Source organism: Phocoena phocoena, chromosome 10 (assembly GCF_963924675.1).
Source record: "Phocoena phocoena chromosome 10, mPhoPho1.1, whole genome shotgun sequence".
In the NCBI taxonomy this organism is placed as follows: domain Eukaryota; kingdom Metazoa; phylum Chordata; class Mammalia; order Artiodactyla; family Phocoenidae; genus Phocoena; species Phocoena phocoena.
Window position 1 is genome coordinate 19,257,857 of NC_089228.1, and position 72,089 is coordinate 19,329,945.

Consider the following 72,089-nt stretch of genomic DNA (forward strand, 5'->3'; position numbering starts at 1 on the left):
CTAGAGCCCGTTTTTTTTTTCCCTTCCTTGGGAACATATGTTCTTTGGGACTTGTGATACTCGAGCGCTTAGGAAAATAACAATTGTTGGTGGGCGGCGGAGAAAACAGGTCTCAGAATAGCTTTTTTTATCTGCGTATTGTATTTGGGAGAAGGTGAATCTAAAAAATGAACTTTCACGAGGTAGAATTGGGGTGCCTAGCATTCGTGTTTTAGGAAGTGGAAGAATTCAGGCATACTGTAGTGTACTGACTCACGCGAAAGGCAGTCAGAAGCCCAGATTGCTTTCCCAAAAAGAAAATATTTTTTGTTGCTATTAAATATAGTTTATATTGCTACTTCAGAACTTTTTTTTTCTCCAGGGAGCCCGCTTACTTAAATTCTTAGTTAATATTTCTGTATAGCTACGTCTTTGTCTCCGGAGCTCGCCTTTGCAAATTCCCATTTCGTATGTGGTTGTGGATCAGTATTTATTCGTACCACGTGGTACCTCTCACCTGATCAAGTGACAGCATGGTGTCACGTCAGCCAGCAGAATGTTGGAGTGACTTTTGAGTAGTGGTGGCAAAGAAGGTACAGAGGGTTGAAGGAAACGACAATAACGAGATTTTTTTTTTCCTTTCCTATGTATTTCAACATGTATAATGCCTTGACTCTGCTGTGGAAATCTGGAACGTTGGATAGAGAAATATTCCTTTTCCTAAAGAGCTGTAAAGGCAGAGTAGAAAGTCTGAGCTACTAGAGCTTTCCACGGTAAATATAATTTGATGACATGTGTTCGTAATGTCCCTCAGAGCTCAGGATTTCACTTTGAGAGCTGTTTCACAATGATAGATTTCTTTCCAGGTTTTGGAGACAACTTTAGCCCTAAGGATTTGCCCTGAGATTCCACTGATTTGCCTTCTGACTCCAGGCCCACATCTAAGTGCCCCAAGTGGGGAAAGTAACTTGGGGAGGAAGGTGGGTTCCTCACGGGCCTTTTGTTCGGCTTGTCCCAGGCCTCCTGTCTCTCACTGGGCTCCAGGTAGTGGCTTCCTCCATCCATAAGCTAGCTCGTCCTTGTGGTCCTTACATCATAGCCTTGGAAAAGGGCGTCTCAAAGCATCGGGGTTGTTGGTCAGTATGGCTAAGAGGTATAGCAGAGATGTTGGCCGTGCAGGAAGGACACCCAGCATAGCATTGGGGCAGGGTGCTAGGACATCCTTTTCTGTGCTTCTGATCCTAGGAAGTTCAAGGTAGTGGCCAAGGGTGTACTTGGGTAACCTGGGGGCAAAGGCTGTTTCCCAGCCTGTATACAAGTATTTCAGTATTTTTTTTTTTTTTTTTTTGCGGTACACGGGCCTCTCACTGTTGTGGCCTCTCCCATTGCGGAGCGCAGGCTCAGCGGCCATGGCTTACGGGCCCAGCCGCTCCACGGCATGTGGGATCTTCCCGGACCGGGGCACGAACCCGTGTCCCCTCCATTGGCAGGCGGACTCTCAACCACTGCGCCACCAGGGAAGCACAGTATTTCAGTATTTTAACAACTTCTTCAGGCGAACACTGTGTACCAGTTGAATATCATCCCCGGGTACCACTCTTTTTCCCAACAAGGTGACTGAGGTGTGGAGAAGGGAAGAGGATTACCAGATTCTAGCAGAGTCACTGGTGGATCCAGGAGTAGAAACATATTTCTCTTCCCTTCTAGTGAAATGTTCTTTCCACTTCACTCTGGCCCCTCTTCTCCAGGGTGTGGAAAAATCTCTTTTCCTACTAACTTCAAGCCAGAGTTGATTAAAAGGCATTTTCTTAGGAACAAAACTGAGAGGAAAAAGCAAGATACCTGAAGCACTGAAGTGAATGACTTTCTAGAAGGAAGTTAGCTTGTTTAGACTGTAGTTCATATGCAACAGGCTGGCACAGTCCAGGGCACATTTGTGATTCCTGTGTCCCTTGTCTTGCCTTCTTGCTGTTCACAGAACCCTGCTCCAAAATCTCCTTTTGACGTGATTGATGTTTCCAACAGCCATCTTCTCCAGCCGTCGCTTTTCCACGTTTGTTGGGAGTCAGAGGCTCTTGTCTCTGCTTTCTTCCACATCACCTGTGTGGTCTCAGTCACACAATGAATCTCCTCCCCAGGAGGGAGTGCCTTGGCTAGATCCCCTCACAGGTACCTTTCAGCTCTAAAATGTGTCTGTTCTCCTCTCTCATCCGAGAATTTTCCCATATAAGCCTTATTCCCTCCACTGAAAAGTCTGGATCACACAATGGGTGGTGTAGAACAAATCTGAATTTTGGTCATGAAGACACAAGACATCTCATTTGACCCCCGGTCTGTTTTCTGGGGGGACAGGCTGGTCTTTTGTCCTTGGTAAAACTTGGTCAAGGAATTTCTGGTGAAATAAATCTATCGCTTCGTATTCTCAATGGGGTTTGTGCTGTATTATTATTATTGTTATTATTATTTCTGTCCCTGATAAAACTCCATGGAATGACGGGGTGGGGGTCCTATGGCCTTTTCCCCACCCCACTGAAGAAGCTCATGCAAGATTGTGCGGTGTAGAAAGTGCCTTCGCAATTAAATAAAAGAAAGCCTGGTTCATATAAAGAGACATGTTTCTATATGGAAAATATGAGCCTTTTTTTTTTTTTTTTTTACATGGACCAGGTGTGGATTAGTTCACTGAACCTTTCACCCAGCCGTATTCCCGCTTGTAATTCTTCTGAGGCATAGTTCAGCCAAGTCAAAGAAACATGTTATTAAAGGTGAGCTGAAAGGCATTTAAAAAATAAACAAACTGTTTAAGACCCTAAATCAGTAACAGAATCTATATGCACAGACTTGAAAAGTACAAGAAAATCTGTTGCAGTACCTTTGGGTTTCAGGCCAGATTCTTCTCTTACCTTCTTTGAACATGGCCCCAAAGTCCTTTTCGGTCATTGGCGGGATGAGTAGTTGCCGCTCGCTTGGACTGTAGCTGTCTTACAGCTGCTGATTACCCTCCACTGAGACTGGTGAGACCCCAGTCTTAAACTTACGATTCTCCAGCTAATATTGAGGGAGAAAAATAAATACTTTGATTTTATTTTAGCACTGTGTTGTTAAGTTTAAAATCTGCTGTACGTTCTTTCCTTTTTTCTAGCCTGTAGCATGGCACAGAACCAGATATTATTAACAACTTGTAGAGATGATAGAAATCAAGCGTGGGAAGTTTTAGATTTACTTCAGTTACATTATCCCTGGTTAAAATAACAGTGGCTATCTTTTCCTTAGCACTCACTATGTGCCAGGCACTTTTCCTTCCCTTTCTTTCTTTCTTCCTTTTTTTAAAATATTTATTTATTTTATTATTTTGGGGCTGCGTCGGGTCTTAGTTGCGGCACGTGTGATCTTCGTTGTGGCACGTGAGATCTTTCATTGTGGCACACAGGCTTAGTTGCCCCGCAGCATGTGGGATCTTATTTCCCCGACCAGGGATCAAACCAGCGTCCCCTGCGTTGCAAGGTGGATTCTTAACCACTGGACATCAAGGGAGTCCCCAGGCACTTTTCTAAGCACTTTTTTATGTTAATGCTCTTAATTCCTCGAAACCGCACGTACTATCATTCAGCCCGTTTTTGCGGAAGAGCACACTGAGGGGTGGAGAAGTGAAGTAACTTGCCTGAGGTCACAAGGCCAGTAAGCAGCAGAGATGCGTTTTGAAGTCTTGAACTTGAATCTGTGCTTGTAAGGTCTGGACTATTCTAGACTGAACTCTACTGTGCGGTACTATTTTATAGACTACTGAGTTTTAACTGAAGCAGCCCCAGGCAGCATTAAGAAATAAAGATAGGACTTCCCTGGTGGCGCAGTGGTTGAGAGTCCGCCTGCCGATGCAGGGGACGCGGGTTCGTGCCCCGGTCCGGGAGGATCCCACATGCCGCGGAGCGGCTGGGCCCGTGAGCCATGGCCGCTGAGCCTGCGCGTCCGGAGCCTGTTCTCCGCAACGGGAGAGCCCACGGCAGTGAGAGGCCCGCGTACCGCAAAAAAACAAACAAACAAAAAAGAAATAAAGCTATTCATCCTGGGCCTTGCCACCTTCACCCCGACCCCCCAAAACTGCCATCAGGGTTTTTCCCTAATTAGAAAAATTTTCTTTCTGTTCTCTTTTGGTTGTTTTTATAGTCTCTTCGCAGCTAAGGACTGGGTGGTATCATTTGTGTCCTGTTGTGCCGCTTCTCCCTTGATTATCTTCAACTCCCCTTGTGACTGTGGGATTGCGGAAGGGCCTTCTCCCATTTTTAAAGTAATTCCAAAAATCTGGAACAAAGGAGGAAGAGGCATTCTGGGGGTATTCTAGGAGTCTCCCTGGCCCACTTTTTCCAAGGTGAGCAGTTCCTTCCCCAGTTCCTCAGGGTGGATGCAGAGCTCCTTTCAGAAACTCAGAGTGAGCAGAAAAGAATCACCCCATCCCCACCTGTGCTGCTTTACCTGCCAGAAAGGGGAGCAGGTTCAGGCAACAGCTTCATCTGGTGCACTTCTGAGTAGCTTTGCTTCATTGAAGACCATATGCTGAGTTTGTCAAAGGCATCTGCCGCTTTTCAGCCATTCTTGTTTTAGGAACGTTCACTTGCTGGGTTGGGGAAGCAGCGTCACGTGTGCAGGCAGCCACGTCAGGCTCCTCCCAAATGTCCCTCCTCGTTTGTCAAGTTCTGGGGGCATTCGGCAGAGCTTTATTGTCGTCAGGATTACGGGTTCCCTAGTATCAGTGTTAATATAGCATCCTGTACATATCAGAAACCTTTTCAGCTAAGGAGCCGAGAGGGTGAGCCCCACAGGGTTCTAAATTATCCTGGCATTTCTTAGTGTATTTCTAGTGGGAGCCAGAGAGATGGTGAGCTTTGGAAGATGGAAACGTTCTACGTCGTGAACATTGCGGTGGCAGTTATAAGACTGTATACTTTTGGCCAAGCTCATCAAGTTGTACACATAAAATTGATGAATTCTGTTGTATGTAAATTAAGCCTAATACTGATTTTAAAATATCTTAAAAAAAAAAAGATGGGTCACAGTGGAGTGTAGAAGGGAGCCGGGATCTGCAAATGTCAGAGAATTCAGGAAGAGAGGCCTGGGAAAGGAAATGGGATGAAAAGGAGCCAGGAAAATTTGCCTCATCATTTGGCATTTCTCTGGTGGCCAAAAGGTAAGCTGCTACTTTTGGGTCACTCGCAAGCACTGGGGGCACGTAGCTGCCAAGTTTTGCAGTTTAAGGGCTAATAAAGTCGGGATGTGGGTAATACTGGGAGAGGGCTCTTTTCAGGGGAAGATTGCTGGGAGGTCTTCCCACCTATAGGGACTGTGTGAGTGGGTTCATTCTTGAGTGTCTCTCCCTGGGTGCACATGTCCACAGTAAAGTGCAACTCTGGAGCCACTTTAAGGGTCTTTTCTACGTGCACCTGGAATGTTAGCCATTGTATATATAACGGAGGGATTGAGGAGCTGGGGTGAGATATAGGATTCTTTTTATTCAACTTACATGCCGACTCGTGGTGTTCATTCCATGTATATTTATTGAACAATGACCATGTGTAGCTACTGTTCTGTATTAAGAGACAGCATGCAAGGCAGATGAAGTCCTTGCCTTCATGGAGTTTATATTCTGTTAATTTGTCCCAAACTGAAATGCACACCGTCAAGATTAATCTGCCTGGTTTTATCTGTTGCCTAAACTTTCCCAGAAAAACCAAACAGAATGTTTCGCCGAAGATTGAAGCCGCCAGGAGCCAGATGTGGCCACGGGAAGAATGTCTTCAAGAGCTTGTCATCTGGCTCCAGCTGTGCTAACCTAGGCCTGCTAGGCAGCCACGAGTTGTGTCTGCCAACTGGTGGCCAGACGCGACTGCAGGTTTAAACAATTAGTGGATTCATTCACCCGGTGGCCGGGTTCGCTGTGTGTGTCCTAAGATTACCACTGCTGTCCTGACCAGGAGCCTCTGTGGTCCCGGGCAGAAACACCCACAAGGGAACCGAAAATCAGCCCCTTGAGAAAATAGCCAAGGCCTTCTTATCCTGGAACGTGGAGAGGGATTCAGGGGGAAACCATTGTCAGCAAGAAAGCAGAAATAAACCAGACGTGGCCCCTGCCATGCAAGTCTTGATTCCAACCAAGAGCTCCTGCCTGACCCAGAACGCCTGCCTGTAGCCTGCCCCTGCAGAAAAGCAGAGAGGAGAGTTGGCCTGTGAGGCCTTCTCTTTCCCAGTTATTGTGGTTTTTAATTGTTGCCTCTTTGTTAGAACCATTTATGACGACCTATATTGATTTTACCCGCAAGAGATTTCCATTAAAAGTCTTAATTCCTACCTTTGAAAAGCAACTGGATACCTACAGATGTGCCATGACTTTTCAAATATCTACGTACATAAATATGTACGTGCATACGATGCTTCAGCCTACCTGGTGTGGAAGATTTTTTTAATAAAATGTGGTGTTGCTGGTTTCCTGGAGTAGGCAGTTTCTGTTGTCATATGGGATACGATGATTTTGATCACCCATTGTTCGGCCAGTTCCTGATACCACAGTAGTTGCTCAGTAAATGTAGAATGAGCCGCATAAGGAAACATTCCAGCGGGCATGCTGACGTTCGAGGACAGTGATTCAAAGTGAGTGTGGTTATTTCACATAATAAATGAGGGAAACAACCTACAGTTTAGAGCAGAAAGACAAAAATAGTAAAGGTGCAATTGGAACACTTTTAGCGTTGTTTTTTCAGACGTCGACATCTCGTGTCCGATTATCACAGAAGGCACAAGATACTGGAGATGAAGATTTCGAAGGGGGATTCTTCTGAACCTGAACTGATCGATCCTTGTGGGGACATCTTTATTACAGTGAAGTTCCAAGTGGTTTTTCAAAGAAGCCCCACTCTAAATAAGTAACAAAGACAACAAGATGGTTCAAGTGAGGAAGAATTTTAAGACACGAGTGTATGTGTAAAAATCAACTTTTGCATTCTGAGTGCATTGTGTAAGTTTGCTGTGCACGAAACAGAAGTGAAGCCATTTGGTTTTGTGGCATTGGTGTGGGCTGGCTGAGGGGGGTGGGGGAGAAAGTTGAGGCATTGATAAAGTATGCGGCGAGCCAGATGGTTGCATTACACGTCTTTTGTGTTCTTGTTTGCTTCTTAAAGCAGTTGCAGAATTTGGCCCTTGGCGATATTTCTTCGTGCTTGTATGTTCTGCTACGAATTTACTTTTGTCAGAGTCCTTTGAAAGAAAAGCCTTGCTCTTAAAAAAAAAATTTTTTTTTTACTTACATTGTAAACTTGTGAAGTCAACAGTGTGTTCATAAAAATATTTTTTAAATGTTAAGTATGTTAGTAAATAGCAGGAAGATCAGCTTTTCTTTTTCCTTAGCACAGTAACTTCAACCATGTTTTACTTCCGTTCAGAGATTTTTGCAAAATAATGAAGGTAATAGAATTGATGGCGGATGGATGGATGGATGGAGACACACAGACAGAACAGCTACATTGTTCTTCCAGTAATAATGGGGCTTATCTGATGAGAGATTTTAACGTTTCCTCTTAGAGCAAGTTGTCAGGTTGTGGTTTACCTGTTGTGTTTTACCTGTGAGTCTGACTTGCTGATATATAAGTTAAGTGGGAATGCTTTGGGATTGGTTGGTGGGTCTTGCCTGTGTGTTCGCTTGGCATTTATTCGAACTGTTTATCACACCATCCCTGAAATTTATATTTATTTCCTACTACAAGCACATTTTATTTTGCAGTCACCAGTGGAAAGTATATTTAAGATATTCTAACTGTATATAAAGGATGATATTTTATCACTGAATGCTTTTAATAAGGAATTGCTTTGGAGCTAATTTTCTCCCATCATGATGGAATGCTTAGGATAATTTAATGTCCTTTTCACAGTCCCAGTTTATCTCTCCCCCTTTTTTTTTTTTTTTTTTTCCTTCTGCTCAAACGAGAGAAGAGCACAAATTGTAGGATCCTTGGGCCATGGTTTATTCTCCTGTTGTGCACAGATTCCAGTTTTAGTTGGAACCTGTGGTCCCTGATGAGAAAACAGGAAACTTAGAGTCCTAACCTTATTGAAATCTCTGCCTGGTCTAGTCACAAGTCTGAGGCAACTCCTTCCAATAATGAAGCCATTGTACGCATCATATCTGATCAGTTCTTGAAATGTTTTAGTAAGTCTATCTTACAACATTATAAGAAGATAATCAGCAGCCTTAGAAGGTCCCCATCTGGACTGTAGAGTTCTTTTACTGAAAGATGTTTTGCCTTTTTGAGATAGCTCTCGCGTTTTATCATCTGTTCCGCCGAGATGAAGTGCATATGAAAAGTCAGTGACTCTGAATCCATCTGTTGTTATTATTTTCCACTGATAATTGGCTTGAACAATGAAATGTCTGTGTCTTCACCCTTTGAAACTGTACACCCTGTTTATTTTCTGGAGGTCTCACTGCAACTCCCCCCCCCCCCATTTTCCCCCTTCATTCTCTCTCAAGCTTGCAGCGAGTGGCGCTTGTGTGCCGATGACATCTTTGACTCTGTGCATCAGTATGTGTCACTCAGCATGTAAAGCTTGCATACGGATTTTTGTCACAGTCCCTATGTCTGCGCTGTTTGCTCAGGGATCCAGTGCTCTGGCGGCAAGGAGCTTAGCTGGGGCCACAATGCATGGATCCCTTACCTGGATCGTCGTCTTTATTTCACTATCCTCATTAAAATATTAATTTCGAGGACAGTATCTAATACCTATGGAATTAGATACTACCTATAATTGTGTAATATATTCAGTTGCATCCAGGTTTGCACGATACAGAGCATTAATATTGGATTCCACTAACAGCATTTCCATTAGCTTGCTCGACCAGTATGAGATATAGATGAGCTGGGAAGCATAACTACCTGCTAGAACTGCCAAAACAGTCATTAGAAGCTCCATTGGGATGGACAAAGGCCTTTTTCACAGTGATATACTGATTAAATTTTGTTCTATGGTTTATTTGCATCAAGGTTAGATCACTATAGTCTATGCAAGAGGGTTATCTAACACCTGACTTGGAAGGTCATTTCAAGACAAAACAGCGAAGAGAATAGGCATCTTGAGTTTCTTGGGGACCCCCTCTTAAAGAACCTGTATTTTATTTCAGGGGACTTTGGGAATTTTCAGATTTTCTCTCTGTATTATACCATAATATATGTTTAAGACTGGGGTTTTTTTGTTTGTTTATGTCACAGTTTTTAAAAACTTTTCAGTAATATTCTTTTGCTTTGGGGGCAGAGTGATATAGCCAGGAAACAGTGTGGTGTTAATAAAATAAAACCCACTTTGGAAATAGAAAGCCACCTTATTTCCCTTGTCTAGCGTAATCGTGGTACATCCTCTGAGGCTGTGAAAGACCTGTGACCTACCCTTTTTCAGTCCAAGTAATAATGTAGGCACATTCTATGGAACAGCAGTGCTGGATTTGCCCCCAAAGTCCTATGTGGCATTAAAAGGACGTAGACGAACATAATCTTATTTATGTTTCAAATGAAATCATTTAATACTGCAAAGGTTATTAAAAAATAATTAAGTTACTAAGACCAACATGTAACTGGACCATACGGTAAGAGGTTAGGGGTGAGGATGAGTTGACTCCGTGAGCTGAGAAAATGCAGTAGTGAATTCCTAGTGCCCGCATGTTTCTCCTCTTGCTTAAATTCCTTGGTTCTAAGGACAAATTATGTTGAGGTATGGCATATTTTCTGCCAAAATGGAGAAAATTGTTGACTGTAATTATGTTATTTAATTGAAATTATAAGTGGTTGAGGCCACTCATTTAAAAGCATTCTTTCTGATATATGGGTAATGTTTTTAAATGAGTGGTCATGGATTGATGACATTTGAAAGGCAGGCATTTGGGATGTATTTTTGGAAGACTCAAATTGTTTTTCTTAAATCATTAGTGAACTAAAGAGTGTAAAGGGACACTTTTTGTTTGGTTTATTCTCTTTAATTAGATATGTGTGAACATTCTGTGTGAGAGCATATATACGCACGTATATGCATGTACATATATGTGCATGTGTGTGTATATATTTTATATGTGTAAATATTTACACATAGATGCAACGGATCTTTCTGGAGGTACAGACTCACAAGGATCGGTTTATAATGGGGCAAAGCAGAGAAACAAGAGGTGTATTTCTGACCTTAAATTGTGACCGAAAACATGTGATTGTTTAAACCTCTCATTGAATATTAGAGATCTAAGTTCAAGTTACAGTAAAACTCTGCTGACGTGTCTTAGGCCAGGTTCTTTTTGGAGTGCTAGAGATACAATAGCCCTGTATTCCGCACGTGCCCCTGCCCTGCCCGCCCTCTGCCATACATTCCCCCCCCCCCCACCCAGGAGTGAGTTCTTAATTACTAATGAATGCAATTCATTTTAATTGTTATTATAGCAACAGAACATTTAACTGTCTCCTGTTTAGTCCTTGTCCTTTGGAACAGGCAGTGTCTCCCGTCAGAGAGAGGACAGGTAGAAGGCACAGCGGGCGTCTGATTGAGCCAGTTATTCATTTGCTGAGTGTTTGTGTTTATGCAAAGGGGCCTCTTCCTGCATATTTAATCTAGAGTAAGGCAGTGGCTTTTGTTGTGTTTAGCCCACATACCTTCAGTCCTTCCTCACACTGCCGCCAGCCTGGGAGCCCTGAGAGCTCGCAGGCTTCCCAGCGCCTGTACTTTCTCCCTTACAAACTCTCAACTTTCTTCCGTTGTGTGAAAATTGCCTCTCCGGCCCCAAAGCTTCCCTTCCTCACCATGCACGGGTAAGTGTGTGCGAAGCCAAGGCTGATACTTTTGTTTCATTTTCCAAATGTTGAGAGGCTACTTTGCCTGCTCTTCTGGTCCTGGTTCCTGGGCCGTTTGTCAGTTGCTTGGCGGCGTTGAAATAGACAAGTACAGGTGCCTCTCAGGAAATGTGGCTGAATTTTCAACTGGCAGAGAGAGGCTCTTGGGAACTGTGGGGGGGGGGGCACAGGGAGGAGAGAAACAGAGAGAGGAAGATGGGGAGAGAGAAAGAGAACAGCTTTATTATTCTTTGTCCTAACAAATCCTGTTTTGTAACTGTCCTGCAGAATAATGCTGCCATTGTTTGCTAAAAGCCTTCAAACAGTGTGTGAGACCGAACTGTAAGAAAGCAGTGAAACTCTGCCGCTGTATTGTCTATCCCCAGGCCAGGGTCCTCCCCGAAAGTCTGTGCCGGAATAGGAAGGGTTTTCTTCAGTGGAAATCGAATCGTCTCTTCATTGATATTAATAGCACACTGGAGATGTTGGCCGTGCTGTGCAGAGCGGCGGTTGGGAGGGAAGGAAATCTGATCTTGCTGGGGGGAAGATGACAGCCTCTTGGCCCCATGGTGGAGGAGACATGCATCCAGGCTCAGCCTGCATAATGGCATCCTGGCTTAACTGTTTACTCTAGGAATTTTAATCTTGCGCTGTTGGTTTTTACTATCCGGGGTCTTGATATTTTTTGTTCCTGTCCTGTCTTTAGAAAGTACGATGTTCAGGGTCTTAATCCAGTCTTTTTTTAAAAGTGAAATTAAAAAAAAAAAGAGAGAGACCTAGAGAAATTGACACGCTGTGCACTTTGATCATTCTGGGGGTATGATGGTAGAAATCGTGTGAGAAATTCAAAACTAAATGGCCACCATGAAGAAGGATGAGCCATCCAAGGGAAGATATATCCCATGGAAAGGTATTTCCGAGGCTAGGAATTGTGTCCAGGGTCTGAAAGGAGTTTTCATTGCCAGTTAAGTGTCGCCTCTGTTTGACTCTTTTCAACAGAAGAGTGTGCTGTTCCCCCGCAGGTCGGAGACCGTGAGGATGTGAATCCAATTTCATCAACCTCATTAAAACATGTAGGGACTTGGGTCTTCTTAGGTACAAATCAGTCTAGAGACTTAGAAGCATTTGTTAGCAGTGAGGCCGCTGAAGGTTTTTAATAATAAAATCACAAATACCCTGTCTAATTGTAAGTATATGACTTTTATGCTCGGTTTTTAAGGGGAAGAATACTTTTTTTTTTTTCATGAGGAAAAGTAACTCCGCCAGAGCACCTTCTGTGATTAGCGCTATTGTATTCTTAAATTTTGATTGATAGAGATAATAGTTTTCACTTAAAAATACAGACAGGTACTTTAACTTTCCATGACAATAGCTATTTGCATTTCTTTTATCTTTTTGTTTAACATCTATGGGGGCTGGGATGGATTTGATTATTAACTCTTGTTGCACACACTCCGCGTAAATCTAAAACAAAGGCTTTGTTAGAGCTTCAAAGAGAAAACAGCAAATATTGTTTTTAAGTTTCAACATTTAAAGCCTGCTAAGGGATACCTATAAAATATTTTCACAGGACCATGACCAAGGTTTTGCTTTCCTTTAAGGTAAGAGAGAGTGGTATTTTCCAAATGAGATGGGCCAACATGGAGTTGCGGGGGGGCCTGAAGTAATTCCACAGGCCAGCCTCGGCCAGGTTTTGCCTGTACCATGGGGCTTGCTTCATGTAGAGTAGTTCAGATTCTTCTTACTAGAACGGACCCCAAGTTAGGTCCTCTGATTTAGCTGAGGGTCCCAGAGGGTAGGGAGAAAGGAAGTAAAATGTTCCTCGCAGCAATAGGAGGGGGACGTAGGGGCAGTGACGGATCCCCTGTGGTAGATTTTTCTTTGATAAAGAGAAGTAAAGGAGATGTGGCCCCTTGTAAACCAGCAAACCTGGGTGATGGCCAGGGTCGCCTCTGGTCCCAGAGACCTGCTCGACACAATAGTTTTCCTTTTCTTTTTCTTTCTAATTTACTTCCTTTTCCTCCCCCCCCCCACCCCTGTACTCGCCCTGTTTCTTTCCTTCTTTTCTTCCTTCTTTTCTCACTTCCTTCCCTCCCTCCTTCCTCTTTCTTATTGTAAGCCTGACTCAGTATTTGAAGTTATTAGAGCAGAGGAAAAAAAAAAAAAAAAGAAAACACTTTCAGGTTGATTTCTAAGTGGATTTTCTTGTCTTGAGTGCAAGAAAATGAAGTGACCCTTGTATTATCATTTCTCAGCTAGTCGAGTTTGTGTTGAAGATAGTTTTGTTTTTCTAGGACATCTTTGAAAAACAAAAGAGAAAAGCCACATGAGTTAAGATTCACAGGTTTAAAGAGACAGCCATCTCTTGGAAATTGGCCCTTTGAGATTTTCTGTTTTCTCACATGAAGTATATGTCATTTGATGGGGACATTTGGGAGGATGGGAAGTTTGAACCCCGTTTCTGGACTTCGAGAGAAGGGTTGCTCTAGCCAGAGATGAAACTCCTAACTGCCACCTTCATCATGGCACAGGAGCTGGCGTGCATCATCCTCGCATCCCAGGGACACTGACACATAGTAGGTTGTCAGCCAGCATTCGTTGGACTGAAGGTTGCAATGAAATAAGGTGGCTGTCCTTCACAGTCTCTTGTATACTTGTACAAAATGAAATATAATGCTGAAATCCTGACGCAGATCATTTCCTTGAGCTGCCATGAAAGAAGAGGGAGAAATATTTTTAATGGCGAAAAAAGGAGCGTATATTGTTCATTTTTCTTCTTGTGAAATAAAATCACACCTCCATGTTTTACCTGCACCTCATTTCCAGCTAGGCCATACCAATTGGCAGGATCACACTGGTTAAATTAAGGGCAAATATACTGATAGAAAGTATGAAATTGAAGCATTGTAGTAACCTAAGGGGTCTAGAGAGTGAAATTCCTAATGGGGAATAGGGGGAGCTGGGGAGACAGAGGAAGAGGAAGGTACATTAGTCTCCTAACCCAGGGATCTCAGCTGAAGAGTAACTTCAGTGGTCAAGGTCTTTATGGTCAACAAATAGCTTTAGGTAAATAACATTATCGCAAACAATAGTTAAGAGGCCACACTCAGAACAGTTTCTGGTGTTCACAGGATCTTAATTGTACAGAGAATGACATCAAGGAAAATAAGTAATTTGTTTACCGTATCCCTGGCTCACCTTTAAAAACCTAAAACCAATAGGAAACTTAAGACAGAGAGAAAAAGAAAAAAAAAATGAAATTCATTTGGTGCCAGCATTTTTTCTAAGAGGAGACAAGGGGGCTGCAGGATAATATGTTTCTTTTTCTTTTTAACTTAAAGGCGTTACATAATTGTTTAATTTTTAGTTTTGGTGCTTGTGCCCCCAGTAAGCATGGAGGTGTGTAGTTGATATATTTGATAAGGTGAAGTGTTTTGTTTTGTTTTGTTTTTAATAGCAGTTTTGGAAATGGAGGTTTTATGCTCTGGAAAAAATGAAATGCAGATTTTTCTCCTAGTTGTTGACTTCTGATTCTTGTAGGCTAGTAATGAGGCAGACTCAGGCCCCAGAACTACTCCCTAATTTTCTTGTCTATTATATTGACACATTTCATTTAATTTAAGTATGATGGCAAACAGCTGTTGAACTATTAATCTTTTCTCAACAAAGCTGGAAAAATATCTTTTAGATTACTTTGCTAATGTATACTAAAAACTAAAATCAACAGAAATAAATTAATGAGTGGTCAAACGTACATTTGCATTAAAATTTATGGAACTTCAAAATGGAAAAAAATAGGGTTTGTATCCCACTGCCAATTTTTTATGTCTAAGCAAAAGTTAAATGTAGCCAAATTTGTATTGCTTTAGTGATTATAAGTTGGAGGGTCAACTGTATAATATTGTTATTATTAATTTTTTTCCTCCAGGGAAAAATTACGCTTATAAAATCTGTGAGGGGGAACCAGCTTATACTTTTGCTCTATGTTCACTTACCTACTGTTCTAGGTAGCTATAGGTGAGTAGAGAAACAGACGCAGTACTTACCTGGAAGTGTTCTGCAGGTTTGAATACAACTCTAGAGATAACTTTATTCAAAGTAAGCATTTTCAGCAGCTTTTTTTGTTTGTTTGCTTGTTTTTTTACAAACATTAAATTTTAATAAGGTGCAGTTGTTTGCCAGGCCTATATGATCTTTGCCGTGCAATCTTATCTGCATTGCAAAGTCTGATAGTACAGACCTGACTGCCAAAAATGCAAAAATAGATGCAACTCAATAGATAAAAATGAAAATTAGCTTAGAGTGCACACGTTGGAAAACATCTCAAGTGAAAAGGAGGGAGAAAGGGCGTTCTTGCCCTGAATTGAGTAGGGTCTGCCAGAGTTCACTTACTTTCCATTCAAGATTGGATGAGTGGTGGAGATGGAAATTTCTGTTGTGTGAGACGGTTGCCGTGCCTCGTGTCTCATGAGCTCTTCTTATTGGCGTGGGGCGGGGCTGCTTTGTAGATCTCAGCATTACCTTGAGGACCCGACCATCACAGCTCTGTTTTCTTATCACCATTTGCACTCTAACCAAGTTCTCACCACTGGAGAAACCAATCCCTGGCGACACACCTCAGCAGTAAAGCACACGATTTTCATTTTCGATTTGAATTGTTTTGTGTCAAAACAAAAAGGTTTGGGGCAGGTTGCAAAACAGTAATTTCAAGTCCCAGAGCTAGGGTTTTCCCCCACCCAAATGGTGAACATTTATGGTGAAAACCTCCAATTTCCTCTTACAGTAAACATGAAAATTATGATTTCACTCAGAGCCTGCATTTTTTCCCAATCTTAATGGCAAGAATCTGCATACACTTGCTTGTGGAAATGTCATAAATTGGCCTCCGATCAATTCCTCAAAGATAGTACACACCAAAGTACCACTTTCAAATTTTTAGCCCTAGTGAAATAAGATTTAACTCTTGTCAGTGATGTATGCCTTTCCACATTCAGGGCCAACAGCCGAGGGATGAGCAGAGGTATATTCTGTATCAAATTTAAACCACTTCATTGCATATTGTTCTGAAGAGTAAGCAAAAGGATATTAACGTTTTAGTAATAAGATGGTATGACTTCACCATCTTAAGAAAGTATATGTATATATGAGCATTTGGTCAATTGATGTGGAATGAATCCTGTACCCTGTTGGTTACTTGATCTAAATTGATAAACAAATGTTTTTCTTTTCACTTGTGCCATATGTTGATCCCAGTTACATGGGCAGAGAGAGGCAGCTTGTAATGTTTCTTAAAGGATTATACACTGTTTTGCATAAGGGAGTATGCAGATGCAGGAGTTAGATGTGCACCGTGCTTCCTTTGTGTTTTAGGAAGCTTGATTTCGGTTGTTGATTTCATCTGACCCGAGCCATTTTTATTGAACTTAGTAGGTCTGGTAGAAAGTATGCTAAGTGGAAAACATTGTGTGAACAGCTTTCACCCACCGATGAACCCCCACCCCCCGCAAGCTGAAAATTGTGGTGCTTTTATTCATTTTGAAAGGTCCAGAGTGGCATAAAGCATCTTGTCTATAAGAACTAAGGCTCTTGCAAGGGGGAAAAAAATAAGCCTCTGCTTTAATGAAATTAGAGATGTCGTGGATGTTAACCAAACAAAGACACGTTCAAGTAGCAGGCTGGTTTCCAAAAACAAAGGCCTATGACTCACATGTTATTCCAAATGAAATAAATTGACAGACAACAAGATGAGAAAAAGTTCAAAGGCAAAATGTGAAACGCTTCATCTTGACTTTTTCCGTCCAAGTTGTTGTTATAGTCTTGAAGAGCTCAAAGGCGCATGGTCCAGTAAGTGGAGGTCTTGACACTGGTTTTTATTAACTCTGAGAGTCTTTTGCCATTAAATAGAATTGAGTTCTTTGGTTGGTTTTCTTGCATCTCTCCCAGGCAAATAGGTGGTTGCTACTTTGTCTTGACATTCAGATTTTGATATTCTCTTTTGTTTTCAGGGTAAGAAGTGACCTTTTGAGGTGACTATAACAGAAGATTGCTTTACAGAAGCCAAAAAAGGTAAATGCACATATGATTAGTGGAATTACATCTAGGACTCTATCTACCAGCTTCTAGGCATCTTAATTCAGTTCTTTTCGGATCTACATAATTATCAAATATACATGTATTTATTTGTGTGTAAGTATGCATGTAGCATATTTTCAGAGGCCTTTAATGAAAAGATTGCTCTTAACAAATGGTTCAGATAGTCACATTTTCCGCCCCCCTCCCCCAATATTATCACTTTCCCCCTGTTTGTGGAAGTCGAATTTTTTTTTTTTTTTTTTGGTTGTTGACTTGGTAAGTTTAAAGTTAGAAAGGAATATTCACATCACAAAAGTGGTGATTCATAAAATTAACTCGCTGCAAACAGGAGTGATGCACGTCCGTCTTCTGTGCTGAAGCGGTGTCATCCGATGGATGTTCATCTGGCTGGTTTGTAATCCCTTCTTTCAGAAATGAATCGCCAGGCACCACAGCAACACGCCGCGTTGATGTAACTGCCGTGTGGCGTGGGGCATGTCCCTGTGATGTCAGCGCTCATCTGCCTTGTTCTCTTGACCTTGCTTGAAAATCAAATGAGTACTTGATTTTAAAATTAGAAGTTTTCATAGAGACTAGTGTAGCTTGATGGATTAAAGCTAAGTTAAATTTTCTCAAACTCGCTTCTGGGAGCAGGGGCAAAGAAAGCACTCTGGTTAAAATGGTTCTGGAGGCTACATTTTTTTTTTTTTTTTTTTTTTTTTTTTATTCCCAAAGTATCTCTCCGGTGAGGGCAGAGGTTGCCTCCCTCAAGTTCGTCTTGCAGGTCACTTTCAAGTGTGATGTTTCTCAAGGAGCAAGCGTCTTCATTTTACTTTTGAATCTTGGCCAACGGTGTTTCCATTTGATTGAGTAGATAGATCTGTGTCTGCTTTAAAACACTTACTTGCCAGCCTGGTTACGACACAAAGCCTTTGCTCAAATCTTACCAAATTAGAGTTTATGAATTTGTAAGATACAGACTTCTCATTCTTCAGTTGAGCAAGGTTTTTTTGGTGAAACTTTGATAATATGAAGATTCTTAGATCGGTTTTGTTTTTAATCTCACCCAGGGTTTGGGGGTTCTAGAAGGCATTATCAAGGCAGGGGTCTGTTTTTCCAGTTGCATTCTGGCACATTTGATTTGGGCCCAAAAAGTCCAACCAACTTTCCTCATTTCACTGTCTTTGTTGTTTAAATTAAGCCATGTGGGAGGCACCTAGTTGTCCTCCAAAGAGGTTATGTTACCTTTCAGATGTTCTGGCATGGAACGGGTTGATTGCAACCAGTCATTGGGGCTCTCAGGTCCTACCTAGCATGACTTCTGGCAAAGCACTTCCCAGTTTCCCAGTTTTAGTCTACTTCAGGGCTCTGCAGCCGCCTTCTTAAAAGGCTGTCCAGTCAGTATTTCCTGTTTTGTGGGCATTTTGTCTCTGCCACGGTTAGTCAGCTGCATGTTGTGTGTTCTGGTCTCTGTGATCCCTGCAAGATCTCAGTCCAAGGTGTTCCTCATTGAAAGCCATGCCAGATGCTGAACTCATTTTGTGCCGTTAGCAAAGGTTTCTGGTGCAGCTATAAACTGTGATGAAACAAAGCTGGAAAAGTGGTTGAAAAGATGAACTATCGCTCCAGCTCCAAAAGTGGGCTTAATGAGTAGGTTTTCACTGTTTTATTTGGAATCACCTGTAAGCATAAATTATTTCGCTCCTGACTGATGTCACTATGATGACCTTGCTTACACCCATGACGTGAAAATGTTTACATTTGTGCAGTATGATTTTTCCCAATTCCATGATACCGTTCAAGGTTAAAGATATCAATAGTCAAGGGCAAGTTTGGGGGAAAAAAAGTTTTCAGGAATTTGTCATTAGTTGACTAGGAAAGGTAGTCCACGCGGAGGAAAAAACAAGCTTTTTTATAATTACTGTCAAGAACATGGTGTATTATACAGTATCCTGCAGATCAGGAAACCTTTGTCAAATTTAAGGAGAATAGAAAAAATTTGTCCTCCTGATGCCTCCTTTCATAAAACAAAGGAAGCTGAACAACGAACTCATCTAATTTTTCTTTTTGTCTTGACTGCTAGGAATCTCAGTAAGAGTTTTTGCTTAAGCTTAGTAGTATTTTTTAACTGCAACTTTTTGTTGATATTCTGCTTTTAAGTCAACTTCATTTTTCCTACTCCCAATTAACATTTTATTAACTGTTTTTCTTCTACAATATCAGTTCCACTTGTGTTTTGACTCCGTTTTCAGTTTTTTTTTTAGAAATAAGATACATAGAGAAATAAATAATAACCTACATGTACTCTTTTACCTTTTAACAAGCTCAAGGATCCTTCGAAAACTAATCCTTACATATCTTGACCTCTTATACATGAAGGAAAAAAAGATTTGTTAAAAATATAAAATCTAAAAAAATTTATAAAATGGATAGAATGCTTAGTGTTTCTTCCCAGTGAACAAACCTTAAACAAAGATACTGTGCTGTCCAGTGATGGTCAAGAGACCAGCACCATCTTACACACTACTCAGAGGATAGAGATTTCAGATACCAGGAGCTCCTCAGTCAGTGGCATGCCCAAATTCGAAATCTGGGACTCATTAACAGTCAGCATAAGTGCAAATAAATGTGCCTACAGTGGCACTCTGGGAACAACTGGTTATGTGCATAAAAGTGGCCAGGAAAATTCAGAAAACCAGATGAAGACATTTTTCCAAGTTAGATTCAGAGGTCTGAAAGATCATAAATAACACTCATCATACTTGGTAGTGATAGAACAGTTTCTTCCAAGTAGATATGAGCACTTTACAAAATGGGTCTGGTTGCTGGCATCCCTGAGAGGTAGCCAGTAATTATTATAATCCCCACTTTACAAACTGGGAAACTGGTCACATTAGTAACTTATCCAAGGTCATGTAAAATATCAAGACTGGAGCTAAAAGGACAGCTTGGTCTGGTCACAATTTTATTGATGCCATTCTATCATGGCTGCCTTGGTTTGGTGGTTTAATATATAGGTTTCTGTGTCATTTTTTCCCCCTGCTTCCCCCAAACATTTGCAATTCACCCACACAGGTTTTTGCTAAAACTTCAAATCCAATTTGTGAAATGCATTGTCTTGGATTCAGTTCTGAATGACAGTGGGAGTTAATTGATGATAACCATGAAGCTTATATAGATTACAGTTAAATGGTTATTCTTTAAATATTGGTCATCTTCAAACTTCATTTTTTGTGTTGCTTCAGTTTCATAGTCAGCTTGTTAATGAGAAAGTTAAAAACAATCGAAAAGAAAGGGCGATCACTGCACTTTTTCTTCCACCCCCAATTTGAGCTATTTTTTTGTTAGATTAAGGAGCGATACGGCATCTTTATAGACTTCACTCATTGTGTCTTACATACTACAAGTGATTTCTTGGTTACGAACACACTTAAAAATAGCCATCCAGCCATTTTAAATGTATTCATTGGTTCTTTTGAAAGTGTATATTTACGCGATTCAAATGTTTACTTAGTGACAACGATATTCCGAGTGAAATCCATTCAAAATGACCTCTTTGTAGCAGTAAGCATTTGAATTATTTGCCTATTCATGAAGTTGTTATAAAGACACTGGGAAAGAGTGATACCAGCTGAGCACGTTGGCTGAGAGGACTAGTCAGTTTAGTTAAGCGTTGAATTCCATCCTGCCTCCCCTTCATACTCATATACCCATGCCTGGGTTGTAACACTCAGAGTTAAGACTAGGCTGATATAACATAAAGACTCCAACATACAATGGCTTTAAATCAAATAGAAGTTTACTTCCCTGTCTCATCTAATAATCTGGCCCGTCTGGCTTGACTGGATGGGTTCTTTTCTCTTTTGTGCTTCTCTGCTTTGGGCCTTTGTCCTTATCTACATGGTTGAAATACAGTGAAGTCCAAGGCAAGCAATTTTCTTTGAAGCAAATGATTTAAAAATTGCACACATCACATCCATTGACGTTTAATTGGTAAGATTATGATCACTTCACAAGAAGCTGCAAGGACTGCTGGGAAATGTCTCTAGCTGGGTAGCCAGGAGCATGGGAGAATTGGAGAACAGATTTCAGGCGACAGTTAGGACACTGGCAACTTGATTGGTTGAAATGCCTCAGTCCAGTAATTTCATTCACTCATACATACATACAAATGTACATACTACATGTGTATATACGTTAATTCTTACTGCAGGTGTTTATTGATGATTGTGTGCTAGGTGCTAGGATTATAGCACTACATAAGCAGGATACCGTCTCTGTCCTCCTGGAGTTTATGTTGTAAAGGGGAAGACAGACATTATGGATGATGGTGACAGGTATTCGCAAGGGCAAATATTGGTTGCTATGAGAAAGTGTTCTCTAACAGGGAGACCAGGGTGTCAGGAATTTATGTATTTTACTATTATCAGAAAGCTAGGTTAGACTAACTTGATTTCCTTGTATCTTTCATGCCAGTGTTGTTGTGAATGTTATTAGGCGTGTTAATTTTTTGTTAATAGCTTTACGGAGATATAATTCACACACATTACAGTTCACTCATTTGAAGTGTACTGTTCAGTGGTTTCTAGTATATTCACAGAGTTTGTAACCATCATCACAATCTAGTTTTAGAACATTTTCATCACCTCAGAGAGAGACCCCATACCAACTAGCAGTTAATCCCTTCAACCCAGCCCCAGGCAACAACAAATCTACTTTCTGTCTGTAGAGTTTTACCTTTTCTGGATATTTCACATAAATGGAATCATACAATATGTGGTCTTTTGTGACTGACTGCTTTCCCTTAGCATAATGTCTTCAAGGTTCCTCCAAAGCATTTAAATTTTTAACTGTCCTACAACCTCAGCGTTGTGTGAGTTCTTACTCCTAAATCCAGCCAAATGGTGGCCTGAAATATTCTCACAAGGGATGGCATTGGGGGGAAAAATTACTGTTTTCATGCTGTTTATATTTCCATAGAAATAGACTTGGCCTCCCAACAGTTAAACTTCAGAATTTAAATGTTTGCATTTTAAGTTAGCTGTTTTTAAACATTGTTAGCCATAATGCTAAACTCAGTAACTCTGTAAACAAGAGCTGTCTCTCTTGAATGTTCGTTTCAAAGAAAATAAATTTTAAATATTGATTTCCAGAGAAATATGCTCAATAGAGTTCTTTTTCAAGCAGAAGTCACTTGTTGAAATGTACATGAAGGCGAGTTTTATAGTGAAGACAACATTTGCAACAGTTATCAAGTAGCCATATTTTTCACAGCGAACGGTAAAAATACAAATAACACATGGTTTTAGTCATGTTTTTTAAATGACGCTTTTGCTCTTTCGTCTGCCAAGGGCACAAATATCGAAACTGCCTACCTTGAGCATCTTCGGAAGAAGTTCTCAGCTTAGGTGAAAACCTAACAGCTTACCAGAGATGTAGGAAGTATTGCCTTGCTTTGGCAATTCAGAAATCTCAGAGAAAATCTGAAGCTCAAAAATGTATAAAAACAAAACCCTGTTTAGGGTAGCACACCTGTGGTAACCCTGAGTGCATGCTTTCTAATGTATCTAGTAACATCCAGGACCTTAAAGGAGGAAACGGTATATCAATGGTAGAATCCTTATTTTGAGTCTGTTTTAGAAGTTGACACCTTCTGCCCAGGGCTGAGTTTGGATTTGAAGTTGATGGTGTCTTTTTAAAAGTCTGCTGGTGAGTAGGACTTTCATAAACGGAAAATGAAATTAATCATTTAAGTTTGTACTTCTCTGTCCTTGATCTGAACTATTGTACTTCCACGGCCTTTGCATGGGTTGAGAGCGAGGGGGAGAAAAATGAAAAACTTGACGTATTTGTGCTCTGTTCAGAGGCACTCTTTTTGAAGTGTGAAGGTTATGCAGACTTTCCCTTGTATGTTGTATAGTAGCATGTATATAATTACAGGTAGTTAGATGTTTTGTTAATCATCTGACAGTGGAGTGAGTTATTTAAAATTACCTTTTAATTGGGCTTCCGTGGTGGCGCAGTGGTTGAGAGTCCGCCTGCCAATGCAGGGGACACGGGTTCGTGCCCCGGTCCGGGGAGATCCCACATGCCGCAGGGCGGCTGGGCCCGTGAGCCATGGCCGCTGAGCCTGCGCGTCCGGAGCCTGTGCTCCGCAACGGGAGAGGCCACAGCAGTGAGAGGCCCGTGTACTGCAAAATAAAATAAAATAAAATAAAAAATAAAATTACCTTTTAATTAAAAAAAATCTTGCATCATTGGATATGGACTTTGATGATTTCGGTTCATGGACTGGCATGGATATTCACTTCCTCACCCTTTCCTCCAGCCCGCTCTTTTCTGGAAGTCAATCTCTCTTTTAAAGTGTCATGAGCAGTCGCTGGAGGCCAAAGGAAGTGTCCAAAAATCCAGTCATTACAGATGACGTTCTTTAAAGTTTATTTAGAGCAGTGATTTTCACAGGGCACATTGGGACCCATTTGTGGGTTGGGAAATCAATTCAGTGGGCTGTGCCCAAGAATTAAAAAGAAAAATAGAATAAGTATACAACAGAGCAGAAAAAAAATAGAGTCGAATAGAGCTACACTGTCTAATGTTGAAACCGCTGGCCACGTGTAGCTGTTGAGCCCTTGCAATGTGGTTAGCCCAAACTTACATACTGTAAAGCTTAAAATCCACAAAGCCTTTCAAGGAGTTTGTATGGAAAAAAGAATGTGAAATATTTGAATAACTCTTCTTTATTGATTACACATTAAAATGAGCATAGTTTAGATACATTGGATTAAGTAAAATATTAAAATTAATTTCACGGTTTCTTTTGACTTTCTCCAGTATGGTTACAATTACCTGTGTGGCAGGCATTGTATTTCTGTTGGGCAGTTTTGCTCAAGCTGATGGGGAAGAGAGCAGTGAATGACACAGCGACAAGGCCTCTGCGTATGGCTCTAGGGGGTGTGGCCAGGTAGGGGAATATAATAAATAAATACGAGGTGACAGGTGTGGTGGAGAAAATATAGGCGGGTAAGGGAGGTCCCGTTGCCAGAGGGAAGGGGATTGCAACTGTAAATAGTCAGGGTAAGTCTAACTGAAGCACAGGCATTTGAGCAAAGACAAGGCATGTTCTCAAAAGAGTACGTTGGCCACTGTGGCCAAACCAAAGTCATCCAAGGAGGAGAGTAGTGGGGGACAAGGACAAGAAGCAACAGGGCCAGACCTAGTAGGGCGTTAAGGCTCACTGGACTCTTAATCTCTTAGTGAAGTAGGGAGCCGTGGATAGGCTTTGAGACGGCACAAGATGTGAGTCACGCTTCAAATGGATCACTCTGGAAATGGGTTTTTTTAAAAAATAAATTTATTTTATTTATTTTTATTTTTGGCTGTGTTGGGTCTTCGTTGCTGTGCACGGGCTTTCTCTAGTTGTGGCGAGCGGGGGCTACTCTTCTTTGCGGTGCGCGGGCTTCTCATTGCAGTAGCTTCTCTTGTTGCGGAGCACGGGCTCTAGGCGTGCAGGCTTCAGTAGTTGCAGCACGCGGGCTCCAGGGCACACAGGCTTCAGTGGCTGTGGCTTGTGGGCTCTAGAGCGCAGGCTCAGTAGTTGTGGCCTAGTTGCTCCACGGCACGTGGAAGCTTCCCGGACCAGGGCTCGAACCCGTGTCCCCTGCATTGGCAGGCGGATTCCTAACCACAGCACCACCAGGGAATCCCTGGAAGCTGTTCTGAAAGTAGACGGTGGGTGGGTGAGATGATAGGCAAGAAGACGTGTTAGGAGTCCGCCGTGATAATTCTCAGTGAGACAGGGTGACGGCCAGGATCAGTATGGCAGTAGAGGTGGCAGGGGATTTATGAAATTCTAACAGGTTTAGTTTGGTAGTTATATTTTGAATTTATCTGTAGGTAGAATCCAAGGATTTCCTGGTGGAATGGATGTGAAGTTTGAAAACAGTTGCATCAAGGAGTACTCCGAAGATTTTTGTCTTGTGTGATGGGGTAGTATCAACTGATGGATTGATTGTGGTTAGAAAGAAAGAAGTCAGATAGAAGACTGAGGATTTTCAGTTTAAGCAGCTGCGGGAAGGATGGGGCTGCCACTAACCAAAATATGGAAGCCTGTGGGGGAACAGGTTTTGGGGTGTTAAAGGAAAAAATTACTTAATTTCCCTCGTTAAAGATGGTAGTGCCTTCTTTATCCGGGACCTTCCCAATAGGTGTAGGGAACGCTGCAGTGAGGTTTTATAGGAGGAAGAAGAGACTGACCTCACCTCCAGATACAGCACGGGCAAGTGAGAATTTATAGCCAAGAAGCAGGGCGGGGGGGTCAGTAGATGGACAGTTTCCGGAAGGAAACATTGGGAGTAAGGGGGGATTCTGGCTAAACTGATCTAACAAGATTCTTGCTGCAGATAAGCTAGGGTGACTCGACATCACCTGGAGGATGGTGGAGAGTGAGGAACCCAATCAGATATCAAGGGTGATCATATATCAAAGGTGAGAGAGTTCTGGTTAAACTGACTGAGCAGGGTTCTTGCTAAAACTGGGCTTTACAAGGAAGCACACAGATGGGTTCAGAAGCCCGATTCCAGTTTGGTCCAGCCAAGCATCTTTGTCGAGAGTGGACAGGGGAAGCAGGGGATACCAGGAGTATAGCTGTAGACATGTGAGGTTGGAGTCGCTTATTTCTCACCCAGTCTGAGATATCAAGTGGGCATTTGGATATGATATGTGGGTCTATAAATGTCTTAGCTAGGGCTATACGTTGAGGCTTTATAAGAATGTCTAAGTGTCAGTAAAGGCATGAACCTAGGTGAGCTCACCAAGGTGGGAGACAGTGGTGTCGATAAAGAAGAGAAGGGCTCCAGGATGTGGGTTCTGAAGCCAACAGCATTAAGAGGTTTGAGCATAAGACACAGAGGAGAGGTCAGAGATGGGAGGAAAACTCCGGGACTCCAGAGAACCAGAACCCCATTGAGGACATTGTTTAAAGGAGGAGAGCACTGGCACTTGTATACAGCGCTGCACAGAGGTGAAAAGCAATGATGACAAAGAACTGACCATTGGGTTTCTGAACATGAAAGTCATTGATAACCTTAACAGGAGTCAAAAATGGTTGAATCTCACTCCTGGTTTCATACAGCTACCTGTCTGCTTTTGGAAATTAGGCATCTAGAATGATTTTTCCAGGAATAGTGCCTGCTCGGCACTCTTATTTGTTAAGATCATCACATGTGCCTCCATCTCTTGCAGCCCCACTCGGACAGGGTCTAGCTCTGACCTTTAGGTCATAGGACAGCCTGTGGGAAGTGATCAGAGAGAAACTCACTGTTTCCTGATGGAATCCTGTGCATTTTGCGCCATGCGACTCGTTCTCTAATCCGATGGTTCAGATAGTAAATACAAATAAAAGGCAGGGGTGAAAGGAGATGTATATTTACATCTCGAACTTAAAATGCGTTGTGTTTAATCATCTAACGTACATCGTAGCTTGGTGTGGTTAACCTGATCTCTAGATAAGTAAAGTACTAGTTGGTGCCTGAGCCACACATGAGTCTATCATCTTTACCTTATACTAATATAGGTAGTCTTTGATGGGTTCATCCATCTTTCAAATTAACTAAGAGCATCAAAGGCTCTGGCTCATTCAAAACTTCTGAAACAGTTGAACATTTTCGAGATTTCTAGGCTGATCCCAAATCTTTGAGCATCTAGGAAATTGTAGGTAAAATAATGAAAAACATGCATTGTCACTATTTAGATACTAAATACCATTAAGGTGGTATTGGGTGAGGAAAGAGTATCCTCTCTTTGTGGAAGATGATAAATGTACTTCTTAATTTTTTTTCATGATAAAATGGCATTAAAAGAAATTAGAAGGGGATGAAAATGTAGGAAGAAAATTTTCACTGGTGACCTCACCTAAATAGTTCAACATTTTATCTGTATCCTGCCAGTGTTTTGTATATATAGATTTGTTTATATGTACTACTTGTACTGTATATACTATTTTGTTTCCTGCTTTTACCCTTAAAATATCATGAGTGTTTTCCCAAGTTATCACCGTTGTATCTCGGTCTTATTTTTAGGGTATCTTGCTGATTTCCATTCTTGTGTTGTCTATTCCTGCAAGGATGGGTCTTCTGATTCCCTCCAGTTACTAATGATGGCCAGTATGCCTGTGTAGGATGTCTCAAGATAGCTCAGTCTCTTGAATTAGTTTTAGAAATACGATGTTGGCATTTTAGGTTATCACTCAGTTTCTCCCTCTACTTTCAAGTAATATTAACATGAATTTGAGACACATAAAATCATCCCCTGGTGTCGACTGCATGTGTTTTCCATAATAAGGTGAGGTACGCTTTGCATTAACTTTGATTTCACAATTTCTGGACCTTAAGTTGCTCGGCTTTTTTCTCTTCTCATATTTCCCACTTCCCCAACTTGATATCCACCGTGTGAGCGGGGAACTTTGCTTCCTTTCAAGGGACAGCCATTCATCCTCTCTTTGTTGCGTTATCCCAAACATCACTCCTTCTCTTTTCCCAGAGCAAGCCATTAATTTACTTTGCCTGCATTTCCATCTCCAGAATTTGCTTTGGTTGAGTTTTGGTCAGTTTATTCTGGAAAACTCAAATGTCTTTACTGCTTTTAAAGTATAAAATTGAAGTTTACTTGCATGCCACACCTTAGGGGTACTGTCATTAATTGTTTAGGCAATGCGTATTTATTGAGTTCCTGGGAGGTTCATGGTGTGTTTAAAATTGAGCTGTGTACCTCTGTCCTTTGTGGCCATTCCCCTATCTAGTACTGAGATCCCCAGATGGCCACTCAATGAAGTATTCTTAGATTTATAACTTCAGAGAGAACCAAGGAATGTTAGCCTTCTCTGGTCAATTCCTTGTAAGTTACTGAAGCTGAAACTGAGACCCAGAAAAGGAAAAAGGTGTTCCCCTGGCCACCTGGTAATTGTAGCTGTCTGTTTTGGGATTCTCTCTGTCTTCTAATATACCTCTTCCTTCCTTTTATGATACAATATCAAAAACAAGTGGAAATGTTAAAATTTCACTATTAAAAAGTTCACTGTTTAAAAAAAATAGACCTGATGAAAACCAAAATGTATTTTTTTATGTAGATGGCCCTTTCTTAAGTTTCATTTCCAACGCACTCTCCTTTTTCCAGCTGTGTTAAGGGAAATTACACCATTTACAAGTGTTTAAAAATATTAAATATGAAAAACAGCATCTAAGTATGTTAATTCAGAAAATGCCCACTTTTCACTTTCCCTCCCTCCCCTCCCTCCCCCTCCCTCCCCTCCCTCCCCTCCCTCCCCTCCCTCCCCTCCTTCCCCCTCCCTCCCCCTCCCTCCCCTCCCTCCCCCTCCCTCCCCTCCCTCCCCTTCCTCCCCTTCCCCTTCCCCCTCCTCCTCCTTTCTCTCCCTCTTCCTCCTCTTCTGCCTCCTGTTCTTTCTTCTCTTCCTCCTTGTCCCTCCTCCTCCCTTCCTCTCTCTCCCTGTCTCTGTCCTTCCTCTGAAGCCTGATCTTTTCTTAACAAGGATATTTAATGAAGATGTGTGTAATGTTAGAATCTTTCTGCCAGTTGACAACTACTGTGCATTTTGTCAATAGTTGAGTATTGTACATAGCATGAGAATTTAGGTGTCCACTCTCTCCTTATCTGACTGATTAACCCCATTGAGCCACTCCCTTGTGACATGTGGTTTTCCAAGGACTGAGACACAAAAAATGATTATAAGGTGTGTTGGTCATTGTTTTTGAGGTGCACACTGTCTGCCTGATTGGAACTCTGCTTAGCTCTGAAGTCTCCCTCCCCCTCGTTCTGGAACGGGGTTGACATCTTCTCTTTATTTATTTCCTTATGTGGGGTCAAAACACATAAAGACCAATATAGAATTGTCACCTGGAAGGGTCATATAATTTCATTAGTTTAGTTCTTATAATGTTATTAGTAATAGAACATAGAATAGGAAATTCTTGTAAACTTTTTTTTTTTTCTGATTACAAGTGGAAAAGCCAGCTCTTTGTAGGGAATTTGAAATTGTAGAAAAGTTGACCAAACACAAAAGTAAAAATAATCAAGAATCCAGACCCTGGGGATAACATATAGTTTCTTCAGTTCCTTTTTCGTTGGATGTACACATATTTAACAAAATTGCAGTCGTACAGTATATAGAATTGTGTATCCATTTTTTAAATTTAACATTACATGGTGAGCATTTTCTCATGTCATAAAGATATCTCAAATGACTGCATACTACATCATTTTTTTGGATATAATAAAATTTAATTAACTCTTCTTCAGTGTTGAGTATGGGAGTCATTTCCAGTTTTTCTATAATATGTTGCAGTAGGCGTATCTGTGCACAAACATTTATCAGTTTCTGTTTCTTTAGATAGATTCTATAGGGGGAAATTTCTAGAAGAAAAGTGATGGAATTCTTATAGATTTTCCATACTTGTTATCAGTGTACTTTTCAAAATGCACCAATTTATACTTCTACCAATACTGAATGAGAATGTTTATTTCACTGCAACTTTGCCAACACCAAGTTTTTTCGTTTTTTGTTATCACTTAAATCATAGAGGAGAAAAAAGTGTATGTCTGTTTTTTTCTTGTTCAATTCTTTCGTTACAAGTCCAGAAGTTTTGTTTCTTGAGGCTGTTTACATTTCTTCTAAGTTTTCATAATTTCGGGAGCAGCCAGGGTTTGGAGGAGTGGGGATGGGGGAGTCCAAGGTGCTGGGCAGCTAGAGAAGGGATCCTGTTATGGGGAGGTTAGTTGACCACTGGCTCTTCTGCTAGAATTTACAGAGTAATTCACTGAGTGCTACATTACAGCTTAGATCTGAGTGCTAAAATCCTGCAAGGCCAGGCCAGTGGCATTCTGATCCTCCCGAAATCCCGTGGAGAGATCTGGGGCTCAGAAGCTTTTCCGAAACTTTGATGCTTTAAGTTCAGTCCTTTATTCAGTAAATAATTATTGAGTGCTTACTTATTCCTGGCACTGTGTGGGGCAGCAGGCAATATTCAGGAAGCCAGAAAAGGGAAGCTCTTCTGGAAATAAGGTGGCTGTGTACCTCATTGCTTTATGACGTGCACAAAGAGGACAGATCTGTGTAAGCACTTAGCCCAGTTAGAGCAACTAGCTGCTGCTCATCTTATATGTCTCTGTTATCATCGGCATCTCAAATTTGAAAACAAAACAAACAAAAAACAGTGCGCAGTGGCTTCCCTGGTGGCGCAGTGGTTGAGAGGCCGAAGATCCCATCTCTAGTCTCCTTATCACCCGCGGGATAGGGCCTGTGCTCCCCAGCCTGGGAAGTTTCTCTCCATTTCTTTTAGCCTCTTTACCCAGTGAGCTAGTATCTTCCAGCTATGTGGTTGCAGAAGCTTCGAGAGAAGCAGGGCTGTGTCCAGCTAAACAGTAAGACCCTGGGGACAGCCCCTTGGGCTCCAGGGAGCTCCTCTGATTCCCAGCAGCTTAGCGGGGGTGTTGCTGAAGGTTGAGCTCCAAAGGCAGCGAGGGCACCGGCAGTTGCACTCCCTCGCCCCGGGTGTTCGCTGTTAGTCCCTAAGCCCAACCAGCTGACTCTCATCAACCCTGAATCGAAGGATTAAAAATTAGTACCTACATACACACATATATCTGCGGAAAGGGCACTTCCTCGGGCTGTCTCTGTCCTCTCCGAGATTTCCCGCGCTCGGCGCTGATGGAGGGCAAGCAGGCCCCCAGGCCGGGACCACCCTGGGCCCCCCCTCCTTCATTGGTTTTCCCCACTCCGTGGAATGCGCTTGGAAACCGTACTCCTGTCTGTGTATTTGCCTGGCTCCTATCACCACCGTTTCAAAACACGACCAGTTTCTAATGGAAAAATAAACATTTCTGACGCCGAAGTGAGGAAGGGGTAGCTCCTTGTTTCGGACCAGTGTGTCCTGCCCCCCCACCAGAGAGGGCATGGTTTGGGGGAGGCTGCGTCTGAGTTCGGATGTGTCCATCCTAGGGCCTGCTTTTGACTTGCTCACTCAGTGGTCCCCATCTGTGACACGGGGACAGTGAAAGGCCCCGTCTCGTCGGTGTGCTGTGAAGATCACAGAAAGAACAGTGTGATTACGTGTTCCGGTTTAGAGTTCTGCCTTGGAGGCCCTGTCTTGCTACTTTTCAGCTTGGCGATGTTGAGGAGATAACTGGAACTCTCCAAGCCTTTTTTTCTTTATCTGAAAAACTAGGGACTAAACTAGTACCTCCCCTTTGAGATAGTTGAAAGATTAACTGAGTTATTCCAAGTCAAACGTGCTTAGGGCAATGCTTCCTATATAGCCAGTGTTCAATATTGTCAGCTCTTTTTATTGGTAGCACAGTGCATGGAATGTAGTAGGTCTTTAAGTATGTTCATGATTTTTACTACTGATTCATTTTGAAGGTAATTAAAATATTTTTAAGTGGCGGTTTTTATCAGGGAGCCTAGTGGGAATAGGAATGAAATAGGCTTTCCCCCGGCCCCAAAGAGAAAACCAAAACAAAAACTTTAAGGTGCCAAGTACAGAGGAACGGTTTTAGAGTTTTTCAGAATAACATTATATTTCTAAATCATCTTCTTCTCCTTCTCATCACCCATCTGGCACCCACAGGTAAGGAGGGGGCCCATCCAGAGCGATCAACCTGGCTTATTTTTGCCAATTTGAAGCAGCCTCTTGGCCACAATGCAGCTTCAATCTGAGTGCTACAGTTGTAGAAGTCCAGGCCATGGACACCCAGATGTTCCTGAGTTCACATGGAGAGATCTGGGACCCACAGCTTTTCGAAACCTAAAGCTTGTGATCGAAATAGTGTGAACAGGTTTTCCAGGGCTGTGCATGGGATTCTTTCGCTCGGGCGTGATTTTACTGTAGCTCTTACACGTGGAGGCTGCGTTAAATGGGACTTAAGTCGCGTCCCTAGCACTTTACACTGAGGAACTTGGGTAGACACTGCACTGAGTGTTTACTGTGTCCAAGGCCAGGGATAGAGAGAGAGACAGAGGCTGAGGGAGGGAGGGAGGGAGGGAGGGAAGGGAGTGCGCAGGGCAGGGAGCAGGAATGCATAGCCATGTGGGAGAAAGTGAACTTTCCCACTACTTACATATGTTTTGAGGGAGCAGAGGGTTGGCTCTTTGGGATACACCTGGCTGGAATGACCTTGACCCCCACTGTGCCAAGGTGTACACGTGTGTGCGTGCGTGTGTGCGCGTGCATACACCTGCATACAGGGCAGGTGACGGCAAGCCCTTCCTCTGAGAGCTCCAGCATCCGTCGTTTTCAACAAGGGTGGGGGAGATCATCACGAGGGCTGCTTCGTGTTCATGAAACCTGACAAGCAGTTCTCTCTCTGTTCCTTCAAACGCCAAACAGGTTGATTTTTCTGTACTTATACATGGTAATTCTCATAAAAACAAACAGTAAGAAAAACAGAAGTGAGGAAGTAAACATTACTGCACATTCTCTGCCCCCAGGATCATGACTTGGACCATTTTGGAGACAGTACTTCTAAACATCTCTCCTTACCCGTCTGTTACTGAATACACCTGTGCTGTCCAGTATGGTAACCAGTTGCCACCAGCAGGTCTTGAGCAGTTGAAATGCGGCTAGTCTGAATTGACATGCGCTGGAAGTGTCAAAGCCACACCAGCTTTTGAAAAAAGAGACTGTAAAATATCTCTTAAGTTTAGAGATTCATTATAGATTGAAATGATAATATTTTAGATATATTGGATTAAATAAAATACACTAGTAAAATTAATTTGCTCCACTTTGCTTACGAAATGTACCTACTAGAAATGATTAAATTACATTTGTGGCTCACGTTATATTTCTCTCTGGTAGTTGGGTGTAGGAATATCATAGTTTTAACAGGATGATGCTACATTGTCCCTGTTTTTTTTAATATAAAAATATGTTCTTAATATCTTTCTGTAGCAGTCGATACATGGCAACATTATTATTACCTTATAACCGTGTGCCGATAAGGTACAGTTTATTTAACCAGTCCCACCTTGTTGGTTGTACAAAGTTGTACACAGTAATGCCGATGAACAGGCTTGTGGATTCATCTTTGCAAGCCCATCTGATTCTTCCCTTAGGGTAGGGCTTCTCAGCTGGAGGACTGTAGACGTTTTGGTCTGGACGATTCTTTGTTGTGGGGAGACTGTGCTATAGACTGTGGGATGTTTAGTGGCTTTCCTGACCTCGACTCACTAGATATCAGCAGCACGTCTGTCCCCCACCCCGTCCCACCCCCCGCCCCGGACGTTGCCATGTGTCCCTCTGCGGGGCAGAATGACCCCAGTAGAGAAGCACTGACATAAGGCAAAGTACCAGAATGTGAAATGCTGGGTTCAAAAGTATGCGTATTTAAAATTTAGATAGATTGATAGATATTGATACATATTGAAAATTTTATATCTATTCCCACACTGTTTTCTAGACGAATAGTATCGATTCGTATATCTGTCAAGAGTAACTGTGATCCTTGTGAAATGCTTATAAGACACTTAAGAAAGGAGGGGGCTGGGGCTTCCCTGGTGGTGCAGTGGTTGAGAGTCTGCCTGCCGATGCAGGGGGCGTGGATTCGTGTCCCGGTCCGGGAGGATCCCACATGCCGCAGAGCGGCTGGGCCCGTGAGCCATGGCTGCTGAGCCTGCGCGTCCGGAGCCTGTGCTCCGCCGCGGGAGAGGCCACAACCGTGAGAGTCCCGCGTACCGCAAACAAAAAAAAGAAAAAGAAAAAAAAGGGAGGGGGCTGGGTATTTAATTGCTAACTTATATGTTGGCAGTTTGTTTAATGGCTTTCCTGAGATCAGCTCTTGTAAAGACCATGGCGGAGGCAGTCTAGGTATTTTCTTACGGAGACCAGCTTGGCAATGAGGTGCCGTGGGCCATCCTAGCTTAGCTTAGTATAATGTACAAGGCTTCTGTGCTCATAAAGGAAAAAAAGATGGTAGAATGGCAGAGGGAAAACCTCTTGTTGTTTTCCAATTAAGGACTTTTCTTCTAGTGAGAAATGGGAATGGTAGTAAGTGATGTAATAATCGTAGCTAATTATTAAATGTTTGCTCCGTGTCAGGCACTGGGCTTAGTGCTGTTACATGTAATTTTATTTAAACTTAACAAAAACCTGGCTGTTGGGTAAGTGCTACTGTTTTTACCAGATGAAGGAAGATGGGCACAGAGAGGCGGCTGGCGGTTCATCTGGCATGCTGAGGGTCACAACCTTAGTCTGTGGTGTGGCCAGGATTTGAAGTCGGCAGTCCAAGGTGACCACACAATTCATTTATTCACTTTTCCAACAAATATCAATATTTGAGTTTCTCCTATGTGCCAGCCACAGCGTTTTTTGCTGAGTTTATAGGAGAGAGCCAAAAACGATGCGATCTCGGCCTCGTGCAGACTGATGGGGGCTGATAAAAGCTCTTCTGATGAGGATTAAGGAATGTCGGAACGTGATGCCTTGAGAGCCTACACTTGGGGGACTTGCCCTAGTTTAGAAGGTCAGGGAAGGCTTCCAAGGGAAATAATGATTAAAATGAGGTCCGGGGCTTCCCTGGTGGCACAGTGGCTGGGAGTCCGCCTGCCGATGCAGGGGACACGGGTTCGTGCCCCGGTCCGGGAGGATCCCACATGCCGCGGAGCGGCTGGGCCCGTGAGCCATGGCCGCTGAGGCTGTGCATCCGGAGCCTGTGCTCCGCAACAGGAGAGAGGCCACAACAGCAAGAGGCCCGCGTACCGCAAAAAAAAAAAAAAAAAAAAAAAGAGGTCCGGAGAAAGAGAGAAGGGTGGAGGTTATGGGGGAGCCAAAGAAAAGGCACATCATGTCCCGTGTGTTGAGACGCGCTGTGGTGTGTGGAAGGAAGTGGCCGTGTGCAGACGGTACTGAGCTGAGCAGGAAGCCAAGGACAGGGTTGCAGAGGCAGAGTGTCCACGGATCTGTGCTTCCCAAAGCAGTTTCGTCTGTCTGTCTGTTTTTGTAGTGAGGGATACGTGAGGTAAGGTGGGGTGGGATTAGGGGAATGGAGTACACGATGAGATTTGTGTTTTGGGACGATCAGTCTGTGACAGGTTAAGAATGCTGGGGGGCAGCGGGCAGTAGATACAGAAAACTGGGGAGGCAGGCAGTTACTGATTCTCAACAAATGATGAGCATTTCTGCTTCACTCATTTATTGATGCTTCACAAACTAACCTGAAACTTAGTGGCTTAGACAGCAGCCGTTGGTGCAGGATCCTTCCATTCAGGAAGGGCTTAGCAGGGATGGTTTTTCTCTGCTCTGCATGGTGTTGACTCAGGAGTGCATTCACCCAGGTGCTTGGCTGTGGCTGGAATGTCCAACCAAGATGGCTTCACATCCACACTTGACACTTGGTCCTGACCGTAACTTGGTTCTCAAGTTGACCTCACCATCAAGATAGACTTAGGGTGAAATAGGACACTGCCAGGTTTCTCAGGATCTAGGCCCAGAACCGGCACAGCACCCTTCACTCTTTTGCATTTGTCAAAGCACGGCCAGTCCACACTCAAGGGGAGGGGGAAAAGATTCCACCCTCCTGATGGGCATGTGCACACAAGAATGGGAGGAGTCACTGGTAGCCAGCATTGGAGGCAAGGAGCTGTGTGCCAGACACAATTCAAGGCCCTGAGAAGAGAGCACTGTATGATACGGAAACTACATTCCTACTCGCATGGCCTCACAGAGGGAGACGTTATGCAAATAAACTAGAGCGGTGTCAGGTTCAATTTACTAAGCTGTGAACTGAAACAGTGGTGTATCAGAGAGTGGCTGAGTAGGTCAGTGGCCACGTTAGATTATTGGATTGTCAGGGAAAGTGACTGAGGAGGTAACGTTCCATGGTTAAATTGAGATGAGGGCTTAGGGAACATGTGTTCCATGCAAGAGCAACTGCTAGCGCCGAGTCCTCAAGGTGGGAGTGAATGCGGCATGCTTAAAGAAGAGAGATGAAGCCAGCTTGGCTGCAGCGTGGTCTCAGGAGGGGAAGGAGGATGCTGTGTAGGACAGATGAACGAGGAAGAGGCTATTGCAGAAGACCAAGCGACAGAAGACTGTGGATGGACTGTGATATTGATGGTCAACAGGCAAGGGAAGAAAGGCTTTAAGAGATGTTCAGGAGTTAAAAGCAGGCAGCCATCACTGATGGGTTGAGTAAATGATCAGACAGGGAGGGAGTATTTCAAGATGACACCTCAATTTGTGATGTGAACATCTCTGGATGGAGGTACCATCGGATGAGTTAGTGGAATGTTGGGAGAGCCCTAGTGTGGAAGAGGAAGATAATGAGATTGGGTTGGAAACATCTTGGGTTTTTCAGGTTGGAACCACTTCCATTTATGTTGTAGTGTGAAAGGATGGGGGACCACTTCTCCCACCTCGGGGGACCTGGGCTTGTGACTGGCCCGCCACGTGGAACTCCCAGGATGTGAGACGACCCAGAACACTCACATACCATCAGGTGTAGGCTGATGTGACTTTCTAACAGGTCTGTAAAATGTATTCAGTTTTTAAAGGGTAGTGGGTAGAATAATTTACCAGGTACTTGGGGGTCTCCTGCAGTGGCTATTAGCTGGTATTCTGGAATTGTGGTCTTCTTTTTGTTTTCAGGGTCCCTCAGGGGCATCCGATCATCTGACCCTATCAGATGGATGCCAGGAAAAGGGAAGCCTAGGTAGAGGGTGTGTGAAAGGTGATAGGCATTTATTTTTTTAACTGGCAAGGTTGCAGACTCTAAGTTCACAAATATAGTAGCAAAAATCAACTGTTGCTTCTAGGGATGTATATTCACCCAGCTGATCAAAGGCCCACGTACAGGGATATAACTTGCAGCATTGTTTCTGAGAGCAAAAGCAGAAAAATTCCCTAAATGCGTGTCAGGAGGGAAGGGGTAAATTATGGTCTGTCCTGGGTTGGGGGTGAGAAACACACGGGGACTGTGCTCTGCAGCTGTCAAAAAAGGATGGAGACCTGTATGTGCCGATGTGGAAATATCTCCAAGATAGCTTAAGTAACCAAGTGGGGAAATATACCACTCTTTGGGTAGAAGGCAGAAAAAAAGTATACATACAAAACCCTATGATTGTTTATGTATAGAATATTTCTGGAAGAGAGAGACAAGATATTGGTAACAGTGGTTGCCTTTGGAAAGGGAAATCGGCGGTTGGGGGAAGGAATTTATAGTCTGTGTTTACCTGTTTGTGCTATTTGATTATATACGTATGAGTCTCATACCCATTTGAACATAGTTCTTCCAGGATGCTGAAGTGTTATTACCTAAAGGGCAGAAAGCCCTGGGGGAAAAGATCAGATACTGGGTTTTGATGGTGTCTCTTTTTAAATCCTTGCTTTTGGTAAATGTGAAAATCAGGCGTGATTGCTGATTGATTTCAAAACCCAGTGATAAGAAACAGTTGATTCAGCCCAGATCAACCACGTCCTCGCTCCAGATTCCCAACTCTGCATGGCTTGTCTCTTATATAATGCCTGTTTTATCGACTTCCATTATCCAAGTATCATCTAGAACGTTTTTTTTTTAATTGCTTGTCATCTAAGACTCATCCCATACTAGCTTAAACAAAAAGAGGCTGTATGTGACTGTGTAATTGAATAGGTCGGGTGTAGACCTGGCAGGGCTCAGTCTAAGTCCTAAAGCCTCATCTTTACATTTCTCCCCTCTGCTTTCTTCTGTGTCAACCCCATTTCTAATGGGATCCCCTTGCTGGAGGTGATTAGGTCCCGCAGCTCCATCCTTGCAACTTTCAGCTTGAAGGACAGCCGGGAGGGTCTCACTTGGTGTCCAGGCTCTCAAGCATTTGCTCTCAAGGCTTCCTTTAGCTCACATGCTTGTTGGGGCGACGTTGCAGGTCAGTTTCCTTTTGGCAATGCAGTTAAAACTGGGAAATCCCAAGCTCCTACTATATTCCCAATTCTCTAGGCCTGGAGACACTAAGATGAATAAAATATTTGGGCAGGTCTTGAGGAGCTCACAGCGTGTTAGAGAAGGTACAGAAGCTAATGTGGAAACCCTTTTTGATGTGAAATATTAGACTCGAAGGAATTCTGGGGAGGGCTCATCTCCGCCTAGGAATATTAGTGGGAGACTTGTGAAACAGGGACACTGGCATGAAGTCTTCTCTGAGAAGAACTCCCTCATGCAGACAGGTCAGAGGAGTAGGCTGAAGGCATTCCGGTATTAGACTCGGGAGAGCAGACAATTTTAATTTTCATCAAGTTCCGCTTATCAGGTTTCAGGACGGCCGGTGCGCCGTCCTCCTCTCATCTCGTGGCCCCCGCCACCCCGCTGGACCAGACCTTCCAAGGTAGTCTCGCATCCTCCGAATATTGGAGCGTTTTATTTCTTGGCCCTTCAGTGGCAGAGGCATGTATTACTTTGTATGTTACTCACTTCTCTCTTTTCCCCAGTTCCCTTTCTTGCTCATTGTCTGGGCCACACAATTAGTGCCCTAATTTCAAGCAGTAGTCCCCCCTCTAGCAAAGGGGTTGCGTTCCAAGCACAGACTTTGTCATCAGAAACTTTGTTCCCAGCTACTCCAATAATGCAGGCAGCCTAGGGCTGTATTCAAGGAAGACTGAAGGGCGGTGGGTTCAGCATGAGAATAGCCAACTCTTTTTGCTGGAAAACGCGTTACAGTAGTCTGGAACCTGACAAAGGCAAGGAGTTCAGAGGAGGAAGGAAAGCAGCGTGATTTGTGGCTAAGGTAGTAAGGAGGAAGGGAGAGGGCCTGGGCATGTATTAGACGCTGGGGTCAAATTTTGTTACGAGGGTATGAGGGTATGCGTAACATGAGCCAGACATGTGTGAAGGAAGATTGTGGCGTGTGGAAAGTAAAGCATCGTTTGATTGTTGGTCCAGCTTGCTCCATCCCAGCACCTCTTGGCAGGTAATTCTTGGAATCTGAGCTTTGAGCACAGCCCAGTCTTAGACCTAAGTGGTCCCTCTCAACAGACCTGAATCCGGCCATTCTTAGGTGGTTCACACGAGACTAGAAGGATGTGTACCTCACCATGTCTGCTCATTGTACAGCAGAGGGGATTCAATACCAAGGAGAGAGACGAATCTACCCCGGTGGGTGTGTGGCTTCTCATTAGTTCTCATTTGCATTTGGTGAGAATGGAGGAGACTCCACTGTGGTGACGAGCAGAGCCATCTCCTTTCTGCAGGTACTACATCTACCAAACCAAGGAAGACCATGGCCGTGGGGCAACTGTCTGCACCTCCAGAAGTAGTAAACTAGAACTGAGTCCTTCCTTACCAGTTCTGGGCAATGTTACCATTGAAAAAGGGTATCAGTAAAAATGTTGGGAACACTTCTGTGCCCTCCACTGATGCCAAACCCTAGGCAAAAAATGCGCCAAGGCCACTCTTTAATTGGGCAAGAGCTCTTCACTCCAGGCAGTTATCCGAAGCTGACAATGTGAATGTTTGCTCTTTGGTACAACACTTGAATGCAGCTCACTGATATTAAAGGGTTGTTGGCCAGTGGGAATTTCTGGTTTTGATTGGGAACCAAGGCACCGAGTCCTGTGTGAGAAAATGAACCGGGGGTGGTAGGCGTTAGTGTGGGACACAGGCCTTCTCTGCAGCTCCTGGGGTCACCTGCTACTGCTCGTCCTACCCTTGCATGTTGTGAGACCCCTGGAGGCAAGGACCAGATTGGTTTTGCTCACGGCTGTTGGATATAGACCTACACTTAGCCTCGTGCGGACCATACGATTGACCCACCCATGATGCCGAGGGCCTGGCAGGAGCAAATTATGCATATTATTTTTCATTTTCATTGTTATATAAATTTTCCCCGGTGATCTATTTATCAAGGTTTTACTCTTCACTCTTTTATAATTGGAGACTCTATTGCACAAAAAACCCCATTATTCCACATGTATAGAATGTTGTCAGATACAGTACTGCCTTGTTCTGGGGTTATTTTTTTGGGTGTATGCCATATCTTAAAGTCACTCTAAAATCCCAATGGGTAGAGAACCTGTCTTTTAAGAATCTTTTGATTCCTGATTTAGAATATATAATAGGTGCTTTATAATTGATGATTTTCCCCAGTGAAAATCTCTTAAGGTTTCTTGAGTACAAGAGCAATGTCTTAGATGTATTCCTCTCCCCTGCCCGGGTTCCACACATAGTAGGTCTTGTCTTAGAGGCAGAACCATCAGGAACAGCAGTGTTAATGATGCCGACACCCCGTACGACGATGCGCCTGTAAATGACGCCTGGCTTTAGACTTAAGGCCCAGGGAAGGCACATGAATGGATCTGAGTTTTTCTCTGTAAGGTTTTTCCTCTTTGTCTCCTTTCTATTTTTTGGTCCCTGAGCAGGCTCTGTCTGTCTGTGGGGAAGCAGCAGACAGCTTCAGTGAGTATAAATGTTACAGCCACACGTGGAACACAGGCCCAGAGATAATCACATGTACCAGTGATCCCTCAGTAGGTTGTATTAACACGTGTGGTTCTTTTATCAAAAGAATTAAGTTTTCTTGATATGTTAGAAAATAGTACTTTTTTGGCCGTCTCTGGACTGGATGAATCGATGTTTTGGGTATCTGTCTAGATGGACAGGTTGGGTTGCTTTTTTTCCCCCTGAATTTTGGTAATTCCTGATTGAAGAGTACATTTTCTCTTAAATTCTGTTAAGTGATCACACTTTCTTTGTGGACAGTTAATTCTTTTTTCCTAAAAAAGAAGTAAATCATATCCTCGCACTTTTTTTTTTCTTTCAAAAAATCTGTCTTTGAGAAACACTCATCTATTTTTTTTCTCTTTCTCGCTCTCCTACATTTGTATTTGCCTAGAAAGATCTTCAGATGCATTTCTGTTGGTTGGCAGGAAGTATTCCTTAAATGGATGGATGCAATAGAATTGCCACTTCACCTCTTGAATTTGGGAGGATATCACTTGCCTAATGGCATAATAATGGATTTTTTCACCCCTTGCCACTTCAGAATAGAATAACAGTTTTAAAAGCTCCCAGAAAAAGCGGAAGATGAAAGGTGACAATCCGGAGAAATTTATTGGCCCAACCCTACTTTTGGGGGCCCTGATCTGGGGTTACCTGTCCTGTGAGAAAACCAAGATCCACCCAGTCACAACACGTTGGGTCCCATCCCTGCTAAGACCAGGTTACAAGATAAAACTCTCCTCCCTCTTCATTGTTAACATGGAATTTCCATTCATTGAAAGCCTAAATCCTTTGCATACTATTTTTATGCTTGTTTTCCTCCTGCAGGTAAACCTTTATTTGGTGCCTTCCGTCTTCCGTTGTGGGATTGACTTTTTAGGGCAGATGAGAATTTTGGAGATAATTACTCCCCTCCTCCATTCCCGTGGCTCTAATAACTGCCAAGTCCCAGTGCCACTTTGATAAAAAACATTTCCATAGCTGCTCGCCTCTGTTGCCTCCGTCCGCCTTGTCTTAGAGGCACATCATTTTCGCACATCAGTATTAACAATTCAAACACCCAGAAATGCTAATAGCACTAGTAAGCTTTTAATTCCGTGGAATTTATTGCTTGCTGTATTTCCATGAATTTATAACGCTCTGATTCTTAAGAGCCCCATTTAATCAGTTTTGCCTGGCACCGAACATAATAAACAACTTGCCGGTGAAAAAGTGCCACTTGGGGGAGGCTGCTAACAAGGAAGTTAAATGCTTCTGCCACTAGCAGTTTCTTCGCTGTATTTTTCATGAGCCGTAATGTACTTTGCTGGCTACAGAGTGGTGGTTGAACGCAGGGACAAACGCAGCCCTGCTTTCACACTCAGAAGCTCAGACTTCGCTGGGTGTCTTTGCAGAAAGCCCAGAAGACTTCGACACTTTCAGCCTTATTTTTCTTTTCTCCTCTATCTTAATGGCTTCTAATACTTTTTCATTATCTTTACCTTAATCTCTTAGCATATGATTTATGGACTGGAATGGTGGGTGATATCAGCGGGCAAAAACAATCATTAGAGGCTGTTAAGGAACATTTATTGTTTATTTGGCTGCCTGTCTGTAAAAGTACACATGATGGCCCTAATAGCAAAATATCAAATTATCAAGTGCTTTAAAGCAGAAAATGTCATTGTTTCTCAAAGCTGAACCAACTTTATATAATTGCCCTTTTAATTATCCCTAGTGGCCCATGAAATTTGCAAAATAGAGCATCAGAGGTTTGATTTACTTACATGTTGCACTTTGGCGGGATTCTTAATGAATATTGTTTCATACTAATCCTGAGATGAAATTTGTAAATGTTTGTAGTGAGGGACTTTGAAGTGGGTGGGAGCCTAGTAATAAAACTGAATCAGCCGGGTGCCTCGGGATGGAACAATATGGCCGTATTCTTGGACCTAACATTTTGAAAAATTCTTTTTATAGTGGAGTTTTATTTTTAATTCAGGTCTAATTGAATATGCCTTAAGTTCAGTTTTGCACTTTCTTCTTTTCCTGCCCGGTTAAGTGATCTCATTGTTACTTTCCCAGGGCCCTGGAGGGGTCATTGGTTTGTTTCCTGGCAATTTTGGATTGGGGTCAGCTGCTGCTGCAGAAATCACTGTCTAGGAGATGATGTTCGGAACCAGATCTCTATAAAGCTCATCTCCTGGAGATGGTTTTTGCAGTTGTAGATCTGGGCGCTGATTTCCGACTGAGATTTGGAGCGCTGGAGTCCACTCTGAATCTGAGGTCTGCTGGGACTGTTTTGTGTTATCTTCCTTGAAGTGTGTGTGCACCATCATGTGCCAATAAACGAACCCCAAAAACCACTCCCGAGTCGCTGTGAGCCCAGGAGGGGTCTGCGTGGATAGTGGCGCGGCAGAGTGCGTTTCCATCTCTCTGCATTCACTCACCTGCCCAGATTTTTGTCTTCAGTCTGCAGAGATGGAACACGGGGCTACATCTTGGGTAATAAGAGAAGTAGCGATGTAGGATGGTGATAGGGAGTCCCTGGGATTTGATTGAAGGCTGGTTCGCCGGGCACAGGAAGCTCTCTCGGTTCTCACTGATAGAGATATTAAATAATCCTGGTGGGAAGGCGGACACCTGTAGAGCAGCACTCGTGAGGCATCCCCAGGTTGACAGCGCACCAGTGATAACCGCCTGATGGGTGTGGCGTGCCTCCTCGCAGCTCCCTGTCCCACTGATGAGAATGTCACAAGGGACAGGACCAGGAGACGAACAGAAGTCTGTAAGATTGCATCTCTTATTTCCCCTTTATCCACCTGACTTGTCACTCGGTCGAAGGGGCCAGCACGGCCGTGTCTCCAGCAAACCCTGTTGGTTGTTGCCTGGTAACTTGTTCTTCTCAGAGTGATGGTAAAAAGATTGTTTCCTCCCTGGTACGGAGGGGAAGAAGATCAGTGGGGTTTTTTTTTGGTTTTCTTTGCGGTACGTGGGCCTCTCACCGTTGTGGCGTCTCCCGTTGCGGAGCACAGGCTCCGGACGCACAGGCTCAGCAGCCATGGCTCACGGGCCCAGCCGCTCCGCGGCATGTGGGATCCTCCCGGACCGGGGCACGAACCCGTGTCCCCTACATCGGCAGGCGGACTCCCAACCACTGCGCCACCAGGGAAGCCCCAGGGGTGCTTAGTTTTAAGTCCCTGTACTGTGATTGTACCAACTTTGTTTTTTGTTTTTTTTTGTGGTATGCGGGCCTCTCACTGCTGTGGCCTCTCCCGTTGCGGAGCACAGGCTCCGGACGCGCAGGCTCAGCGGCCGTGGCTCACGGGCCCAGCCGCTCCGCGGCATGTGGGATCTTCCCGGACCGGGGCACGAACCTGCATCCCCTGCATCGGCAGGCGGACTCTCAGCCACTGCGCCACCAGGGAAGCCCTGTACCAACTTTTAGAGTTACTTTCTACCTCCTTCATCTAGCGGATGGCAATTTAGAAGCTGAGATCATTTCAGAATTACTAAATTGCAGGCATGTTTCAACAATCCAGTCGTCCTGTCTACCACAGGTAGTCATGTTTGCCCCCTTCGATGTCTCTTGTCTTCGTAGTTGCGTCCCACGCCTTTACCTATTGTCTCTTTTGCAAATCATATCTCTATTCTTGCTTTTAGCTGCTTGACCTTGTCCCTCCTTCTATAATAGCTGTTGCTTTCTGTCCTCCACATCAGCCAAGCGTACCTGTCTGACATTTCCATTTGCATACGCAGGTCTGCGTGCAGTCATTTTGCAGCCCTCTTGGGCAGACTTTTGTGTCTTTCTGTGGCCCCTCTTTGACAGTCCCAGAGCATCTAGGTGTTGGTCTTTTCCGTTTGGTTTTCCGTTTTGCTTCTCTTCCATCTGAATCTCCTGTACACTCTCTTAAACTTTTCTAATATCGCATCGCTTTCACACACATTTATGAAAACGGTTCCTTTCAGATGAGAGACTTGGCCCACTTTATCACTTCAAGGCTCGTGATATGTCCTAATACATAAAGCAAATACAGATTTAGGGTATTTCCGGTATCCTCTCAATGTTCGCCTTAAATAAGTTAATGTTTGCACACACACATCACACACTATAATGTATACGATATAACAGGGCGACTCACGTGATTTATCCAAAATACTACTTCTGATGTATTTAGAGGACGTGATCCAATCAAGGAGGTGAAGGTTAAAGTTCTTTGATGAAGGATTGGATTCCATACTGTCCTTGCGTTTCTGTGACTGGACGTTAAATCTGATTTGGACGGAGCATTAAAAGCCCAAGTGTGTGACGCTTTGTGGATGTGACTCATGGATTAGGTGACTTTCTTCCTTTGCCCTCAGGATTGTCACAATTCCAGGCACCTTACACTCTACTTTCTTCCTTTCTTCCTTGTGCTCCTGCCTCTATATCTATCTTGGCAGCCCTAACAAATTCTTACCTGTTGTAAAAATGAATCCACCCATTGTTGGGTTTCAGAACCAGCATCATCCCCCGTGCTCAGTGCTTCGTTGTTGGTCCGGATGACATCGGAGTCATTCCCTCCATCTCCAAGCCCCCCCCCCCCCGCGCTTTGCAGCCTTGTTCTCAACTTTGGTGCCCTCACCTGATTCCCGAGGTGTGCAGTGAACGCTTTTGATACCCACCGTGTGACCTTTGCTTTTCACTGCCTTCCTCCTGTGTGATTATGATGAGGTTTATCTTCACGTTTGTCACTTTGTTCTCCATTTCCTTTGTACTTTATCACTTCTTTTGGATTCAGTCCAGCTGTTCACGTGCTTACGCTTGTTGGTGTAAATCATCATTGTGCCATTAACAAGCTCACAGGTCACCGGGACAAGAGCTAGCCTGGGCAGCCCAAGTCTGCTCCTTTCCTGCTGTGTTCCATGTTTTCTCTTCTCTGCCTCTTTGAGAGATACAGAGACAGACGGACAGACAGGTTGTTTGTCAAGTCACCTAGTTTCTTAGATCTTTGACTAACATTTGGCTGTTTCCTCCTAGAGGAAAACCTTTTCGTTGGCTCTCGGGACTGGAGGTGAGCTAATGGATGAGTGAATATTAGCAGTGGGTGCTGCCGATGTGATAATGGATTTGCCTCCGGACTTACTACCGAGGGTTTTCTGGAACTCAGAGCCATTCTTTTGTTCATTTCTTGGGTTTTCTTTGATATCAGGGAGGTGGAATAATCCCTTCAGAATCTTTTCTTTCTGATTTTCCTGTGCTTTGTCTCCCAGCTCATTTCCCATCTGGTCAGTTGTAGCAGGTACCTAGCACAGCCCCAAAAATAGTTCTCAAAAAATGTGGCTGATCCTATTGCTTTTGGCCAAAGTTCTTGTGGTTGTTGTTAGATCAAAGAGAAGCAGTCCAGAAAATTCTTGAGAGAAAAGAAGACATAATTTGTTTTCTCTTCCCCTATTTCCTTGCCACCTCTAGATTCTTGGAGTTGGAGCTAATACCCTACAGAGTACAGGGGGACTTGCCTGAAGCTTAGGGAGGCAGTTTCTGAATGTGTAATTGGTAAGGTGTGCAGTCTCTCGAATCAGATGAGCTGGCTCTGCATCCCAGCTCAGCATCTTTTTCACTGTGTGATCTCGTGCAAGCTTGATCTCTCTGAGCTTTTCTTTCCTTATCTGTAAAATAGGGGAAACTGTACCCATTTTTTAAAGGATGCTATGAAAATAAAATGCAATAATGAACATAAAAGCAATAGATCAGAACCCAGTGCATAAAATGGTACAGTTATTTTTGATATTGTTCAGTATACCTAAGAAAATCAATTGCATCATTCTGTAATCCAACTGAACGACAGTGTCGTAACTGTTTAGTGCACAGTTCCGTGCTTGGAAATGCAGAGTAGAAGGCCGATGACGAGGACACTGGGAGCCTCCCTGCCCTTCTAATACAGCGTTCAACAAACAGCTGAAGAGGAATGAGTCACGGGTACCAAAGCAATTAGAGAATCCAATCAGATCCCTTCTGCGTGGCAATGTTTTCAGAGTTGTTGGGACTTAAGGTTTGAACTAATTTCTCTGAAAAGCCCTTCACGGCTCTCCGTTTCTGATGTCTCCTCCATTTCTGAGGATTTCTCATCCTCGTTGGACTGCATTCTGGAATTACACCTTTTACATTTGTTGGTGGTTTGCCGTAACTACTCCATGGGTCTTCTGAATTGATGTGTTTTGGAAAACATCATTTTTTTTGTTTGCTTTACTGTCACACTATAGCCTCTTTTGTCTAGAAGCCACTCCAGGGCAGGTCTCCAGGACTGTTGGGTGCCCAAGGTCAGATGACAAGTGTGGGTGGCTTGATCATGGGGGCACTAACGCAGAAATTACATTCAGGATTAAATTGAATACCATTGGGTATAGGTGCCCAAATGTTTTTTCCCCTTAACACTATCTTTGGACATTTAACTCACGGTCATATGGAAGTGATAAGTCACTGAATGAGAATTTTCTAGAGAGATGCCTTCTCCAAATCTGGGTTTCCTTTGGGTGTGCTCAAGCTGGTTGTTACGAAATAGTGTTGAAGTGGAGCTTTGAAACGGGACTAAATCTCCAACAAGGGGTAGCTTATGCATGACCAGAAGCTGGGTCAGTGGAGCAGTTTTATGTAGAAACATAGGCAACTATCAGTTTTTCAAAGACAATTTCTCTAACTCTCACAGATTAGGTTAGGCTCCCCAATTATATGGTTATATAGCGTCCTGTATTTTCCCCCAGCACTTACAATTATAAGTGATTCTTTTTAAAGCTATTCGTTCAGCATGTTACTATCTCCAAAGATTGCAAATTCCAGAAGGGTCAGGAGCCGTACTGACTTCTGCATGTCTAGCACATCACGAAGGGTCTGGCACGTGATGGGACTTGACGTATTTATTGAACACTGAGTAAGAGAGCGAGCGTTTTTGTTCTTCACTTACTGGGAATTTTCCATGACTGGCTATGTTTCAGTTAGGATTGAATGTAGGTGCATGGAGCAAAAACCTGACTACAGTGGCTTAATCCAGGGGTTGGCAAACTTCTTTTGTATAGAACTCGACAGTAAATATTGTAGGCTTTTGCAGGTTACTCGGTCTTAGTCACCACTACCCAGCTCTGCTGCGTGAAAGCAGCCGTAGGTGATGCTTCAGTCAACAGGCCTGGCTGTGTTCCAATAGAACTTCAGGCAGTCAGGCTCCAGGTTTGGCCCATGGGCCTCAGTGTATAGTCCCCTGGCTTAATCAAAGTGGGGTGGTGGTTGGTGGTGAATTCTATTTAACAAAATAAGAAGTCTAGAAGGAGGCCTTCCATGACTGGAGTACGCTTTAAGAGGGTCCTCCAAGACTGGGCTGCTTCTTGCTTGTCTACCTACCGTCTTTAGCTTGTGCTCATAGTAACCAGGTAGCCGCTTAGACATACAGGGTGTGTTTCCAGGCATGAACGTGCAAAGGACAAAGACATTTCTTCTCTCCAGATGGTGCTTCTTTGTAAAATGAAATAGACCTTCCTGGATTTGTCTTCTTACTTTGGACAGAAGTCCAAACAGTCTTCCTTTGACTGTTTACCTATATGTCATTGGCCAGGGGACTGTGTCGCAGGGCTCCTTCCAGTGACAAGAGAGCCTGAAACTGCAGATATTTTAATTGAGCACATTGCTGCCCAAACAAAGTTGGGATGCTGGTACTCGAGGAAGGAGGAGAGTGAAGTTTGTGTGAGCAACTATCGAGGTCCGCTGGACTGTGGCTTTGAAACTGTCCCCCCCCCATCTCTGCCCTGCTCCGCAACTTCTTTCTATTCAGGGTTAGTTACGTTATGGATTAAGCTTAAGAAGCTCTGGTTAAGCGCCTGTTTCACAGTTTCAAATCTCAGCTCTTCTACTCACTTTCCCTCTGACCTTGGCCTCAGGTTTTCTCAACTTTAAAAAGAGGAACAAGTGTAGGGACCAAGCCTGGAGTTGAGAGGAGTAACTTTGAGAAGGTGTGTGAAGCGTTCAGCGCTGTGCCAGCTCCTAATAAACAGTCAATAAACGGTGGATGTCATCCTTAGGACTAGTATGAAGGTACAAATGAGGTTTTATCTCCACCTGCCCTTTATAACAGAGATGTATTTATATTAAAAAAATAAAAAACAACCAGGAGAAAACGAAGGAGCAATGAATATAAGCTTACCAACGAGTATAAAGTGTGAGGAAGGCTTGGGTGTTCTCTCCATGGTCATAGGCATTTCAGAAAATTGGGAACTTTTCAAAACAAGCCCCAGCCTGATTAGATGGCAAAGTTTGCAATAAACAACAATACAGCGGTAAAACCCCAATTCCCCAAATCCTAAGTGTGGTTACCCCTGCCCGGCAGTTTTAGAAATTCCCAGCTTTCATGCTATTGCATAGACTAGGTGGTGTTGTTTTATCTCAGTTTTTAAGCATATTTAAGTCCTTCTGGGCTGGGATTCCACTAGACGGGGAGTCTGACTCTGTCCCAGGCTGAGTTCCCTCTGGGATGTGTGCACAGCAGAAAACTCCATGCATTATCTGTCTGCACCCTGACCTACTGTACCCAGTGCAGGTGTGGATGAGGTGTTCTCAACAGCAAGGGGGTTGGAAAGCGCTGGTCTTGAGGGCTCCTTGCTTAGATATTCCTGATTTTAAAGGAATCTCTTTGGGGGGTTCCTTAGCTCTTTCAGCCACTGTGTGATAAGTCCTTGCCAGGTGCATTGGACATACTCTGCATTTGCTTAACAAGGGCTAGCCCTCTTACAAAGGGAGTCCCGAGGCCACCAAAGAATCCAGCCTGAGGCTCATTAACCAGGGACCTTTGCAGTGGCTCAGGATCTCCTAGGTCACATCATAAAAGCAAGAACCTTACTGAGAAAACACTCTGGGGCTTCCCTGGTGGCACAGTGGTTAAGAATCTGCCTGCCAATGCAGGGGAAAACGGGTTCGAGCCCTGGTCCAGGAAGATCCCACATGACGCGGAGCAGCTAAGCCCGTGCGCCACAACTACTGACCCTGAGCTCTAGAGCCCATGTGCTGCAACTACTGACCCGCACACCTAGAGCCCATGCTCCCAACAAGAGAAGCCACTGCAATGAGAAGCCCGCGCACCGCAATGAAGAGTAGCCCCTGCTCGCCCCAACCAGAGAAAGCCCGCGTGCGGCAATAAAGACCCAACGGAGCCAAAAATAAAATAAATAAAAAATTAAAAAATTTATATATAAAAAAAAGAAAACCCTTGGGAGGTTTGTTTCTAAAACCAGTCCCAATACTACAGTAGCCACCCAAGTGTCATTTTTAAAAAGCAAAAGCCAAGCCTCAAATGAGCAGAGCCCCAGCGGAAATCTCTTCTCCAAATCCATTACGCAGAAGATGAACTCGGTAAATACCGAGGACCCTCCCATTTAGACTCTGACCCTCACTCAGCAAGGGGAGTGATTTGTTTCCTACTTTGGTTCTGTGCCCACCTTTTTTCGAACCTTTTAATTTAAAAGAGACAGTGATTAATGATGCCTTTGATCTACTGACTTATTTTTTTCTTTTAAAGGGCACCCTCTCTTCTACATAAATTTGATGTTGGAAGTAAACCATGAGTATAAAAATTATATTGTTTATTTATTTCTGGGTGTGTCAGGCATATCTTAACTCTCTCCCCCCATCCCACAGTTTCGACAGTCAAGGTGCAGTTTGGGTTTACATAGTCTTGGCATTCTGTGTCTGATGTGTAGTAAGGATCTGACAAGTATTTGTTGAGTGAACAAATAGAGGAATGAATTAATAAATGTTACTTAATAATCAGGATTTGTGCGAGGGCAGTTCCAAAAGTGTATTTCCAGGTAACGTGTGTGTGTGCCTTCTAGCTGAGAAATAATGAATATTCTATAGGCTGTGCTATTGGGCTTTGTTTTGAAACTGTGATGATCCAAATTAAGGTAGTTCACAGTGCAAGGTCTTTCTGCCCATGTCTCCTTGGTAGCTACAGTGGTCTTTCTTTCCAGGGCTGGATAATCAGGCCAAGAGATACGGTCACTTTGAAGGCTGTGAATATTTTTATATTCATCGTAGATGACTACTCAGAAACACAGCTTAGTCTACAGAACATGATAACCTGTATTGCTAGTCTGTGCTTCTGTCCATTTCTTTCAGAAATAAGAATCTTTTTTTTCTGGGCTTTACCCTTCTGCTCAATTTTATGTTTTCCTAGTTAAATATGTGAAAGGACAAGAATGGGTCTGAGTTCCAGATTGCAGAACTGGAAGCTAAAGTTGACAAAGAAAAAAACTAAGATTTTTTTTTTTTGATAGTGTGTTTCATATTGTGTTGAAAACTTAGTGATGATTTATAAAAAGTAGCGTTATTTATATAGATTTTTAAAATGTAGAATACAGTCTAAAACTTAATGTGCTGTAAGATCATTACTGGGACTCTACAGTAGCTTTGCAAGGGACCTGTTACTTTAAAAGGTGCAAATGATACGTGGTGCTATGCCCGTCTCATCTTGAAATGTATTATCGGGGCTCTTTCTGTTTTACCTTAATGTGCCCAGGGAACTTCTGTTTAGTTTAAAAAGACACCCAGAAGAAGGAAATGCAGTTAATAGCTTAACACATTCCACACTTTATTAGCGATTCGCGCTTAGGAGAAGGATAGGTGGTGTAAAGTTGAAAGCTTATGGTTACCCAGGGGTAATATACCTAAATTCTACTCCAGATTTTACCCCACCCTCTGGTCGGCTCTGTTGTTTACTAAATAGAAAGGTGGAAAGCTGGTTGTTCTGGATCCTTTTCAAGGTCCTTTCCTGGCTCTAGCAGCACTGTGGTCATCTGAAAATGATGACGTTGCCACACCTCCCTCACGGCATCTCCAGTGTGGTTCAACTGCCCACTTCACTCGTTCTCTTTGATGAATCTCTGCCCTTCGGAGGGACAGATTTCATTTTAAATTTAAGGTGACCCAGGGAATCTAACGTGGTGTCACGTTCCTACATGAAAGGCACATTCTTGCTTATTTCTTCAATGTGGAGATAAAGAAAATCAACTGAATTGTATGCTTTGAGCCTTGAGATTTTTTTCAGCCTTCATAACCAACCCACTAGTCATGCCCAGATCCGGGGTCACCTTTTAATGGTTTTTGCCTTGTGTCTGTCCTCTCTCACTTTTTACTTTCCTTTGAGTGTCAGTCTTATTTTCACCCCTAGTTGTGGGTTAAAAAATTAGTCCCAATATGATACAGAAAGAATTAAGTTAGTTAACGTTGCAGCTGGTATTTAGGAGCATATGAAAGCTTAGCAGACTTCGTCCCAGAGGGTAAAACACAAACATGAATAGGAGTTGACAGAAATGAACGACCGCATCAATTCTTTGACCAGACACGGCCACAAGGACCCTCTGATTAAAACAACAGCAACAAACAGCCAGGCATGAAATCCCATTTTTTCTCTCATCCCTTCGCCTTGCCCTAAATATTGGAAAATATCCATAGTTAGTCCCCTGCTGCCCCTTCCTCACCTCGTCCTCCACCTTCCCTCCCTAACTGGGTGGCCTCCACAGCCTCCAGCAGGGCTCCCCCCCCGCCCCCGCCCCACCACATGTGCTTTCCTGCGGGCATGATCTAGGCTCCCTTTTCTTAAGGGGCTTGGACATGACTCTCAGGCCGAGTCCACATAGGGAGGCACTGCCCATGGTGTCTGTGGGTTAATATGTAGCTCTCAGTGATAGACACCATCTTGTATATAGACATTTCACTGATTTGTAGGCATTTTCGTTTGATCATAAACTTGTTTCTGTTAGTTTTATTTTAGCATGGGTCCATCCACAAATCATCTAGTCCGGTCTGTACAAAGTTGGGAGTTGAGTGGAATCAGCTCGTTTACCAAACGCCAGGGCCGTCAGTTTACTTCCAACATTTGGATCCTAGAATTGGGGACGTAGTCATTTGGGAGCTTGGGACGCATTCTTCCCCATCCTTGGTAAATAACCATAAGGAAAACAGTCGGAATCGTGGCAGGTAACATTTCTGGAGCACTCTGTGTGTGCCAGGAACCATTCTGGGTCCTTTATGTGTATCTCTTCTCTTAGTCCTTATAAAGATGTACTGCTGTTGAACCCGTTTTATAGATAGTAACATGAAGACACAGAGAGGTGGAGTAAACTCTGTAAGATCACACAGTCGTGTATCTAGGCTTTAAGCCTGAACTCAGGTTTCTACTGAAAGGCTCTGGGTGATGTGCCCACTCTGTCTGGGGGCGGCTTGTGCCATTTTTAGGGCTCTTGATGGAAAGGTTTCTCTACGGTCAAAATCCACTTTGTGGACATTATCAGTGATAGTTCTGGACACAGAATCATGTCAGTTCAAATAAATAAGTTCCCAGTCTTAAAGTCTAATCACGGTTTCCCCCTTTTGTCCATGCTCCCAGCTCCACCCCCGCCTCCTTCCAGCTGCCGAGCCCTTTTAACCTCTGAAGTCCCTCTCTTGCCTTCTCTTCTTGTCATTGCCTCCCCAACTGCAGGATGGAGACTTTGCTCCTTAGCTCGGCCCACAAGGCCAAGGCCAAGCTCTGCCCTGGCCCCATTCTGTCTGTCTTCTGTTCCTCTCTCCAGGCCCTCATGGCATAACTGGGTGCCTCCTGTGAGGCTGGCCTTCTTCTCAGAGTTAGGATGGACACCAGAGTGATAGATTCCAACTTGGTCCCTGGCCTTCTGGAGCTGACGTCAACCCACTTCTTCTACCCTTTTGTTGCCCTCTCTTTTTTTTTTTTTGTGGTACGTGGGCCTCTCACTGTTGCGGCCTCTCCCGTTGTGGAGCACGGGCTCCGGACGCGCAGGCTCAGCGGCCGTGGCTCACGGGCCCAGCCGCTCTGCGGCATGTGGGATCTTCCCGGACCGGGGCACGAACCCGTGTCCCCTGCATCGGCAGGCGGACTCTCAACCACTGCGCCACCAGGGAAGCCCTGTTGCTCTCTCTTGAACTTGTGCAACTCATGCTACTGCTTCCTGTGGCTTTGGATGCCAATCTTCCTCTTCTCCCTCCCCCCTCCCTCCCGTGTATTAACATCCTACTGATCCTTCAAGGCTTGGCTCAGATATCACTTCTGTGAAGCCTTTTCAATTTAACCCAACCTGGGTAACTCACTCCTTTGTCTGGGCTCCCACAAGTGTGTGTTTGTATTTCATTATAACCTTTGTTCGAGTCTGCTCTGTATTTTAGTGCATTCTTTTCAGATTTGAAAGCCACAAATTCTTGCCTGAAGGTAAGAACCTATGTAACTTATTTTTGTGCGCCCCAGAGCACACAAGGTAGAGAGTAGGTGCTCCATAGATTGTCTTAGGCACAGTAATCATAATTATCATTTTGTTGAGGGCCTACTTTGCATCAAGGCTGCTAGATGTTTTGTGGTTTTTTGGTTTTTTTTTGTGGTACACGGGCCTCTCACTGTTGTGGCCTCTCCCGTTGCGGAGCACAGGCTCTGGACGCACAGGCTCAGCAGCCATGGCTCACGGGCCCAGCCGCTCCGCGGCATGTGGGATCTTCCCGGACCGGGGCACGAACCCGCGTCCCCTTCATCGGCAGGCGGACTCTCGACCACTGAGCCACCAGGGAAGCCCGATGTTTTGTGTTTGTGGTTGCTTTTGCTCCTGCCGACTAGTTATGCGTTACAGATATGACCATTATCCATTTTACAGATGGGAAAACTGAAGTCCAGCAAGATGATATAATTTGCTCAGAGTCACAGAGCTGCTAAGCGGAAGGGGCAAGCATTTGCACTCAGGGCTGCCTGGTTCCAAAGTCCATGTCCTTTTCATCATGGTACCTGAGAAATACACACAGGTGGTTGCTATGGAACCTGGAAGTCCAGATGAAGAGTCCACATCCCTTCACTAAACACTCACATGGCTCTGTTTCTTCATCTTTCCACATCTCGGGAACATCCTCTTTTTACTCATTCTGCATGTTTTGTATATCTCTAAAGCTGTGCTGAAGAAAAACTGGAAAGAAGATTCCTGATTTGCTGATTTGGCCACTAGTTTTTTGTGTTTTTTTTTTTTCCTTTTCTTTTTTTTAACAACACTGGGCAAAATTTTATACTGAATTTAAGAGCAGCCGTAAGTAATATAGGAGTATAGCATCACATACTGTCAGTTATACTGAGCATGGGTTCGATTAGCTCAGCTTTCTTTTTGAGCCGGTGTCAAGGGTCTCCCCGTCATATCGGTTGAGTTCTTTGGTTGCAAGCAACAGTGTTGATCTCTGGCCAACTTAAAGGAAAAGGGTTTATTGGAGGAATAGCTAGTAGCTCACAGAACGGACAGAAGATTGAGAGAGGACAGGAGACAGGACAATTCCAATATATAGGCAGCTTGAATGACTTGACTAGCACATCGGTGTGGCTGCTGAAATCAGTGCTCCGCAAGCGTTGTTCTATCCGCACATCAGTCTAACTGAGACAAATCAGGTGGGCCTCGTTTGTGTTACAAATCTACCCCATGGCTGTGAGAGGGCAGGGGAACTGACTGAGGAATTCCACCCTGCTTGCGACAAGGTGGGGGGGGAGGGGAGGGGTAATTCCCCAAAGGGAAATTGAAGTAAGAATGGATTCTAGATAGCCCCCCAGATTCAACAAATACCAGCTGTCCCTGACTTCTACATGAATAGGAGCATTTATTGAAGAGATGTGCAGAGTTTTGCTCTATAGTCTTAGTTTTTGTAGCTTTAGGCCTCCTTTCTAACCAGGATCTTGAGTTTCTCACTGATGGTATTAGGAAACCTTCCAGCTTTACATCACAGGAGGTTTGATGAACCTACCTTTATCTTGTATGGCTCATCTAGTAGTTAAGTCCCTGGGAAAGATATAAGAACATACCCAGACCTGTAGCTAGCTTACTACTGAAGACCTTCCTCCAGCAAGTTCTAATAAAACCCAAGCTCTAAAAACCCATCATCAAATAATAAAAGAGAAATAGAATAACTGTGCAATCACGAGATTAATATAGAGTAGGAAGACAATCTTTTTTTTTCTAATAATCTTTACTTTTATATCCTACTTTATGGGGGTGCTGTTTAATTTCATGTTCATTTACCTTAATTACTTCTTGCATGTAGTTTGCAGGGAAGTTTGCCATTTTCCCACATCTAAAAGATGGCTTACTCGAGTTTCGTTTCAGACCCGGTTAGAATTAATATATAATAAAACCCAGTGTGGGTATTTCTCATTTTTCACCTCAAAGGATTATTCATCATATTAGAATCAGTTTTTCCAGAGAGATTTTATCAGACTTACACGTCAAGTTAGTTGAATGCATGTCTTCTGCTGAGAAACAGAGAACCTTTACCCTGGAAGCGTCTGTACACTGAATTCCAGTAATTCAGTGTTTCCTGACCTAGGAATAAAAACATAAATTTATTAGCCTAAAAGGAGATTGTTAAGATGGGAGAATTTGAGAATAAAAGAAAGGTCGTAAAATCAAAACTTAAATATTGAATATATTTTAGGTTAAAAAAAATAATTTTAAAGGGATAGGCTTAATTCTCCCCTACCTGAAGCAGAGGATTGTGGGGGGACAGATTTTTATGTGTCGCACATGAGAACCACACAGGATGGGTAGGAGGCTCTTATAAACTTCCCTAAAAAAGACTTGTGTTCCTAATGTAGAAGATAATGGTGGTTGTGATAGGATCAGGCCAAGCTGGGGGGTGCCTGGTTTGATCACTGCCTCTGTTTTGATTAGCCTCATGGTCTGTAGGTCCAAGGTTAACTGTGGGAAGATTTTGGCCCTGAAACTATGACAAGCCCTTGCACGAATGGAAAGGGGGTGTAGTTTCTTTCAAGTGCATTTATGAGGGGTAGGTGTGATTCCTTGACTCACTGCTTGATGGTAGTAAGCTCATTGGCTCTTGGGGTGAGTTAGTTCTAAATCCCCCTTTTAAGTTCAGTACAAGTTGCTGTGACCTTCTCAAGCTGCTTGCTCACAAGTATTTCAAACGCTGAGATGCTGGGCATTTTGTCTAGTTCATAACTGAGAAATGCTTGCTTTTCTCTGTAAGATACGGCAGATTTGACCCTAGAGAAGAGAGATGAGCATGGATTTCCTTTCACCCCACAGATAAGATCTGCTGTAGTGAAAGATACAGGTGAATAGATTGCCTAGGCAGAAACTGTGGGAACCTGACGTATAAATGACAAGAGAGAAAATTTTCAGGGCTAATAGTAAAACCCTCTTCAGTGTGTAGTTGAAATTCACCTTCTCTGGTGTTTTTGCACAAGATTGAGAATAAAAATAGTTATGATTGACGAAGCATTCGGTGTATATCTAACTGTAAGTCGGACTGGAGGGACTTTTAAATCACCCAAATGAAAGATTGCATTATCATGAACATGAATATGTAACAGTTAAGTATGTCATTGCTTATCATAAGTCCTGGCATTCACAGGGCGCTATGAATCCAGCCAACCAAAAAGGAAAAACTTCTTAGCAAACAGCAGTCCACAAAACCTCCGTGAATAAGGCCAGCCTAGTGGTCATGACTCTTAGTGGGTTATTTATGTTTGTGTTCCCAACCCATCTGTAGATTTGATTCACACCACAAAGGACTTAAAGATGTCCCCTGAGATACTACTGGGGTGAGAAAGGTAGTGTTGAAACCAGGGGGAAGAATTTATTCCTGGTAAGAAGAGGGAGTCAGGAAGGAGAAAAAATAGCGAACAGTAACTTATTAAGGGCAAGGAGGTTAGGTTAGTTAAATGTTTAGAAATTTTATTTCTTACAGATTTGTTGCCATTTATGGGCTTGGCAAATTATCATCTGTTAGAAAACCAAGAGGGTGGAAATCAGACAATTTTTATCTTTTTTGTCTTTTAAAGAGTATTGTCTTTTCCTCCAAATTATATAAGGAGTACATGTTTATAGCAGGAAATTTGGTATTTTCCAAACAAATATTTTTTTAATTACAATTACCTCCATTCTCAACACACAGAGGTAGTAAATGGAAGGGGTATTCTTATATGTATAATATATGAAAAAATCTAAATGTTAATATTACATATATTTAATTATATTTTTCAGTAGGTACGTTACTGTTTTTGTTTAACGTATTTGTTACGGACGCTAATGTCCACGGACGCTTTATCTTTGTATCTACCGTAACATGAAGGCCAAGGCCATTTTAGTGGGATGAACTTATTAATACTTCAAAAAATTGCAGTAGGTGCCTCACATCAGAATTAAATCTTTGAGTTATCTGTAGAGGAAAGAGAGACGGGAAAACCAGAGAATGAGCATTTATCGAATACCTGGTGCATGCCAAATACCACGCTAGTCACTTTTGCACTTCATTATCGCTCAGTACTGATGATGATGGTGATGATGATAACTAATTATTGAGCGCCCACTGTGCACCAGGTGAGAACTTTGACACGTATCATTCTCATTTAATTTTCACCACAACCCAAAAAGGTTATCTACTTTTATTATTTCTGTATTAGAGATGGGAAACCTGAGGCTCCGAGAGGTCAAGCTGGTTACTCAAGATCACTGAGCCAGGAATTACAAAGCTAGGCAGGCCGCCTGATGTCTCTTAATACAGGCCACCTGGCCACACCGTGTCCCTACACTGTGTGTTGCGGGCCTTACCTATTCCACCCAGGGCATGGGGACAGTCAACACTGCAGTGACTGCCTGCTCACGATGGTGACTTTGGTGTGGATGCTGCTGTTACCTCTCAGGGAGCATCCATTGTCCTTGGCACCGTGAGCTGAAGAATCAGTCCCGTCTTCAGTTACTGCTTCAGCGTCTGGTCACCAAGGCACAGCGCATATGATGGTGTGTGGCCTGTGCTCTGAGCCCAGGTGATGCTGTTGTCTTAGAACAGGAAACGATGACTTGGGTGGGGTTGTCCACGTTCTGCAGTTGGGGCCATGCATAACCATTTTCCTGCTTTGTGACCAAATTTTCTGTAACAGCTGTTGGCCTAGGACATTTTGTTTCCCCTCTCTCTGCTATTTCTTCTGCTCAGAAATTGGGATAGGGCTTCCCTGGTGGCGCAGTGGTTGGGAGCCCGCCTGCCAATGCAGGGGACGCGGGTCCGTGCCCCAGGCCGGGAGGATCCCACATGCCGCGGAGTGGCTGGGCCCGTGGGCCCTGGCCGCTGAGCCTGCGCGTCCGGAGCCTGTGCTCCACAGCGAGAGGGGCCGCAGTGGTGAGAGGCCTGCGTACCGCCAAAAAAAAAAAAAAAAAAAAGGGATAATCGTTGTACCTACCATGTAGAGTGAGGGGGAGGGTAGTAAATCACCTGAGTAAAAGCTTTGCGTGGAGTTGGCGTGCAAGTAAGTATGAGGTGGTGGTGTTTTTGTTCGGGATCTTCTAAAGACTAAGAATCATTTTCTTCAGTGACAAGCTCTCAGGTGACATGGGGAACCATCTTAGATTTCAGGAAAATTGACTAATTACACTTTGATTAGTCCATTTCCCTCAAGGAAGTGATTTTTCTCTGTGGTTCCTAGGGTTTAGGATATATCAATAAGCATGTTTTCAACTGTTAGTAACAGAAAACCTCATTAGCAGTGGCTGAAAAGATAAGGATATTTATCATTTACTTGCTCCGAAGCCTGTAGGTAGGCCATCTCAAGATTGGTTCAGTACCTCAATAATATCTGATCGCTGGGTTGGCATATTGGTGATTTAGCGTTTCCCTCATGGCTACAAGATGGCTGCTAAAGCTCCAGGCATCACCTTTCTATATGTTTGCTTTTAAAAGCACAACGTAGGGTGAGAGGACAGCCAGAGAGAGAGAGAGAGAGAGAGGTTGATTCGTTCCTTTGCTCTAATCAAGCAGGAAAAATATTTCATGCATTTCCCCCTCGTATCTTTTGGGCAGAACTAAGTTAGATTTCTATCCCTAAGTGCAGAGAGATGTGGGAAGGGGAACAGGTGATTTTTATCAGCTTGAAGAGTAGTAGGAGGAAGGGAAGGAGTTGGGAATGGTGTCGAATAGCCATCCAGCACTGTCTACATATGGAGCAACGCTTCATACCTAACCGGCTATGGTCATCAACCTAACATCTAGGCTGTGCCCAGCTTAGGACCTGAATGTCATTATTCTCAGCATTATTTAGAATGACAGTGCATTTTTGGATTCCCATAGTGTTGCTAAAGCTGAAATTTCTTGGTATCGAGAGATGGTGGGTAACAAACACTCTTTGTTTACTTTCTTCATCATCAGGCTTTATCCCATCTCACGCTCTCTGTTTATCAACCCAAGGAATATCTTGTAGATGGCTCAGCTTCCTGTTCAAAACCATAGTTCTGGATGTTTCACACCCTGCACGTGGAGTTGGGTATGACTAACCCCCCACCCTCAAGTGATCTTTGCTTCTGTATTTGCCCATTGTGAAAGAAACATCCTGATAGCTCTGATGTATTTATGGTGTCATACGATTGGTTTTACAGTCAATTTGTTACATCAGTACTAATCTTCCTCCCTAAGCTGAAAAATGTATCACACTTGGAGCTACGGTGGAAAGCTCCACTGAATATGTGTAGTTTGGAGTTTCCAGGGGCGGGGACAGGGTGGAGGGATGTGACTGTGTAAGAACCCTTTCATAACGTCACTATCGTTCCAAATGGTGTGAGTTATCTGAGTTGGTAGAGTTGGCACTTTCTCCAGGGTAGCGGGTGTCTCCAAAGACCCAGTTTACAGGCAGTGTGTCTTTAAAAGAGTATCAGGTACATGTTTCTGACAGGGAAAAAAATTATCTTGCAAGTGGCTTCTTAAGGAGTGCACTTGCTTCTAATCCACAAGCATAAATCTCTCACCCTAGTTATTCAATTAAATAAATCTGCAATTCTAATCAAAACTGTGATTAAACTTATGTAAAAATTAGGTGAAAACTTTTATAAAATTTAGAAGAAAAGGTTCAGAGTAAGAACTTTTAGAGTCAGGACGGAAACTGCTAAATTTGAGAGAGTTTGTTGATTTCCATAGAGAGGAAGGTAACATTTTTAATTAAAAATTAATATATAGAAGCTTGAACTAGGAACCAAATATCCATCTGCTGAGGATCAGATTCTCATGAATATGGAAAATTTGTGACACTTCTAAAACTGCACAGTCCAAGATAGAGTAGCCACTAGATGTGTGTGGCTATTTAAATTTAAATTAATTAAAATTACATAAATTTAAGAATTTAGTTCCATGGTTGCACTAGCCATATGTCAAGTGCTCAGTTGCCTCGGGTGACTCGTGGGTATTCCATTGGACAGTGTAGGTCTAGAACACTCCATCATGACAGAAAGTTCTATTGGGCGATGTTTCTCTTGCTGAGTAGTTTTCCACCAGGAGCAGTTTTCCCCACCAAGGAACATTTGACAATATCTGGAGACATTTTTTGGCATCACAGCTGGGGTGGCAGTGGTGCTGCTGACATCTAGGGACTCTGCTGAATTCCTCCAATGCCCAGGACAGCTCCTGCAATGAAGAGTTTACTGGACCAAAATATCAATAGTGCTGAGGTTGAGAAACTCTACTCTCCAGGGCACATGGACCCCTGTGGCCCCGAACTCATCATCTGAAGTTTTTTTTTAAACATCTTTATTGGAGTATAATTGCTTTACAATGGTGTGTTAGTTTCTGCTTTACAACAAAATGAATCAGTTATATATATATATATATGTTCCCATATCTCTTCCCTCTTGTGTCTCCCCATCTGAAGTTTTAAAACAATTCCCACCACCAAGATTTCAGGTAGCCTATTTTTTGGATATAATCGTGGTGCAAAGTAGGATTGACTTGAGGTTAATTCGGTTAAACGAAAAGACTTGTCGCAAGTTCCATGTCCCTAGTTAGAGGCAAAAATGGAGATCCACAGAGCTGCCGGGAGAGTCTAGTGGACACTAATGCAACCGAGGCTGGAAAAATAAGGGGTCCACGGTGTTGATTCCCCTCCTTCCTCAGCCTTCCCCCCTTCTCCCTGTCCCTCTCCCCGCAAACTGAGTGGAGCCAGCCATCTGAATCATTATGTCTTAGAGTCGGGTGGATTGTCCTTCCACTCCAGGCCAGTAGCAGGAGCCGGGACACCAGTGTGAACAGCCAGGGCTCATGGTGACAGTCATTCTTGACCGCAGGCGGACGCCAGTATGACATACCAAGAATCATTTGTCCCAAGCAGAGCTGGGTTTGGATTTGGGGTCCGCCACTTAGCTGCGGTGTGGCCAAGAACGGGTTACGTACGTAGCTTCTCTGGGTCTCATTGTCCTTACTGATTAAACAAAAATATGTAGGATTTCTAGTATTCAGTAACTATGCATCTTCTAGGGTTATTTTAGAGATTTAATGGAAAAAATGCATGCCGTATGATTAATACGGTCCCTGGCATATTAAGACGAAAGTAGCTCCGTTTTTTGTTGTCTTGTTATTGTTTGTGTTACTGTGGTTGCTAGTCCCAAGGCAAGCCGGCTGTATTGATCTGGGTTTTTCTCCCGCCCAGGGAGGAAATCATGGCTCTGGTTTGCCAGTCTGCCTGGGCTGGAGCCAGGGCTCACCCCTTCCACCCTAGCTTAAATGTCACTTATCCTGTTCTCCCTGTTTGAATAAATTCCCTCAGACCCTGCCATTATTTTATCATCCTTGACTTATGACTCTTTCCTTCCTAGAATCTGGTAAATTTTATGAGTACCTGTTTGTGTTTTTACTGCTTCTCCCTAGGCTTGGAGTTGGTATTAGGCATTCGGGATTTAAGAATTAATGGCATATTATAATGAAAAACTAAACTCGCGAGAATGAGGAAAGAAAAGGAGGAGACGGGGATAAAGCAGCCCATGGATTTTGCACGCTAACATGAACTGAAAACTCACTGCACCTGTTACTCATTTTGTGACCCCTCGTCAATGACTTAACGTGAGTCTCAGTTTGCCAGACCTGTGAAATGGGAAAAATGTTCTAAGAATTCCATGACAAATATAATATCTTCTACGTCAGTTAGATATTCAATAAGCGGTCGTTTTTATACTGATGAAAGAACCAAGATGGGAGTAAAACTAAATGATGACGAATGAATTTGTCAGCTGTCCTTCCCTTCTGTCGATAACAGAGAACTTCAGCTTTCACACATGCCCTATTAGAATATTTATGTCTCCTAGAATAAGTACGGTGTGTCCAGTGGATCGAGACTTCGGTAGGCTGAAGGTCAGACTATTCGATCAAACGAGTAAAAATTTTTCTGTGTCAATGGGTCTGTGAAAGGGATTCAGAAAGTGTTAGGGCCAGTGAGTTTGTGTTGGCCTGTCTTCAAGGACCCATGCAGCAGCCTTTCCTCCTTCCTGACTTCGCACCCCAATACGACTTCCTATCAGAGGATGAGAGGACCAGATCTCATCCCTTGTCTATGAGTCATGTCAGGAGATGCGAGGTTTGTTGTGTGAGCCACCTGGCCATTCACCTAAGCTGATGGGTTGGTCCATCCCTAACCTGAACCACCGCCAGCAGGGGCCTAGAGAAGAAAGTTTCTTAAGTCTGTATAAGAGCACATCCTGGATGGTTTTAGATCTCTAGTTTAGCCTGCTTTGAGATCATCTTGAGTTCTTTCTGACTATGGGTCCTGGCCTACTCACCTGACTCTTTCTAGTATTAGCAGAAAAGAAAACGTGGCTGATGACCTGGTTACATAGGATACAGGAGGTCTGCAGATTTTGAGTATTAGCTGTGAGAGCTTGTTGGTTTTCCTGTAAGTGGTAACGAATATTATAGAGTTGGTGAACGACGTGTAGCAGGCATATGTGTTTTAAGTTCCTGTATTGTCCCTGCACATAACCCAAAGCCAGCTCCAGCTAGCTAAGCAAATGAGGGAATTTCAGTAGCTCATGTACTTGAAGTCCAGGAGTAGGATGGCCATACTGTTAGGACTCTGTCCTGCTCTTGTGCTCACCTCCGAGGGGCTGCATCCTGGCCTCTCTCAGCCAGCTTTCTCTTTCTGGGGGCAGGCCAATCCATGTCCTTAAAGCTTTTGAAAACCCAGCAAAAGGACAGCCTCTATCTCTCCCAGGAGTTCCTACAGAATACTGGTAGTTGAGTGTCATTCTCTTTTGACACATTTCCATCCATCAGCCAATCAATGCGGCTGGCAGAGCAGAACACACTGATTGGTCAGACCTGGTGTATGGTCCCACCCTCTGCGGGTGGGAGATGCATCCACCTCCTGTGAACCACAGGGACGGAGAGTGGGGAACCAGGGCATTTCTCCAAAGACAGTACAGGCTGGTGTTAGACGAGGAAGAGGAGTGTGGCTGTTCGGCAGAGGCAAAAACAACCCTCTCCACGACCCTGATCCCCTTTGATTTAATGGTGCCGGTGACTCGGGGAGCATCTCATGCCTCGCGGTGTCTCCATTTCGCTTCCAGAGCGGCTTGCAGGCCCTGGGCCTGATTTCATTTACAGCATCGGCACACCTCTCTCTTCTTTCTTGCAGTCATGATACCCCAGTCTTTCCCCCAGAGGTTGCAGTAAATGGCCTCCTCCGAGCCACAATCAATGGCATTTCGTAAGGTGTGACAGAAGAGGCCATCTGGCACTTGTCCCACTGTCGTTTCTTGCTGTCCAGGAAGGAGGCACGCTGGAGGGGGAAGGTCGCAGCTCAGTGATGCCCTGCTGTCTCTCAGACGCCTCACCCCCAGACTCGGGGCTGTAGCACAGAAACACCGCAACAGTCACGCACCTGCCACAGTTGCCCCTTTCCCTTTGTGAAATTTCCCATCAGAACTGGTTTGTGGAATAATCACCATAATGAAAATGATTTTTGAATGCCATTATAAGTTTGAGTGTTCCGCACAATACTTTCCCAAATATTAGATAGATTTTCTTTCTTTCTTTTCTTTTTAAGATGCCAGCGCAGAGATCACTGGCCCATTTCAATTTTTATTGAAACAAATAAACCCAATAAAAACACTTATGCTGAGAGCTGTAGCGCCACAATAAAAGAATCACACTGTATTGAATTTATTGATTTATTTATTTACTCCAACTGGAAAATCGAGTATTGTGTTAATGTATTTTATAAGAATCGCAGTGCTCGACGAAATGGCTAATTTATTTTAGCGTATACATAAATAGCTAGCAATTTTCCATGAGACAGCCTAATGAAAATGATGCCGATGAAATTGTCTATACTATGAGGAGTGACAGAGACGAGTTATTATTGGGTGAGTGCTAAGACGCATTGAACTGGCCATCGTATCTTTGAACTTTTGAACTGCTACTTGTTCTGTGTGATTTATTGATTTTGCTATCTCTCTGTTTAGCTCAACTTTAGTTTTTGCCCAGCAGTGCAGATAAGTGGTATAGGAGATTTAATTTCGTGGGTATTTGGGGTTAAAACCTGTCTTTAAGAAGAATGCTAAACATGTTTTAATAAAACATGAGTTGCAGGGGTTTTAAGTTTCTGGATGATAGAGATCTGATAAGGACCAAAGCAGTGTAGAGGCCAGCCCAAGGGTTCCAGTCTGGGGAAGCGCTCTTTTTCTGAGCTCTGGAAGTTTCACCGGGGCCACGTGCATTTTACTGGCTCCATCAGCCCGACTGCATCCTTAACTGCGTGTATCATTTCTTCCCCTGCCTGTGCCCGGTCGCTCACACCCCGTGTTTTGCAGGGGTGGTTCTGGGGTTCGTGCAGGCAGCAGCAAGGTGCCTCTCCTCCCCTCCTTGTGCACCGAGGGCTGGCCGCTCTTTAAACACCCTCGTTTTGGCGGATCTCTTAGGGAAACTGCTTTCAAGAGCAGCCACGGCTCTCACCTCCGGGATAAAGACATGGAAGCTCGCTCTGCGCCGGGGCCAGGCTGGCTCACAGCTGCTCCCCCCTCTCCAGATCCGCTCTCTGCGGTCCTCATCTGCGCTGCTGTCCTCCTCAGCCCGCCCTGACCTTGGCGGGGGATGTTTTCCTCGATGCTCCGGGAGGGGGGGGCGGGTGGGAATCTCATACTGAGTGACGCTGGCCAGAGAGCAGCCTTACTTTTTATTGTTGTCTTTAGGTCTGCAAAACTTTTCTTAAACATGTAACATCTTAGGAACTCATTCTCGATTATGTTTTTGTTTGATTAGCTAATTTCTAAAGGATGACTTGACCACAGTATTTTTTGCTTGCTTTTTTTTCTCTGGGGAGGAGGGTTGGAGGAGGTGGGAAAGAGCTTTATCATGTAAAAGTAACCATCCTAGAAATTCCAGGTAATAAATTTTCAGGGGCATGAATGGTTAAGATTCTTCACTCAGTAACACAGTATGTGAATGTGGAATTTTTATGAAGGAAACAGTCTCTTTCTTTAAAAATCTGATTTATTTAGGAGGTACTTTTCAATGACCAAGTAATTTTAACCTTCAGGGGGAGATTGTGGTGGGGGAACGGGAGGAGGTGAGTAAAGGAGGCTTGGATCTTTGCAAGGGTTTGAAAATTCACATCCCCTTTAATGATTAAACTGGCAGTATCTTTATTTGGATGTTAAAAGCTTTTTCTTACATTGCAAACATTCTCAGCAAATTTACAGTCAGATATTTGGAAACAGCTAACACTTAAAAAAAAAAAAAGAGGAAAGAGGAGGGCCTGTTTGAACTAGGAAACAAAATTAGTGGGAATGACTAAAACGACAGGACTGACCCCAACACCATTAGCCAGGGGGGGAAAAAAAAATTCCATTTCATTGCAACTATGTTATTGTTTACTTTACCATACACATCCTAATATGGTTACCTCCCTGTCAGAGGCGGCCAAGCCCAGGGGTTGAGAGGCCCCCTCCGGGAGAAAGCTCCTAACTGCCTCTCAGACAATAAGAAACAAACGGTACAACTCCACAAAAGGCTTCCCTGAAAATAAGTGTCAAATAAATCCTACAGAACTCTTGCTTCTGCCACGGAGCTCTGTATACGCAAACCTGTTTTTATGCCATTGCTGCCAGGGCTGAGCTGCATTTGTTTGGAAATAAGCCATTGCATATTCTTTTTTCCTTCTTTTTTTCTTTTCTTTTTTTTTTTTTTCTTTTTTCTTTTTTTTTCTTCTCACTTCATCTGAGGGCTCTGGATTAATTCCTTGAGACATATCTTTGCATACCTGTCTCATGAGTTATGTTTCCTGGAGCCTTTTACTAGGAACATTAAGGTAAGAATGTTGATTTAGCCCGGGACCTTTGTCACTCAAACTAATGCTCATCAGTGATATAGACATTGTAAAGAAATATTGCGGAGGTCTTTTGTGGTCCCCCTCCCAAACGGAGAGGTGCAGTTGCTTTTAATTGTCATGCATGGATTCGGGGTGGGGGGGGGGTGGTGGAAATGCCACCAGTTGTGGATGATATGGAGCAGAGGTGTACTCACTGCTGTAAACACTGGTAAAGACACCCCGATCCTGTGGCAGCCACAACAGTTTCACGAGAAGGCTTTTCCCGTTGTTTCTTCTAATTCTTCTCTACTTGTGGTGTTTCTTTCTTCTTCCTCTTTTTTTTTTTTCCCCTTCAACTCTCCTGATCTTTCCCAAATCCTCATGGTCTTGAGGCTTGCCTGTTATTATCTGCAACTCCAGAACAAAGGTACGTTGCTTAGCTCTGTGCTTCAGGGGAGGGCCAAGTTATTTTGGGAGGGATGTCTTCCTAATGCATGAGTGGCTGACCTAAAAGGGGGGTGGGGGGGAGATCATGCCTAGAGCCGAGGGACGAGAGAACACGCACTGTGGCAGTTTTTATGTAGTGGAGTTTATTTTTATGCAACTTAAAGAAGCAGCAGCATCTTCGGTTAGAATGGACTGTGTAGCTCCTGAAATTCTACACTTGATGTCACTGATGTGTGTATATTGCATTACCAAACCGGGGTTCAGACATTTGGGGATACTTGAATCTATGACAGCAGATAAGGTTTTTTGATTGGCTTCTACATCCAGTTTATCAACATTAAATAAAGGAGCTAGGATTTTTTTTTTTCTTTTTCTTTTCTTTGGAATTTTAATGTAAAGGTGTGAGTGTTTGGGTGACTGGCGTACGTACTTTTTTCTTTTTTTTTTTTTTTTGGTCTAATTGCTTTAATTCCCTGGGCACCTTCACTTATTTCTCAATGATTGTGTTCTCTCATTTTGCGTAATCTGGTGCTCTGTTAGCGCCAAGGTGGAGGTTGGCTGTTTTTAACTAATTGTGCCTTGCTGGGTGGCAATACAATAGAAAAAGTACAGACCACAGGAAATTCATCTCCACCTGAAAAAGGGACTGGAATAGAGTGTGCAGGTTCATAATGGAAAACAAGAGCAAATTAAGCCTTAGTGAGGGATATTAACAAGCGATTAATCATAATAAATATGTTTGGCAGTGTTGGGTTTGCATTCTATAGTTTTCAGTTTAAAATAAAAATCAAAGTCGGTGATTAGAAGAGGAAATAGTTCTTTGGCTTGTGAGAGGCTGGGCTATACTTGTTCATTAGTTCAAACCATATTAAAAGTGAGCAGTTTGTTCCAGAATCAAGTACATCGTTCCCAAGCAGATTTGAATACATCCCCGTCCAAATGCAATCTCGGGTTCATGCCACGATTGCTTGGCTTTTTCTGAGCATCTCCGCTTCAGCACGGAACTCGAGTGCTAAGAATTTTATTTTACATTATTACATCGCTCGCACATTCCTGCTGGTTTCTTGGCTGTGGATCATCTCTGTGCATGCACTGTAGCCCCGTCAAGGTGAAGCTCTTTGAAAAATAAAAATCCAGTGCATTTAACCAAAATGAGCTTGAACAGCCTCAAAGTTTGTATCTTAGAAAGCTGCTGATTATGCTTGTCGTAAAACATATCTGAGTGGTAGGTTCTGAGTCCAAACAGAATCGAGGGCTGCTTTAGAAATATAACTGTAGTCTGTGCTTTTAAAGAGGTTTATTTTTACTTTGGGGCCATGGAGGGGGTGATTGGAATTAGTAGCCTTTAATTAGACGGGGAGATATTCAAATTTTACAGGGATTTATGTTAGAACATGGAATGGCGGTGGCTCTTTCCTCATTATGAATCCTCCCTGCACATAATGAGGTTCATCATTAGTTGATGGAGTGAATTTGCCCTAGCTCTACCTTGAAAGGCACATAATTTACATACTACTTCAGAGCCTAAGCATTAATGGATTCCTCGATGAATAAAATGAAAAGCTACTTTCTTTAAATTTTTGAACACTGTTTAGATAATACGATTTTAATAAGACATTCAATTTGCTTGTTAAGTATATTTGAAAGTGCCTTTTTTTTTTCTTTTTGGGAAAAACATATTTTGGCTTGCCTTGCTGTATATTACAGTGGATGGTTACCCTCACAGATAAATCAGAGAACATATGGGGTACATTGTAAGGAAAATGGGGAGAATCTTAGGCAGAGAGCTATTTTTAACACGTGAGCCTCAAGATTATCGATTGTTGTGTAGAAACTCTTCTGACATGAAATGATTATAACAAAAAGGTTGGAAAACAAGCATATAATTTGTGTATGGCTTTGCATATCTAAAATGTGCATGCATGTTCATTGCAGCCAATGCTGACAAAATTGCTAGCTGCCCCTTCTGATTTATTTTAATGATGGAAGAACAGGAACTTCCTTGGTGCAGCTGCATGCTTGAAACTGCTTCGATGTAGCTGTGATTCAGTGAGGGGACACGGAGCTGGAGGCCGTCTAGTGGGTAATCAGGTCATCAGGTTAGGAGCGCTCTGGTCTACCCCATAAATTCAGCAAGTTTCTGGCTCTGTCACTCTTCCGCCTTTTCGGTGGAATGCGGAGAAAATCAGCTTTGACTTGGCGTGATTTGAACACGGATGTCTTTTCAATAAGTGGGGGGGGGGGGCGGTTGGTAATAGCATGTTATTGAACATGTCCTTTGCTTGTTGGGGACAGGTCACCCCGGCATTGTTATCACGGCTGCAAGTGGAAACAGGTTTCTGGTGGTTTGTCACACTCAGGAGCAGGGAAGGTGTCTGAGTATAAGCGGAAGCCTTGTTTTGATAGAATGCTTTATTACCTGAAAATGATCAGCATATATTAACATTAATAGAATAGTCCATGTCATTCTTTTTTACGTAATTTACCTCTGCTACAGACCTGTCTGCCGGAAAAGAAAAAAAAAAAAATCTTCCTCTCTTCTAAAACATATATTTGTTTAGAGAGTTTTCACTGAAGTGTACATGACAATTACAGCTGTTCATTAACAAAATTGGGTATTTGTTTTAAACTTTAACCAATCACTTTGATATGCTAATTATGGTGTAATTTAATTTGAGCCCTGTAATGATGATGCCGTTATTATGGACATAAATGATGCAGTTAAGCTGAGAGTAATCTCATTTGCATACTGTACATGCCAGTAAATTAAGCCCTTTCTTCGACTGCTTCAGCTTTAATTTTCCACTTCTTTTCACACAGCTCCTTTTCAGCCCCTCTCTTATAAGCCCACTTGGTAATAGTCCTGATGACTGTTTGATGTGAAGAGTTTCTGCAGCACAATAATGCAGGACAGAAGATGTAACATTTAAAGGATTCATGATCTTGCTGAGTGTTCCTTTAAGAAGGAAGGATTAGAGAGGGTGAGGGGAGACAAAGTGTCCTTTCCATGGGATATGGCAGCCGCGTCCGCGTCCGCCCCCGCCCCCGCCCCCCGCCCCCTCCGTTAAACTCAGATGTGGGACCTCTTACTTATAAATGTTCTCCCACCCCACCCCGGTACCATAGTTTACTGTCACAAATTGTGTTGCGTTCAACAGCAGTGAACTTCACGTGATGGCTGATTGTAATTACCCCATGCTGGTTGGAGGGAAAGTTTAATTTAGCCCACATACTACAGTTCTTCAAATCTGGGCTTATATAGATGAGATTATAATTTTGAAACAATTCCGAAATAGACTGACTGCCATCTTCAAAAGGAACTTTTTTTCCCTCCCATCTGCCTTGATTGTCAAAAAACTACGAGTTTCAGCTAGTTCTGTGAGAATCCACCCAACTGCACAAGGATGTCCTCGGAGTCGAAGCCCCTGGCTGCTGCCCTCCGTGAGCCCAGAGACCCGCTCTGTGGCTTTCTAGAGCCTGGGTGAACCATGATGGCTCCAGTGATCCATCTGAACCAAAGAATGCTCAGGGCATAACTAAACTCTTCTAACTGGTGAGCGGGTTCTCCCGTGGCTTGTGTTGAAGCCGGTGGGAGTTGAGTGGGTGTAATGGAGAACTGCATTTAGCTCTGGCTTTTAAAGAGGGTCAGAGGCCTAAAAATAGTTCAGACTGCTTCACTCTCCTGCAGGCTACTTCCTCGACAAATGGGAGAGTATTAAAAAAGAGAAATAGGCTGTGTCCATCCTCGTGTCTTGGAACTGAAAGGCTTGCCCTTCCTTCCGAAGGGTTTTCCAGTCCTCTCCCCCTCGACCCAAAGTTTTGCCAGTTGACGCGCATCCCTTCCCGCAAGCTGTCCTGTGTCGGGAGCCTCCTTTGCTAGTAACCTGGCAGGCAGGCAGGTACTGCCATGACCAAGGGCGCATGTGGCTTCCTCAGCCTGGTAGCAGTGACAGTAGGGAATTTCTGCCTCACTTCGGAAGTCTTGATGCGGGTGAACATCTCTTCTCCCAGTTGTTTTTGAATGAAGCAGATGCTGCCGCACTGTTGATATGATGTCAGGCTGTTTGTTTCAAAACAATTTGAACTTAATGAAAAGTATAAACCTTTACAGGCTTTTTCGTCCCCTTTATGTAATTTCAAAATTACCGTAGGATGCCAAGATGTGCAAAATGCTTGTAAACATACTTGTGTGTGGCTGTCATTCTGTATCCAATATTGTATTTTTCCAAAATGGGAAACCTTTTTGTTTTCAGTATAATTTAGGGAGATAGGGGAAAGGAGATATGATTTTGTGCCATACTGTAGAACTTTTGCATTTTTATTAAATAACAGAGACTAGACTTCCTTCGTTCAAACCAAGCTCCTAACTAAGCAGACATTACCGCTGTGAAACTTCCTATTTTTAGGAAGGGGAGTAAACAAAGAATGAAGTACCATAAGAACATAAGCTCCTTGAAGGCCAGGTATATTTATCTGAATTTCCAGTACTCGGAAACGTGCCTTGCCACGTAGTAGGTGTTCAAGATGTAGTTCCTGATTCAAATCAGTCTGCTTGCTCCTGTAGGCTTGTGAGCATCAAATGAGAAAATGAGGAAGCAAATGCTTTCTAAAATAAAGACTTCGAATATGCTTGATGGTGTTTAGACGGTAAACCCCATCAATCCGCCCTTCCTCTGGCCCCTCCCCTGTGTGGGAGCCACTCACAAGGATTTACAGTTAGGTAGAAGCAATCCTAGATGGGAAGCACTTCAGCCCAGATTATTGATGAATACCTGTAATGATAACAACTAGCAGCTATTGGGCAGCAGCTATGGGCCAGGCACGGTAGTAAGTGCTTGTCGTAGGTGATGCTCTTGAATTCTCCCAACAGCTTTTCCAGGTAGGCACTGTTCGTTCCATCTTTTTTTATTTTTTTTTTAATTGAAGTAGAGTTGATTTACAGTACTATGTTAGTTTCAGGTGTACAGCAAAGTGATTCTGTTATACATATATATGTATATGTCTGTATTCTTTTTTCAATTCTTTTCTGTTAAAGTTTATTACAAGATATTGACCGTAGTTCCCTGTGCTGTACAGGAAATCCTTATTGTTTATCTATTTTATATATGGTAGTGTGCGTCCATTAATCCCATACTCCCAGTTTATCACCACCCCTCCCCCACTTACCCTTTGGTAACCA